At 45.8% G+C, this 72,089-nt stretch overlaps 1 protein-coding gene across 1 annotated transcript; it reads right to left on the bottom strand.

Annotated features, from left to right (window-relative positions):
• Positions 1–58,708: 58,708 nt before the first annotated feature.
• Positions 58,709–59,656, bottom strand: LOC138301591 (olfactory receptor 6B1-like). Its single transcript, XM_069242108.1, has one exon. The coding sequence runs from the start codon at positions 59,654–59,656 to the stop codon at positions 58,709–58,711; it is 948 nt and encodes a 315-aa protein (XP_069098209.1).
• Positions 59,657–72,089: the final 12,433 nt, after the last annotated feature.

Raw genomic sequence — 72,089 nt, 5'->3', positions numbered from 1 at the left:
ATCGGTTAGGAGCTGCCTAGTACTCAGTACGTTTGATTTAACATCTGGGTACTGGCAGATTGCCTTAACTGAGGGGGCAAAGGAGAGGTCAGCATTCTCTACCCCAGATGGGCACTTACACTTCAATGTGATGCCCTTTGGGATGAAGAATGCCCCTGCCACCTTTCAGAGGTTGGTCAACCAGGTGTTGGCAGGACTGGATGAGTTCAGTGCCGCCTACCTGGATGACATTGCTATGTTTAGTTCCACATGGGAGGAACACCTGCAACACCTCTGGAGAGTATTAGAGGCCCTGCAGAAGGCAGGCCTCACTATTAAGGCGAGCAAGTGCCAAATAGGGCAGGGTTCTGTGGTGTACTTAGGACACCAGGTGGGGAGTGGCCAGGTGGCACCCCTACAGCCTAAGATTGACACGATTCTGGCTTGGGAGCCTCCCAAGTCCCAGACTGAAGTGAGAGCCTTTTTAGGTCTCACAGGATATCACAGGAGGTTTGTTAAGGGATATGGTACCATTGTTACCCCCTTAACTGAGTTGACTTCTAAGAAGCAACCCAAGAAAGTGATCTGGACAGAGGCTTGCCAGAACCCTTTTGTTGCCCTGAAGGCTGCCATGTGCACAGCACCTGTGCTGAAGGCACCTGACTACTCCAAGGAGTTTGTTGTGACTCATATCCGAGTTCAGACTGACCACAGGCCCCTCAGATGGTTAATGCAGATGAGGGGTGAGAATCCCAAACTGTTGAGGTGGTCCATTGTACTACAGGGGATGGACTTTACTGTGGAACACCGTCCTGGTACAGAACACGCCAATGCTGATGGTCTGTCCAGATTCTTCTGCCTTAGTGATGAGAAATCCCATGAGGTTTGGTAGTTGCTCCCCACTTTTAGCGGGGGGGGACACGTGTTAGACTTTTCATCCTTGGCGTGGTCTCCCTTAACTTTTTGCCTCTGTTCCCCAGGTTACTGATGTGTGCTGGACTCTGATTTTGCTGTTTTTATTACTCTGGGCACTTTACCACTGCTAACCAGTGCTAAAGTGCAAGTGCTCCTGTTTAAAATGTGTATGTAATTGGTTCTCCATGATTGGCATATTTGTTTTACTGTTAAGTCCCTAGTAAAGTGCACTAGAGGTACCCAGGGCCTGTAAATCAAATGTTACTAGTGGGCCTGCAGCACTGGTTGTGCCACCCACACAAGTAAACCTGTAATCATGTCTCAGACCTGCCACTGCAGTGTCTATGTGTGTAAATGTGCACTGTGAATTCCACTTGTCAAGTGTACCCACTTGCCAGGCCTAAACATTTCCTTTTCTTACATGTAAGGCACCCCTAAGGTAGGCCCTAGGTAGCCCCAAGGTAGCCCCAAGGGCAGGGTGCAGTGTATGGTTAAGGTAGGACATATAGTAATGTGTTTTATATGTCCTGACAGTGAAATATTGCTAAATTCGTTTTTCACTGTTGCAAGGCCTGTCGCTCTCATAGGTTAACATGGAGCTACCTTTAAATCTGATTAAAGTGTAGATTCCCTTTGGGAGCGGATGGACATATGGAGTTTGGGGTCTCTGAGCTCACAATTTAAAAATACATCTTTTAGTAAAGTTGATTTTAAGATTGTGCGTTTGAAAATGCCAATTTTAGAAAGTGAGCATTTTCTTGCTTATACCATTTCTGTGACTCTGCCTGTTTGTGGATTCCCTGTCTGGGTCAGTTTGACAGTTGGGCTGGTTGCACCTCACACTAGACAGTGGCACAAAAGGAGCTGGGGTGTAGTCTGCATTTCCTGATGAGCCATCTGTGCTAGGAGGGAGGGGAGGAGTGGTCACTTACACCTGAAAGGGATGTGCCTGTCCTCACACAATGCAGTCTCCGACCCCCTGGTGAGTGTCTTGGGCCTGGCCTGGGAAAGGCATGATTTCACATTCAGAAGAGACTTTACTTTGAAGTAGGCTTACTTCAAAGGAGAAATTGGGTATAAGAAGGTCACCCAAAACCACAGACTTTAGAAACACTTCTGGAACCAAGAAGAACCTCTGCCTGGAGAAGAGCTCAATAGCTGAGGAAGAAGAGCTGTGCCTGTGACTGTGCTTTGTGGAGCTATCCTGCAGTTGCTGCTTCTGCCAGAGTAAGAGGGCAAAGACTGGACTTTGTGTGCCTTCCATCTTGAGAAGAAATCTCCAAGGGCTTGATCTTGAGCTTGCCTCCTGTTGTTTGAAGTCTCAGGGACAGCAAAGACTTCTCTCTGCCAGCACCTGGAGTCTCTGGAGAGACTCCTACTCTGCCCTGTGGTGCCCATCCAGTTCCTGGGACCCTGAAAGGAGAAGCTGGCAGCCTAAAGACAAGAAAATCGACGCACAGAGCGCCGTGCGGGGAAAAGATTGACGCAAATCCGATCTGCGGCTGAAAAAACGATGCACCACCGGCTCCACAGCTGAGAAACGACGCTCGCAGGAAACGCGACCGAAAAATCGACGCATGGAGCAGGAGAAACGACGTGCAGCATCGCTGACGGAGGCTGGGAGATCACAACCGGCGCTGCGGGATTTTCGGATCACTGTACGGCTGGATTTTTTACTCAAGTACCGCCGTGCAGAGTTATTTTTGACGCACACCTGCCCGTGCTGGGTTATTTTTGACGCACACCAGGTACATTTTCACTCTAGCAGCGCTAGTGTGTTTTTAAAACTACTTAAAGACTCTTTTTGATTTTTCATCGATAACTTGACTTGTTTATGCTGGATTTTTGTCGTTTTGGTCTTGTTTTGTTTAGATAACTATTTCCTATTTTTTCTAAACCTGTGTTGTGTCATTTTGTAGTGTTTTCATTAAGTTACTCTGTGTGTTGGTACAAATACTTTACACCTAGCACTCTGAAGTTAAGCCTACTGCTCTGCCAAGCTACCAAGAGGGTAAGCAGGGGTTAGCTGAGGGTGATTCTCTCTTACCCTGACTAGAGTGAAGGTCCTTGCTTGTGCAGGGGGTAACCTGACTGTCAACCAAAGACCCCATTTCTAACAATCATAATATACCAGTACAAACTCCTTGATCGCCTCTGCATTGACTGCGATTTCCAGCCTGTGAGAAGTCACTCCTCCAGCACCCACATAGAGTAAGATAAGACAGTTAGGTTTCAAGTTAGTGGCCAACAGTGACAGTATCGGCCATGTAATATGACAAAGTAACAAATCCCAAACGTATAAGCTATGAAGAAAAGAGCCGCTTCCAGCGTTGTTCACCAAGGGTTCCTGCTCAAATCAACCTAACATCTTTATTATGTCTGGTGTGTGCCAGTTCACTCCATTTATTTTCACATCTGACATTCCTGATTAGATGTGTCTTGTCCAAATAAGACAATTGTTGCTTGCTTTGATGCAAGTCCCTTGGATCACTGATTCACTAGTTGCGCAGGAATCATGTGCACCGTCACGGTCTTTCCAGATGGCATAAATCAAGGAGCGGACGCTGGCTGGAACCCAGCCTGCTTCAGTTGCCAGTAGCAGCTGATTAGGGATGTTAATGCCATGCTTGTTGCCATCCTTCAGCCTTTATTTTTATAATTGAGTTCTACTTTTCCAGAGCTTAGTGGATGACTGTTTATATGTCTTTTATTTATTTCAAATGGTTTTGTTTTAGCATGACTGAACCTTGATTTAGTAGTACAAAATAACCGATTGGAACCTCGTTTCATAGTTGACATCACAACACCAGAGCTACCTTTATCATTGGTTCAACCAGTTAGTGTGGAAATTCTGCTAGAAAAGGTGATGGGGGTGTAGCTTCTCAATCTGCCAACTCTACTACTTGCCTCATTAGTAACTAGTACAGAACTGTCAATTCATACGTTTTTAGAGCTTCTTGAACTATTGCTGTAGTTTCTACAATACCCCTTTTCACCCCCAAAATCACATCCATACTAAACCATGTTTTTCACATTTTTATTTGGAGAACATTGTGGGGTGCATTTCCTTTTAGCTAAATCCTCTGCCCTTCACCTAATCTCTCCAGTTTATAGTACCACCAGAAAAAGCACAACATATTGACTTCTCAATAAATACGCCATAACACTTTCAGAGAGTTTCAGCAACTCATATTGCACACCTGCTCACCAAGCTAAAACTTACGACAAAAAACAGCTTATTACTAATCACATAGGCAAAACGTAATGCATTTACCAATGCTTGTTGCTTATGCTCCTCCTGTTTGCCGAGGAGTCATAAGCGTGGAAAGGTACTGATGGTTGTTGCACAGACTGTTTACCTGCGTTATTGAAAGCAAGATTTGTGAGACAGTAATTTGTGACAAGAATGTTTGTGCCTGTGATATACCCTGTTGCTTACTTCATCAAATACAGTTACATTTGTAGCCAAAAGCACAACATGCCTTCAGTCGTGAATTTGTAAAAAAAAAAAAATATATAATAATAAAAAAATAAACTAATAAGTGCTGGGGCTCAAACTTTTCTCAGACGCTTGCTGAGCTGCTATTGAATGTCCTTTGCCAAATACTAAGGTGATCTATCCTTGAATTCACCTCATCTTCCTTTCATCAGCCAACGTACTCTCCTTGACCTATTTGTCTCTCTATTGCAGGTTGTTTTCCATCCCTGCTTTCTCCCTCTACCTCTTTATCACTGTTTTTCCACCACTCTCTTTCTCCTTACTTCCCATTTGGTGCTGTTTGCTCTCTTGTGGCTGAAAGTCTGTAGACCGAACATACACACTGGTTCCCAAAAATTAGTGCTGGTGGTCTCAACCTGCAACCACTTACTCAAATTAAACACTGCAAGCCATAAAAACAATTACTTACCAATGTTTAAAGTGATAAAATGGCACTTCTCCTACTAATCAACTTATTTTAAACATGTCTTCCCAAAGCAGTTGCAGAGACCGTTTCTTCAGCAGGCACTTGCACTGCTCACTTTATATGAAGCAGCCCTTGCTACTTTGTTGCAAAACATCTTAGGTCAAATTTATCAACACTTTGCATTGGAGAAAAGTCACCATAATTGCCACAATTTGTAGCAAAGTGTTGGATTGGAATTTTATTTTCCGCGCAAAACGTGTTTTGCACTGGAAAGTAGCCTTAAAGTAATGCAAAGTAGTGCTCTAGCCTGTTTTGTGTCACTTGGCATCAATGGGGTATCTATTGAGTGCAAAGTAGTGCTCTGGCCTGCTGTGTGTCACTTGGCATCAATGGGGCAACTCTTGAGTGGTGCATACGCATTCTAATGCAACCACCAAACATTTTTTTACACAGGTGTTTTCTCAATACTTTTCCTGTTTTGGATGTGTCTGTACTTTACAAAACCGAGACAAAATGGGAAATATTTAAAAGTAATTTGAAGCATATGCTTTTGTACTGACAGGGTATCATTGGATCCAAGCCAAAAAACGTATTTTGCATACAAACATGCGTCCTGTGATTTGACCTCTGCTGAGCACCATATATGTTGCACTATGCATAGAAACAAATACATTCTTATGTGCTCTAAAACTAGCCTGCTCCAACACACTATCAAGTCTGAATAAAGTGAGATACTGTGCCTTGTATTCCCTACCAAAAGCTGCATAGAAGGGAAGGCAGGGACAGTTAACAACAGGAGCTGAGGGTGGTGGGGTGGGGGGTGTAGTAGAAGGGGAAGATGATTTTCACCAAACCAGAGCAAAAGTCCCATATTAAAGAAAATAGTTGAAAACACTACATATCCCTATAGGCTCCATAATGTTTGAATCTCCTCCTAGCAAAAAAAGTGTGTTGCTTACAACCATTTGGAATTCAGATGAATGAACATGAACTGGGTATTCCCTACTTGATGATCATAGACACCTGGATGGACCACATACAATTGTCTGTAAACACTAAAGACTCTAGAAAAGACCAGTGGCTCTATCCACAGCCGTAAGTTTGTTCCAGCTTGTCAAAGACTAGGTAAAGATGCATGAATACTTTTGGCACACATACCTGTTAATCACGTTCGTGGACTCTCTGAAAAACCATCCTCACTGGTCAAGAGTATAACAAAATTACCTTCTGGCAATCTACTGATGGATGCTCAGTCTAACTTATCAAGGTCTGTATGGGAGAACGCAATTAATTCCTATTGCAAAACAGACCAGTGACCTAGATTCGTGTCAATACCATTGATATATAATGAAATCTACCATCCCAAATACCCATATTAAATGCAAATATTATCACTCCCTTGTTATTCTTACTATATTGCTAAAATTGTGCATGGAGTTGTGCATAATTCCTGTCTATCATATGATCAATGTTATTAAAGTATACTGTTCCGCTAGGGTTTTTTAGGGAGGTGACAAAAAGATTTCCGGCAAAGAGGCACCCAAAGGCGCCCACTGGGCATTGCTGCACTGGCCCAACAAAAAGCATAGCGGATGATGCACCAGGTCACCTTCAGGTAGGTGAGGGCTTGTGCTCAACACAGCTAACACTTCCAAAGACCTCTGTGTGTCTAGATACCGAATACATTATCTAGGACCATTAGTGGAACAATATACTTTATTAATATTGCTTATTCTTGGAAGGGTGCATACTTGACCATAATTTATCTCTGTCCTATGTGCTTGAAGATATTATATGATCCGCCCTTACTCATGATCCTCTTCAAGCGCTACTCTTCTAATCATCTCACTCTAAACTCAATGTATTGACACAAAGTTTGACTGTTTCCCAATACGTATTGTATTCCCTTGAAATCAGTAACTGAATTGGCCGTAAACTTTCAATTCCCTAATCATGTCTAGTCCAGCTACTTATCTACAATCCATTTGTATGAACTCACATATTACCTACTAGGAATACCTTCAGACTTATTTTCATTTATTAATGTGTAATATAATTAATCACCATTATAAGTAAACTTAGCTAAGTGAATGGATTAGAGCAAAATCTCAGTCTAACAACCAATTCACCACTGCATTAAGCACTAAACTGGAATTATGCAGTAGGATGATACTGGCAGTAAAGAGCGTGAACACTAAGCCATCGATAGCAAGCACTCAATAAATTGAGTTACCCTACATTATATATGGATGACAGCCAAGGAAGTTATCAGCAATATGGAATGCAGAAGAATAATGAAGGGAGTACAGCACTGGAGGAATGAATTGGTGGTACAACCAATGCAGACCAATGCTGAAAGGATGGGTGGACAATATACTATTGTCAGACTGAAGAGTGTGGACAGGAGGAAAGAGTAATTTATACAGATGGTACTTGATAATTGAGGATAGGATAGGTCTTAGGATGGAGTGTTTTTGTGAGAGAGTCGCTGCAGGAGAAAGGAGCAGCTGCCTCATGCCACATGGAACCACTGCAGATATTGTTGTGCTGTTGGGGTCAGTGTGCCAGAGTCCAAGAAGAGAGGAGAGGGCCAGGCATGGAGGCCAGAGAAATGAGTCTGTAGCACAGAAATTATTTTCCTGCTGCAGGAAGTGTAGGACAAGAGCTTGAAGAGATTTTGCTTGGCAAACAAATAAACGCAAATTTGAGTTTATTCTGTCCCTTCACTCTTAATGTGATGGAATCTAGTGGAAAAAATTCAGAATACTCTCAAACCATTGCAAAATTGGAGCCTGTTTGAAACTTGAGAACCATTGTAAAAAGACACCTGAACACTGCATTTTATATTTGCTGACTTATCTTCCATGTATGATTAAAGAAGACATGCTGGTGTTGTTGCAGTTATATATCCAGTTCTAATCATTAATAAATAGTAGCACTTTAAAATTCAATAATGTCTCCATGTTATAGTAATAAAGTGGCACAACAATAATTCACATATACAGCTTCTCATGTACCCTAGAAAAGCAAATTACATGTCTGGCCACTTCAGCAACAAAGAAGGTCTCACAAACCACAAAGGCTATCAATAGTCTTACTTCCCAACGGTTGGAATGGAAAAATTCTATCCTTACTTGTTTGGCACTAGGTTTGCACTGCACATGGATCATAAGCCATTAAAGTGGTTGATGGCTAAAAAGGGAATGAATTCAAAGTTATGGAGATGGTCTAAGTCGCTATAAGTGGTAGATTTTGTAGCAGAGCACAGAACCAGGTTAAGCAGGAGGAATCCATACCTCACACCCTCCAAGACATGCTTCCATAGTCCTTTAACAACCCCAAACAGAAATAGCTAATGTTTGACCCCACCTGTTGCCCCAGGAGACCCCTCTACCATAGAGCACTTGCCCCTAGAGGGGGTTTCTGCAATAGTCATGGAATTACACAAGGGTGTCAAGCCTATAGATACCCATGTAGATACCCTAGACAGCTGCCTTGAGTGCAGGAATGGGTGCTTGGACTTCCAGGTAACTCAGAGAGAGGGAGCTGAGGGCAGATTATCCGACACTGAGGACAACGCTGTGGACATCAGGAGGCATTTGGACAAAGTGGAGTGCATGCTCAAATCCATCATTACTAAAAATTAAGACTTAGAGGCGCAGTCCCACCGCAACAACATAAGGATACTGGGTGTGGCTGAATCCACAAGTATTGACCGCTATGATGAATTTGTGGAAAAACTTCTCACTGGCCTGTTCAGCGACCAAGTTTTCCCTTCCACATTTGTGGTAGAGTAAACACATCCCTCACTTCCTTCTGGGTGTTCTGCTTTACCACATCATTGTACACCTCTTAAACTTCAAAGACTGTCATACAGCGCTGTGCTTGGCCTGCGAGCACGGTCCACTGCAACACCAAGGCACAGGTATCTTGCTGCTCCTGGATTTTATAGTGGCTGTTCATGAGGTCCACCACCACAAGTATGCAGACGTCATGAACACTTTGAAAAAGCAGGGCCTTTAATACAACATGCTCAATCTGGCTCGCCTACGGGTAGAGGCGAACAGCAAACATTATATTCTCAATACACCTGCTGATGCCACCCAGTTTTTTAAGTAGAGTGAGAGTGGTCATGGCACCCCCTACATCCTCTTAGACCAGCTCGCCTGCCCCATTGACACTTCCATTTTTGCCCAGTCAGCTTTCAGAATGAACATGACAAGCTTGAGCTTGTGATTCTGCCTCCGTTACTGGCACCCATCTGACTCTAGACCACCCCAGCAATAGTTTTCTTCTTATTTCCTACAGGTGTTATAATCTGCTGACTTTCAATTACAAGTAATCAGATCCTGTGACCATGATGGGCACTGACCCCCTGTAGCATTGCCTCTCCCCTGAGTTGTACACCACATTGTATATGTTATGGGGTTTTGTTTCTTTTGATCAGATTTTCCGGCTCCAGTTAGGGTGGTGGGTAGGGTATGTTTTGAAATATACTCTTTTGTATTCTGCACTAGCCTTAATCGCTATGGCCCTCTTTTCATTGCCAATGCCGGTGGTTCCTAACCAGTGGTCCAGGAACCCCTGGGGGTCTGTGAACTATCTTCAGGGGGTCCGCGACTGCTTATAAAATTAAATATTATTAACAGATTAGATCTCAGCTTTTAGGAATGACTCAGTGGGGGGGGTCCCTGGATTCCAATAATGATTCAGTGTGGGTCCCGGGTTCCAATAATGATAAAGTGGGAGTCCACAAAAGTCAAAAGGTTGGGCACCACTGGCCTGCACACCATACCGCAGATTGCTACATTTGCACCTATGTCTCCTACACTGACGTGTCAAGGTATTGTGGACATTCCTGGCATCATTTGGGATGCCCATGGGTTTAATAACCCCGGAAAGGGAAGCAGACTCTCTCCTACCTGAACAGACATGGCATTAAACTTGCTTTTCTTCTGGAAAAACACCCTTCCCCTCAAGACAAATGCCTCTTTGTCCCCACATGGGGCAACAACTGTTTCTTCACTCACAGTAGCTCTAACTCTCATGGAGTTTGCATTATGATCCATAAAAGTATACCCTTCCACTGTCATGACCAGATGATCAATGCTGAAGGCCGCTACATCATAATTACTGGTACACTGGCTGACAGACCGGCGCTACCAGCTAACATATACGCACCTAAAATGGATGCCCCTAACTTCTGTTAAGAGCTTTCCATGCTCCTAGGCCACATTCACATAGACTTCAAATTACTTGGGGGCAATTTCACCATGACTTTTCTCGCCCCAGTGGACTCCACAGTTTCCAGGCCACATTTTGATAGTTCCCTACATGACCTGCATGAAGCTTATCAGTTGTTGGAAGTCTGGTGGGCTCACCATCATCAAACTAGAAAGTATACTTATTGCTTAGCCCCCGCAATGTCTGCATGTGCATTGGCTACTGGTTTCTATCCCATACTTCCTTGCTTTGGAGGATGAATGTAACCCACTTGCCTCGCACACTCTTAGACCATGCTCCTGTCAAACTGACACTATGCGTCACCTTCCCTGGCTATTCTGCTCAACAATGGTGCTTCCCGAAAATTGCTCTCCTTGACATCACATTTGAAACTGAATTCCTTGTTGCTCTTAATTAATACTTCAAGATCAACACTAGCCGCGTAGATCACCAGGCTATCCTCTGGAAGACGTTTAAGGCTATATTTGCAGTGTTTGCAAATCCAAACCTGAAGGGGTCCTACGTAGCATACGCACTGACCTTTTCACAATGGATGGAGAATTTCAAACATTTGACTTTAATGTGACCGCTGACCCCCGTCATTTACAGCTTGACAAGTGCTTTGCTTTGCTACCAGAATTCTGTGAGCTCACTGAGTGCAAGGTTGTTTTTCTGGGGAAATACATCCAAATCCCCCAATATGGAGAGGGGGAATGCCAGGGCCCCACCCTAGCCTGATTGTTACATCCCACCTATCACGCTGGAGATGTTTGTATCTTGCTGAGGACAGGTCCTTATCAGTGATAACGCTGGCATAACTTGCACCTTCCTCTCTTATTATCAGCAGATAAACTCCTCCTGTGCTATTGGAGTAGCAGAAGCCACTGCTGAGTACCTGGTGGTAGTGGCTATGGTGTGGCTCACCAGGTCACACCAGCAATTCTTATCTGCCCCTATCATGTGTGAAGAGATAACCAAGGTTATAGATGCTCTCAGTGGATCCAAAGCTCTGGGCTTGGATGGCTTTAAGGGTCATTTCCCTGATGCAGGCTGGCGCCGTCCCCCATCATTCCCCTGCCCTTAATTTATGTACCTTCTTTGTTGCATTGAATCAATTGTCCCCGGACATCCCAGCAATGGTCATATTATTGGACGCTGAGAAAGCATTTGATTTGCTAGAATGGCACTTCTTACAGGCAACTTTGGTTAAACTAGGTGTGTCTTTGTTCTTTTGTGTTCATGCTTGCACCCGCTTGCCCGCGTGAGAATTGATGGCACCATAACAGAGGCTCTCCCTATGTCCCAGGGGAATAGACTACAATGCCACTTCTCCCCTCTCTTCTTTATCATTGCCCTGAACCTTCACTTCCACCGAGGCCCACTCCTGGCATCTCTGTACGGCAATGACATACAACTATTTGTTTGAGAGCCACACACACACATCCCCCTCCCTTGATTACTGTAAATGCACTTTGGATTCCTGTCTGGCCTATCTACAAATTGGAATAAATATGATTGTTCCCCCTGACAGATGCCTCTGTCCCTTGCAAGTTTAACTATACCCTGCTCTGATGTCCAGAATTCACCTACTATTTAGGGATGGATAGTAATATATAGACAACGGGATGAGGTCATTCGCCAGATTTATGGCCCTGCCACAGAGAAATTTACCATGCAGATTGAGACTTAGATTAAGCTTCCACTCTCAATGGCGGGTAGCCCAACTCACGTTTCCCATATCTCTTTACTAATATCCCTATTGTTTTGACTAAACAACATTTTCATACCCTCTGCAGCCATCTGCTTTGGCTGGTCTAGGGGGAGGGCACCCCTGCATTTGCTGGGAGACTCTAATTGTACCACATAAACATGGAGGTTTCGGGGTACCTGATCTGAAATGATATTGTTTGGTGGCACAGTGCCACTTTGCTTATCACTGGTACCACCCTGATGCCAACCTCCGTTAACTCAAACCCGAAGACTACCAAGCATGTGACACTCCATTGCCAACATTGCTCCTCTTGGGTTTTGCTACAGGACCACACAGACAGTAAAACCTTAGCCACAACTTGGTGGGCATGGTCAAGACTCAAACGGGACCTAGGGGATGGACTTCTCAACTTGTGGCTCCCCCTGACCCAGGAACATTTACTGCAGAGGACATTAGAAATCCACCATGTACATACCATTGGTGACGTCTTCACAAATGGCAAGGTCAATATGACACCATCACCCTCTCTCCCAGGAGACACACCGCTATGCATCACTTTATATTCCATTGCTTGCAAATAACATTGCGAGATACTATACTTACATACCCTGAAGAGCCAGCAAAATTTCCACCTTTGACACTAATAGTCACCATAGCGGACAATGCTGATCTCTTGCTTATATCACACTAGCCTTACCATGAAACCTAAGGGCCACAAGCAAACTAGACGACCATGTGAAAAGGATCTAATTTTTGCCATATCCAATAAGACTTGACAATATAGTTGCACACAGATTCACCTTGTATCCTTAAATCACAGATACAAGCTGCTTCACTATAAATATCTTCATTGTGCCTACACAACACACAAAACTTTGGCTCGCCTAGATCCCACTAGGTGCAACCCACTTGACCCTGGAGGGCAAAACAACGGAGTCTGAATCCATCAGTGGGACAGAGGACAAGGAGAGCTCCACGGCAGGGACAGGAGTAGATAGCAGTGACAGCGACTCCTCTTCTGATGGGAGCTCCCATGCGGTGGAGGGCACCTCTGTGCCCACCGCATCAACAGGTACAGCCGCCACCCCCCCTACCAGCACCGCCCTCCCAGCAGCCCCTCAGCATGTGTCCTGTGCCCGCTCACCCAGGAGGGTGGGCATCTCGTTCACCATAGGCACCTCAGGCCCTGCCCCAGTCAGCCGTGCTGCCCTCAGTGAGGAGGCTATAGACCTCCTGAGATCCCTCACTGTTGGGTTATTTACCATTGTGAATGCCATTGAGGGTGTAGAGAGGCATTTGCAACAAACAAATGCATACCTGGAGGGCATTCATTCTGGGCAGGCAGCCCAACAGAGAGCATTTCAGGCTCTGGCCTCAGCACTGATGACAGCCATTGTCCCTGTGTCCAGCCTCCCCCTCCTACTTCCTCCACCCAGACCCAATCCCCTGTACCTCAGCCTATCCCAAGCACACCATCAGACCAGCATGCACACTCATCAAAACACAAGAGTGGCTCAGACAAACATAAGCACCACACATCCCACAGGCACTCACACAAGCACCATCCCCATGCAGACACAGCAACATCCACTGCCTCCATTGTGTCCCCCTCCTCCACGTCGTCCTCCTCCCTTCCTGTCTTGTCTCCACTCACACCTGCATGCACTACATCCTCAGCCACTCCCTCCATCACCAGCACGCCCATCACCACACACCGCTCACGTACACTCACCACCCCCACTACCATTCACACATCCCCAGTGTCCTCTCTCAGTGTGTCAGTGAGCCCTCCTCCCAAAGTACACAAACGGAGGCACACACCCACCCAACAGCCATCCACCTCACAACAGCCTCCGGCCCATGCACCTTCACCCAAATTCAGCAGACGTACACCTCCTACAACCACTACCTCTACCTCCACTCCCAAACCCCCTCCATCATCCCGTCTCAGTGTGTCTAAAAAACTTTTCCTGGCTTCCATTGACCTCTTCCCTTCACCTCCCCCACCGGTCCTTCCCCTAAGGCCAAGCTTTCCATGTCCCAGTCCAGCACCTCAGCCACCGCATCCCCAGGCACAGTGGTGCCAGCAACTACGGGGTCATCGAGTGCGCCACACATCAGGGATGCCAGTGTGCCACGTAGCGAGGGCAAGGAGATTCCACTACCTGCCAAGGTGAAAAGGGTGCCCACATCCCGGTGGGAGAAGCCAAAAGTACCAGCCACCAAGGGCTCAGCAAAAACCAAAGGGGGTAGTGGCAAGACAACTGTGGCACTATCAAACCTGGGGAAGGGCCAAAAGCTGAAGAGCAGGTCAGGAGAGGGCATGGTGGCCCCGACTGAGGGACCAGTGTCACACTTTCTGTCCACGACCACGCCAACCTGTACGGCGGCGAACACCGCTAGCTGCCCCGCCACCACAACTGCCACCTGCACCGCCACCTGCACTGCCCCAGGCACTTCTACAGCCTCAAAAACAGTCCCCAGCCTCTTCCCCAGTGGGCAGCCATCCAAGGCTGCAGGAGACGTCCTGCTGTGTCCTTCAGCAGGTGCTGACCCATGCACCGCCGCCAGCACTGCCGCAAGCACCGCAAGCACCGCCACACCAGACACATCCGCAAGCACCGCTGCGACAGACACCGCCACAAGCACCGCCACCTGCACCGCGCCAGCACATCTACAGCCTCAACGACAGTCCCCAGCCTCTTCCCCAGTGGGCAGCCATCCGAGGCTGCAGGAGATGTCTTGCTGTGTCCTTCAGCAGGTGCTGACCCATGCACCGCCGCCGTCAATGCCGCAAGCACCACCGCAACAGACAACGTCGCAAGCACCGCCACTGGCCCCGCGGCATCCTCGGACACAGGCACCACCGCTGACATGGCTTCCATCCCCAGTGGTCAGTCGTCTGAGGCTGGAGGAGAGTTCCTGGACCCTGGGCAGCTTCCATGAGGCATTTCTTCTATCACTGTTTGCACCTGCAGAGGGAAGGCGCAGCCGCAGCAGTGTGGGGTATGTCGCTGCCTCCATGGCGTATCATGCTACCTGAACCTCGCAAATCTCGTGGCACGCACACCCAGGTGAGGGAATTGTACCGGCCACACTGCACGTGGAGCACTCTGGGCACCAGGCCCCCTCCAGAACCAGTGGAGAAAGGCATCCACTACCTCAGTCCTTGGCAGGATGAAGCACTCTGGGCACCCGACCCCCCCCAGAACCAGTGGAGTATCACATCCACTACCTCAGTCCTTGGCAGGATGAAGCACTCTGGGCACCAGGCCCCCTCCAGAACCAGTGGAGTATCACATCCACTACCTCAGTCCTTGGCAGGACGAAACACTCTGGGCACCATGCCCCCTCCAGAACCAGTGGAGTATCACATCCACTACCTCAGTCCTTGGCAGGACGAAGCACTCTGGGCACCATGCCCCCTCCAGAACCAGTGTAGTATCACATCCACTACCTCAGTCCTTGGTAGGATGAAGCACTCTGGGCACAACGCCCCCTCCAGAACCAGTGGAGACTGTTATCCACTTGAGAGACTGTGGCTTTGCACTCCCCAGGATAAAGCAGTGGGCAAACAACCCACTGGAGAGACTTGAGAGACTGTGGCTTTGCACTCCCCAGGATAAAGCAGTGGGCAAACCACCCACTGGAGAGACTTGTGAGACTGTGACTTTGCACTCCCCAGGATAAAGCAGCAGGCAAACAGGCTTTGCACTCCCCAGGATAAAGCAGTGGGCAAACCACCCACTGGAGAGACTTGCGAGACTGTGGCTTTGCACTCCCCAAGACAAAGCAGTGGGCAAACAACCCACTGGAGAGACTTGTGAGACTGTGGCTTTGCACTTTCACAGGATACATCAATGGGCATGGATCCCCCCCGTGCAGCAGTGGCGTCGTGCGTTCATCAGGCTGAGGTCCCCCCTCCCCCTCCCACTGTATATTTTTGATCTGATGCCCCAGCAGTGTTCTTTCCAGTCAGGTATCATGTGTGGGCCTCGCCCATGCATTTTGGGCCCAGTGGTCCACGGACAATGATTAGTACACTATCCGGACTTGTGTAGTTGGTGTACATATTTGTATATACTGAATTTTGACTTTTGACTAATGGATTTTTAATGATTACAAAGGTTACAATCATTTCCTTTTGTCCTTGTATTCTTCCAGGAGGTGCGGGGGCGTATATGTAATGTTGCTGCATGTATTTGTGTGTATGTTGTGTGTGAGGGTGAGGGTGGGGGTGTTGCATGTTGCGTGTGTGTGTCACTCTCTTTCCTCCCCCCACCCTGTGTTGTAGGTGCAGTACTCACCGTGGTCGCCTCACCGCCGTTCGTACTCCTGGTAGAAGAGGAGGTAAACCAACATGGGCAGCACGTGTAGTTCGGGCTCCATAGCGTCCTGGTTCCTCGTTGGGTGTTGAGAGGTGAGTGTTTTCCCTTCTGTGTACTGTTTCCGCCGTGCTTTTGATATCGTTGGTTCCGCCCCAGAAAAGGTGGCGGATAGGCCTCTTGTGATACTGTGGGCGGTACTTTGTCTCCCGCCTGTCTGTTGGGGGTGTCCGCCGCACTGTTTCTACCGCCGTGGTTAAAGTGGCTGTCTATGTTGGCGATTTCCGCCACGGTCGTAATCCCATTTTTTCCGCTGGCCTGTTGGCGGTATTACCGCCGCTTTAACACTCACCGCCAGGGTTGTAATGAGGGCCTTTGTCTCTTAAGCCTCTGTGTGGAATGACTTAATGGTTCCTCATTAAAATACCAATGTTCTCTACCAATAATTAGTCTGAAACTTTAGTATAGGCTTGTAAATTCACAGAGAACTTTCTTTGAGCCAACCATGGGTCAAATACATCTTTATACGTACCACATCTTCATCTTTTAACATTTCTTCATTCCACTTTGTCTCCATAAAAGTTTTCCCATCACACACATCTACAACCACAATCAAACACTCTTCATCTTCTTCATCCAACAACTCTATTTTCTCATTCAAATTGATTGGTGGACAAGACAAATAATCAGCCCTGATATTTTTCCCACCAGGAATATAGTCATCGTTGAAACCATACTGTGGTAGTTTTGAACTCAATCTAGAAATTCTCAGAGTGTGTTTCTTTGCTAACTTTTCCACTAAGGATGTTCACTAATGGTTTATGATCAGACTTCAGTATAAAACTTCTCTCCCACATGTAGTTCTTGAATCGCTCAAAAGCCCAACAGCAAGCCAATAACTCTTTTTCTATCACAGAAAAAACGTTTTCGTTGACTCACAAAGAATGTGACGCAAACCTTATAGTTTGTTTGTGATTGTTTTTGTCTTCTTTGGATAAAATTGCCCCCAAACCATCGTTACTAGGGTCTACAGTAATAGTGCAAGTTTTAATAGGATCAAGTGGCGCTAAAATTCCTACCTCAACTTTGTCATTTTTAAGTGCTCTACATTCGTCCTGTGATTTTACATCCCACATAAATTCTTTATTTTTCTTGAGCAGTTCCTGTAAGTCTGCTCTTTTAGCAGAAAAAAGTCCCAGTGTATTTTGAATAAAATTCACATGAACCCCAAAAAAGATGCAACATGGTCTTTTGTTTTCGGTTCAGGTGCACTAACAATCGCTTCTTCCTAAGCTGGTTTTGGCTTGACCACATCTTTTGAGATTACATGATCTAAGTACTCTATGCTGGATTTAGCAAACTCACATTTTTTACATTTTCTACTATACCATATTTTTGTAATCTTTGTAACACTTTATTCATTGCTTCATCATGGGTACGTTCATCCTCACCAGCGATCAGTATATCATCCTGAGAAGTTACAATGCTTTCAATACCCTGAAGTATGTTTTTTAAAACCCTCTCAAAGACAGAAGTGGCTGATGCCATCTCAAAAGGCATCCTTTTGAATTAAAAAGTGCCAAAAGGTAACACAAAAGCTGTGTAATTCCTTGAAGTTTCATCTAAATCAACTTGATAATATGCCAAAGATAAGTCTATTTTGCTGAAAACTTCTTTTCCAGCAAAAGTAGATGTATTGTCATCTACGTGGTAAAGGATGTGAATCAACCAATATGATCTTGTTCTGACTACGCAAATCAATACAAACTCTTAATTGTCCATTTTCCTCATGTGATAACCAAAATGAGGACTCTAAATGCTCTATAAATCCATCAACAACCATTTGTTTGAGAATACTCTCTAAATCCTGACGCACACTGAAGGGTACATTTCTTGAACTTTGATCTTATGCTTGAAACCTGTTATCCTGACCAAATTATTACTGAATACCTTATTGAACTTTTGTAACCAAATATTCTTGGGTTGTTTGTCTTGAACTACCAGAGATTTATCATTTAACTCATTGGTAACAAACAAACCTTGAACACTCCTGCTTGGCCTTAATATCGTATCGAATAACCAATGGTGATACCACCCGAGTATGTTCAAACCTTTTTTAGCTATATAAACTTTCCCAAGAATCACTTTGTTTTTATATTTCATATGTGCTTCAAAATAACCAATGAGGACTATTTTTCCATCGCACAACACAGGGTTTCTGTCAGAGGGTAATAAGTTATTTTCCCCATCTGATTGTAATAGCAATTCTTCAGTAATTATGGTAATCCTTTGCACCAAAATGTATTAATAGGCGTAGTTTTATTCCATCAACCTCAAAGATTTCATAAGGGTCTATTCAATTATGTTCACCACATTGGACCACTAGTATAACATCTTTATTTGGGTTCATTTCATCACTAGAGCTTTCCTTTGGATCAACTTCTTCAAGCACGTTCACTTTTTCAGGTGTTTTACTAATTTGACAAACGTGGGAAAAATGCCCTATTTTTCCACATATTCTGCACTTTACATTTTTAGCTGGACATGGGCGAGCGTTGTTACCAAGTCTAGGACTACCATATCTGAAACATATGATCCTTCTGCTGAAACATTAATCTTTAGTTTGGTTCTGTGTTTGTCTCTTGGTTTGTTCTTTAGCACAATCGCTGGAGTTCCCTTTAATTTTGACTGCACTTACTCCAACATGTTCTTTTTGCAATTTCTACTGTTTCTGTCAAAGAAGGAGTTTTCTTGCAGTTTCTTATCCCAGCAGTGTACCACTTTTTGATCGCAAATTAGTTGCGCCGTGAAGCTAATGTATGTAAAATTGCTACATAACTGTCAATTGATTCATCTTTACGTTTTGCTTGTGGGACAAATGTATGTCTATTTACTATCAAGCATGGTAGAACATCAAACTGCTTTTCAAGTTTTTTTACTGCAAGTTGATACTTATCAGTGTCATCTGCTTTACCGTCCAGTAGTTCGTATGGGGGAAAGTGTTCATAAATGGATTGGCCTTCAAACCCTAAATTATGTTCTAATAAAAATCTTTTCCTCTCTTGGCAATATCTATTACAACCTGTAGCTCCTAAATATTTAGTGAAAGTCCTATGCCAACTTCTCCATGGTATTGGTTGATCTCCAGGTGTTCGTAAAAACTGTGGCAAAGCGCTGATGCTCTGCATAATGACTATGATAATGTGTTGTGGTAGTATGTAAAAATAAATTTGTTTAACACTGCCTCACTTCTATTTCAGTGCATCCCTAATTGAGTGCAGATCGCAGTAATGCCCACAAACTCCTGAGTATTATGCATGCGGATCACAGTGGGTTTGTTGTGCATGCGGATCACAGTAAAAACCACACATTTCTGAGAGGGGTTTATTATGCGTGCAGATCGCAATGTAGTCCACACGTGTGTCACTACATATTATGCATGCAGATTGTATGGTTCTGTAATGGATTTTGCCAAAGTCTGTCCTCTGCACGTATTTTGCACACAGAACACAGTTTCCCAAAACATGGCTGAAGTACGTATTTGTACACGCCACGTAGCGTGGGTGCCTCAATGTGCACATGGCTGAAAGTACGAAATGATGTGCTGTGATGCTGGACATGTTTGAATGCACGTGATGCTGGGTGCGGGTGAGGCTATGAAGCTCGTGGAGGACACCGTTGGGGAGCGGACATAACAATCACATATAAAATTGAAAAATTTAAGCAACATTAACATACATGATAGGTCTCTGATATGGAGCCTGTCAAAACTTCACAACAAAAAAAAGCAACTGGCCTGAAACCATGTAGCGCAGTCTTAATCTATTCACACTCGTCACGCTCGATGAAAGAGAATCCTTTGAGGTCCCAAGAAACTGGAAGTGGGTTCTTAAATGTGGCCAGCTCGTCGCCAGATTTTGTGGTGATAAAAATGAGAATGAACACTGATGATCAGTTCAATTAAGTTGAATCTTCATTGGCCACAGTCATTGATGCTCCTACTGCTCCTACTGCTCCTACTGCTCTCTACTTGTCCACTCTACAATCCCCCCAGAGGATCTCTCATTCCACATTCCCTGTATTGCATGGAATGTCGAATGTATGCGATCACCACAGAGTCTTGTGTCTCTGTATGCCGCCCAACTACCGCCTTATCACAGATTCTTGGACTGCTTAACTTCCATTACCACTGAGAGTCAAGTGTTGAAAGGGATAGTATTTTTCCCAATTACTTAGGGGCCCACTGTTGGTCCCAGTAACTCTTGCTTGCCTCATAGCCCCCTTAAAGGGATTCTGACACCTTAATTCTGGGGATATGACTAAGAGGACAGGTTTGCTGGATGGTTAGTCAGTTTTTATTAGAGACGTAATCGTCTGCTGGGCAGGAGTACCATAAGGCATTGTGTTTCATCAATCCCAAGGTGAGGTTGGGTCTGGTTATTCTCTGAGGTCTACTTTGTTAATCGCCCTTTTCTTTGGTCGCTCGTATTCGAACATCTTAAGAATTACACAAATTCACTAAGTTTGTTTTGGTACCACATCCATTTCTCCTTTGTGAACAATATTCGTGAATTTTGGACCCATCACAAAATCACTTTAAAATTGTATTGGTATAAGAGAGCACAGAGATAATTTAGCAGTATTTTTTCCATTACAGGAACAAATAACATTTTTACCTTTTGGGTATGTATGATTGTTTATGCAAATGTATTGTGGCTTTTTTCTTTTTACTTGCTTGTCTTTCTTATTCATACTGTATTCAAATGTATATTATTACTTTTTATTTTAGGCTGAATTGCGTAATAAAATCTTCCCTTTTTACTCACAGATTGTTGGGTTTACCACACATATATTGACTTTTTACATTTATTTGCCACTCAAGGCTAGGAATAGCCAAGTCAGCTAAGATTTAGCTTCTGCTCTTTAGATTGGCCTGGAACCATTCTTCACTAATTGGTTTAGATAAGACAGCTCAATTCCCTGCAAAAGGATAAACCCTTTGTTTCTTTCCTTTTCATTATCGTTCAAGTGACATCCATCTTGATTGTGTCTTTGTCTCCCCGTGCATGACCTATGCTTACCTCATATCTACAGGGAGTGCAGAATTATTAGGCAAATGAGTATTTTGACCACATCATCCTCTTTATGCATGTTGTCTTACTCCAAGCTGTATAGGCTCGAAAGCCTACTACCAATTAAGCATATTAGGTGATGTGCATCTCTGTAATGAGAAGGGGTGTGGTCTAATGACATCAACACCCTATATCAGGTGTGCATAATTATTAGGCAACTTCCTTTCCTTTGGCAAAATGGGTCAAAAGAAGGACTTGACAGGCTCAGAAAAGTCAAAAATAGTGAGATATCTTGCAGAGGGATGCAGCACTCTTAAAATTGCAAAGCTTCTGAAGCGTGATCATCGAACAATCAAGCGTTTCATTCAAAATAGTCAACAGGGTCGCAAGAAGCGTGTGGAAAAACCAAGGCGCAAATTAACTGCCCATGAACTGAGAAAAGTCAAGCGTGCAGCTGCCACGATGCCACTTGCCACCAGTTTGGCCATATTTCAGAGCTGCAACATCACTGGAGTGCCCAAAAGCACAAGGTGTGCAATACTCAGAGACATGGCCAAGGTAAGAAAGGCTGAAAGACGACCACCACTGAACAAGACACACAAGCTGAAACGTCAAGACTGGGCCAAGAAATAGCTCAAGACTGATTTTCCTAAGGTTTTATGGACTGATGAAATGAGAGTGAGTCTTGATGGGCCAGATGGATGGGCCCGTGGCTGGATTGGTAAAGGGCAGAGAGCTCCAGTCCGACTCAGACGCCAGCAAGGTGGAGGTGGAGTACTGGTTTGGGCTGGTATCATCAAAGATGAGCTTGTGGGGCCTTTTCGGGTTGAGGATGGAGTCAAGCTCAACTCCCAGTCCTACTGCCAGTTCCTGGAAGACACCTTCTTCAAGCAGTGGTACAGGAAGAAGTCTGCATCCTTCAAGAAAAACATGATTTTCATGCAGGACAATGCTCCATCACACGCGTCCAAGTACTCCACAGCGTGGCTGGCAAGAAAAGGTATAAAAGAAGGAAATCTAATGACATGGCCTCCTTGTTCACCTGATCTGAACCCCATTGAGAACCTGTGGTCCATCATCAAATGTGAGATTTACAAGGAGGGAAAACAGTACACCTCTCTGAACAGTGTCTGGGAGGCTGTGGTTGCTGCTGCACGCAATGTTGATGGTGAACAGATCAAAACACTGACAGAATCCATGGATGGCAGGCTTTTGAGTGTCCTTGCAAAGAAAGGTGGCTATATTGGTCACTGATTTGTTTTTGTTTTGTTTTTGAATGTCAGAAATGTATATTTGTGAATGTTGAGATGTTATATTGGTTTCACTGGTAATATTAAATAATTGAAATGGGTATATATTTTTTTTTGTTAAGTTGCCTAATAATTATGCACAGTAATAGTCACCTGCACACACAGATATCCCCCTAACATAGCTAAAACTTAAAACAAACTAAAACCTACTTCCAAAAATTTCAGCTTTGATATTAATGAGTTTTTTGGGTTCATTGAGAACATGGTTGTTGTTCAATAATAAAATTAATCCTCAAAAATACAACTTGCCTAATAATTCTGCACTCCCTGTAGTTTTCAAAATCACTATTTTTCTGACCATTTTCCAGCACAATTGGTTTCTCACTTTACAACATCAGGTCTATCTCTTCCCACAGCCATACTGACCATGCAAACTAGATATGGATGTTCTGTTGGTATGAGTGCTTGTGAAAAACAAAGTGTGAGTGAATTGAAGAACAACATTTGCAGCAGGTACAGTAGATTGATATTTTTTGTCTAAGTTATAATTTCAAATCAATCAATCAATCAAACAGTGTTCAATCAATCAATCAAACAGTGTTTGCAAAGAGCGGCTATTCACCCGTGAGTGTCTCAAGCGCTGGGGGTGAGGGGAAGGGCCTCACCCAAAGAGCCACGTCTTGAGGTTCTTCCTGAAGATGGTGACCAACGGGCTTTGTCTGAGGTGCAGGGGGAGATTGTTCCTGCTCTTTGCTGCAATGCAGGTGAAAGATCGTCCTCCGGCGGTGGTTTTGCAGGTGCAAGGGATGGTGGCCAGGGCCATCTGGGCAGAGCAGAGGGATACGGCGGGGGTGCAGAAGGAGACGCTGTGGTTCAGGTAGGCTGGTCCTGCGTTGAGACCATGCCTGTTGGGTGATGGACAGGGGTCACTCCCCTTTTCTTTGTCCCGTTTCATGCCAGAGCAGGAACTGGGGGTCCCGGAACTGGTGTAGACTAGTTTATGCAAGGAGGGCACCAAATGTGCCCTTTAAAGCATTTCCAGTGGTCTGGGAAGGCTACCCCTCACAAGCCTTTACCACTTTTTTCCAAAGGGAGAAGATGTAACACCCCTTTCCCAAAGGAAATCCTTTGTTCTGCCTTCCAGGGCTCGAGCTTTTCAAGCAACAGGAGGGCAGAAACCTGTCTATGAGGTGGCAGCAGCTGGGACTGCCTGGAAAACCACAGAAGGCTGGAATGGCAATATTGGGGGTCCTCTAAGGAGCCCTCAGAGTATATAGAATCATAAAACCAATGCTTACAAAAGCCTTGGGGTATGATTCCAACATATTTATTACCAAACATCCCTATTTCCGGAGTTACCATTATGTAGCTGGACATAAGTAGTGACCTATGTCCACTACACACTAAAATGGCGTCCCGGCACTCACAAAGTCTGGGAAAATGGTCCTGGAGGTCTTGGGGGCACCTCTGCTAGTGCAGTGGTGTTATGTTATGTTATGTTATAGATTTTTATAGAGCGCATAGCTACTCTGAGGCCTCCCAGCGCTTAAGACAGAAATCTCCAACAACTGAACATAAGGAACAGATCATAATACAGCCAAGTTTTTAATAGCCGCCGAAATGATAACTCGTGGCTAGTTTGCCGAAGAGAAAGAGGCAAGGAATTCCAAAGACTAGCACTGAGATAAGCCATTGATTTTCTACCCCATTTAACTTTTTTTATTGGAGGAATCACTGCTAATGCTGCTGATGATGATCTGAGTTGTCTGATTGGCTTATGCAGGGTAGCTAAGGTATGCAAAAATGGAGGACCTTTAGCATAGAGACTTCTGTGAATACAACAGAGTGCCTTGAACTTTAATCGTTGTTCAATTGGGAGCCAGTTTAAGGCTAAAGGAGCAGGTTTGGCCGATTGATGTCTGGGCACATTGTAGAGAAGGCAAGCAGCCATATGCTGGACCACCTACAGTTTCTTTTTAACATAATTCAGGGAACCTAAAAACAGTGTGTTCCCATAGTCCAGACGTGAAATAATTAATGCTTGTACAATTAGTCTCTTTGCTATAAATGGGAGAACTTTGAAAACTTTCCTGAGAAGTCTGAATATCCCAAAACAAGTGGAAGATATTTTCTTTGCCTGATGGTCCATGGTGAGCCATGGATCATCCCATACATACAGGTACTTTGCACCCTGCCCTCTGGGCTGGAGGGCTTGCCATAGGGGTAAATTATAAGTGATCTGGTGCAGTGAAAATGGCAGTGAAAGGGTGCTTGCACCTTTTCACGCAGGCTGCAATGGCAGCCCTGCAGAAGCCTTTGCATGGGCTCCCTATGGGTGTCAAAATATATGCTACAGCCCATACGGATCCCCTGGAACCCCAATGCCCTGGGTACCTAGGTACCACATACTAGGGACTTATAAGAGGGCCCCAGTATGCCAATTGTGGGTGAAATACTGTGTTAACAGTAACCAACAACCAAATTTAGGGCAGAGAGCATAACTACTGTGGTCCTGGTTATTAGGATCCCAGTTGACACAATCAAACACATTGACAAACAGGCCAAAAGTGGGGGTACCAAGCTGGAAAGACGCTACTTAACTACATGTGTTCATAGGCTGATTCACATTAGCAGTTTTGTCAGCCACAACCCCAACATTGTTTGAAACCCAAAGGATGTCCAGACAGAGTCCATGGGGGATACATGTCATGTGACATGTGTAGGAGAACAGTATTCCAGTGAGGTGGAGGTCCAAATTGTCATTAGGGAATGTAGGCCTCATCGACAGTCCACAAGTGGATCAGATACACAGGTGGGCACACAAAAAGCAGACAGTACAAGGTGACAAGGGTGATTTTATTAAAATTAACACAGGTCCAATGGGAAATTGGTCAAGAAACACAGACAAATGTTTCTGACTAGTTCTCTTCTGGAAATTGGTAAAGCCCACATCTTCCTGATTTGATGTGTGTTGTGCCTCCCCTGAAGGTGGTGATGGTTATACAGGAGGCATCTGAGGCATACACACATCAGGGAATGAAGCTGCGGCTTCCCTGTTCCCAGCAGCATTTGTTTGTTTCAAAAAGGAAGGTCTGCTGACTTGTCAGCACAGCAAAAACGTCATGGTGAAAGGCACCCATTGTTTCAAGTAGGAGTCCTGCCTCTGCTCCTTCGGTTCAAGGATGGTGCTTATAGCTTCCAGCTAAGGGGCAACCTCACTGGTGTCACATGGGCAGGGCTATTGTTCTTTCCTCGGCCTCACGACATCAGTGATGCCAGCTAGGAACTATTCTAATCTCTGGAGCAGAAGGTAGGTGCCTCTTATTTCCTCAGAGGTGTGCTTATTGGGACTGAGGCACCTACAAACTCCCTCTAGGGTGCCAGTGATGGTCTCCATCCCAGCCTGCACCTCATCTACTAGCTGACACTGGACTCCTACTGCTTGCTGTTGGAAAACATGTTGGGGGTCCTTGGAGTCCAGGGCTGGTCTTGGTCTGGCAGTTGAGGTATGTCCCATGGAAGGCAGTTCCTCTGATGATTCATTGACACTGTCTGCCCCTCCTGCAGCCAGAGAAGATGTAGTCCAAGATTTAATGAAAAGTGCCATTGTCCGTGAGGGGCAGGATGTAATTGCCAGCAGGTTGGTCATCCAGGTCAGGCAGCTGGTCAGGGGCTGGTCGGGAGGATTTTTCCTCTGCAATAAAATGGAGATATGCAAATGTTGATCTATTGACATGAGCATTCTGGCTCATACAGATTTTATCCTCATTTACTTTCAGTTCAGTGTTGATATAAGGAACCTATGTGACTTGTAGGTATTGAGTCTAAGTGGCACTGTAGTTATCTTTCAGATGAAAATATCTGTACATTATTCACACACCACTGTGTGACAAGGGTGATTGTGTCATACAGCATATTGCAACACAGTTGTGGAGCTTGCAAGCCTGCACTGCCAGTGTGGGTAGGTTGAGATAAGGTCCACATCTGCCTTGGAGATTAGTTTTATTTTTCATAATGGCAGTATTAAATGTGTTTTCTGGTATTGACAACACTACTTTGCATTTTGCACCAAGTGACCAGGGTCCCATATATTCCCTCTGGCCATTATTCTGGCCACATCTCCTGGGAAAGTGATGTGGGTTTAGTCATGTATTTAATTTGATCCTGCAGTCTGCCTTTTATACAGTAAACTACTGCAGTCTGCCTTGCTGTGCAGTCTTGTATGCACATTGTGCATTAATGTGACCAATGGATCACATAGGTCATACAGCTACACAACTCTACACAGCTAGCAACCTTGCTGCACTGTGGCAATGCTCAAGGACATATCCTTACCATGGTTGTGCTATCTGTGTATACTCATGGGAATTCATTACACACACACTTGGCTCCATAATTCAAAACAGTGGCCAGTGGGTGCTTACTCTGTGGGCATAGGCCTAGTCAGACTGGTTAGATTGCTAGCACTAAGGCTCACCCCATTTCATCAATGCCAGAGTTGGTTTTCGACAGTGTCACACATTGTTTATCTCAGCCGCGCTCTCTTGTACATGTGGATGACTCTGGTAATCCTCATTTCGGGGTAGGGGCTCCACTTACTGTCACACACTGATAAAACCCAGATCATAGCTTGACTCTCATGTGACTCCAAGCCATACAATATGAGTCACCATTTACAATTACCTGACATGGCTGCCGGTATTTGAGGGCTATGGATCAAGCTATACCCCACATGCTAGTAGCGATGATATTCAGTTATATATATCTACCCTGCTTTTGCCACACAACAATGGCCCATACATCTCACGCTCCAACAATCCCTGTATCCTGCCCAGAGCTTTGCAACCTAGCTTATCCTGTCACTTCACAGTTCCCTTTTTGAATTAACACATAACAGGAATTAGGGTGGCCTCAACCATGGCAGTCAATACCTGTGTGCTCTCACCCCACACATCAGGACAGCTGCGTGCAATGTAGTTTCATACTACTGACTATACATGTGGCTCTTCACATGTTCCTATGTGGTGATACTTCACATGCCCAAAACCTGATCCCTCCCCTCCTCAGGTGAGGAGCTTATCCTCTAACAACCTCATTCATTCCATTGCTTTGAAGTCCAGATTTGACTGCATGGCCCCAAGACAAGCACACTATTCTTATGGTACTAGGTGGCATGCAATATCCAGGTCAGGGTCAGAATGGTTCTAGTGTCCAGGCATGATGCTGTGTCCCTGTCCTGGTTTTGTACTTTGTACTGTGGGACTTGTAGTCCTGGTCTCTAATGTTATATATTACACAACAAGTCCCAGTAAAGAAAGGTAAACCTGCACTTGTGCTGCACATCACATATGGACAGGACAGACTTCACGAATGCTGGACTGGACTGTGCAATGTGTGACTGGTCAGTTTAATTTATATTGCTATGATGTGTGACTGGGCATATGGGCAATTCCATCCCTTTCACTTCCACTCAGCACATTGCAGCACAGAAACAGAGCTTGCTGCACTGCAAAGTATGACATATTTTATCACATTGGGACATATTTACAAGAGGCTTGCATCACCGGAGCTTCTTTTTTCATGATGCTCCAGGAGTGCAAACCTCTTAACCATATCTATGAGACCACGCAAAGCCACATTACGTAGCCTTTCATGGCTTCATAGTCGTGACGTTGCCTCACTCTGTGCCACGGGGGCATTCCATGGGAGCTGCGGTAGGTTTTCCCATGCAAAAACACATAGGGGGTCATTACAACCCTGGCGGATGGCGGAGAATCGGCGGTAAGACCGCCAACAGGCTGGTGGTCTTACCTTGGTGAATTTTGAACCGCCATGGTCATCCGCCGGTTCTCCGTCCCGCCCGCCAGGGAGGAGACGACCGCCGGGCTGGATACCTGGGTCTCCAGCCCGGCGGCCGTCAGTATACTTCCGGCAGTATTGGGACCCGGCTTACCGCTGTGGATTTCCAGCGGTTTCAACCGCCATGAAATCCATGGCGGTAAGCACTATCAGTGCCAGGGAATTCCTTCCCTGGTACTGATAGGGGTCTCCCCCACCTCCCACCCCCACCCTGACGCCCTCCCCTACACCCCTCACCACCCCTGCCACCCCCCAAAGGTGGCAGGGCCCCGGCTCCCCGACCCCCATACATAACATTACTCACACACACCCGACACGCATGCATGCACCACCAACACACACATGCACACACCCCGACATACATGCCTACATCCACACACAGTCAGACACGCACACCCACTTCAAACATACACGTACACATCCATACAGCCATACCCACAGCCATACATGCACTCATTCCCATACACACAACACCCCCGCAAGCATACACGCACCCACACACCCCCTCTACACACACACGCACAACCCCATGCACGCACACAACACACAACACCCCACCACCCCCTCCCCTAACGGACGATCAACTTACCTGGTCTGTCGATCCTCTGAGAGGGGACGGGAGCCATGGGGGCAGCTCTGCCGACACCACACCGCCAACAGAACACCGCCACGGCGAATCACAGGACGTGATTCGCTGGGCGGTGTTCTGTTGGCGTGGCGGTGGAGGTGGAGCAACCTCCACTTCCCCGCCGCCCGTAAGTATGGCTGTTGGCAGCTCTCCGTCGGAATAACGACGGAGAGCAGCCAACAGTCATAATACGCTGAGCGGCAAACCACCTGCACAGGCGGTCTTCCGCACGGCGGTCCCTCGGCGGTCTTGCAAAAAGACCGCCGAAGTCGTAATGACCCCCATAGATTTTATGCTTCCCCATATTTACTTAATGATGCAAACATGGAGCAGTGACAAAACCTTCAGCCTCCCCAGGGGTGGCTTGTTTTTTCCCCGTTCCAGGTGTGCTCCATTTGGCTACACATATAGAAAGAGAAAAAAACTCTCACAGGATTATTTGTTATGCAGGAGTGTGCCCCTTCTTGTACAAATACAATTGTGCATGCAACGCATATACCCTTGAACCATGTGCAAGGGTGACTGTGTTGACACTAGGCAGCAATTTGTGCACTGATGCAGGGGGAAAGAGCAGGTATGCACTGTATTTAATCAATACGATGCATTCCTGCCCTTTCACAATGGGGTATGGCACAACAGCAGAAAGACTTATGGTGCTGCCCTATGCCACTTGCCCATAAATATGGGCCATTGCCCCTTGTTGCCACTTACCCTGTAGGTCTTGCTGATCCTCCTAAGCTACGCTGTCCAGTCCTTCCACTCCTGCCACCACCTCCGTATGGCAGCCTTCAGGTTGTTGGCTAGTTTCTCCTTGGTCCTATGCTTATAATCATGCCAGCGCTTCTTGCATTTTGACACTGTTGATTAAACTGACCCTACACTGTTGATCTTGTCCATTATGGACTGCCAAATGGCCTCTTTCTTCACAAATTGCAATTTGAGGGTGACAAAGAGCAGATGTTCATACTTTGTCACCTCTGTTATCAGGATTTTGATCTCCTCCTCTCTAAAATTACTCTTCCTCTTCCCCTGAGCATTGTCTGGACATCCTGGCTGGCTGGTTAGGTTTTGCCCTGGTTGCTGTTGCCAGATCTCTCTCTCTCGCCCTTTTGAGGTATGGGGAGTTTTCTTTCAAATGTGTCACTTGTTGATGGATTTTTGATGCATTACATGCTCAAATGTCATGCAAGGCTGATTTGCAATGCTTTACATGCCGTAAAGCAGCCTAGTGTCACTTTTGCTGCACTTGTCACTTTTCCCTATGGAACCCGCCTCACGGGCATGTCCTTTTTTTGACACACCATGGAACCTAAAGCCATTGTGCTCCATACCATAAATATGATGCATCCAAGGTGTTTAGAACTGTCATACGCAGCACATGTTTTTTAGATGCATCGCTGCTTTTCCGCAGCGATACGTCACTTTTTGTAAATATGCCTCTAAGATTATGCAATCTCTGCTGTCTGTCAAAGCATGCATTACAATTCTATTACTTAATTGATTCTTGTGAGGAAAACAAGTCAACCAAGTAACCCCTTGAGAACTTTGGTATATACATAAAAATATCCAGTTGCTCCCCAAAAAATGGCTTATAAGCCTAGTTGTAGCAAATGTTTAATAAATCAATACGAGGAAAATGAAGCAACATGAGACTTCACTTGTTGGAAATGGCTCTTTTTGAAGGAACATCCCCAGACATCTTTGCCTTTTCTGTCCAGTTTTTGCTGAACGCTTTTTTGTTGGCTCTGGGACTCTGGGCACTTTCCTGAAGTGCATGTGTTCTCTGCTTATAACACAGAACCATTGGCTTATCCATATTTAGCATATTTCATTTACTTGTAAGTCCCTAGTAAAGTGCACTTTCGGTGCCCCGGGCCTGTAAATTAAATGTAGCACTGATTGTCCCACCCTCTACAGTAGCACTTTAAACATGTCTCAGGCCTGCCACTTCAAGGCCTTTGTGGGCAGTTTTAAACAGATATTGGTGGTCATTACAACCCTGGCGGACGGTGTTAAAGCAGCGGAAATACAGCAAACAGGCCGGCAGACAAAAAAAGGGAATTATGACCCTGGTGGAAACCGCCAACAAAGACAGCCACTTTAACACACCGCCTGCCATGGCGGTACAGACAAGCAGCGCGGCGGTTACCGCCAACAAACAGGTGGGAGACAATGTACCGCCCACACTATTACAACCCGCCAATCCGCCACCTTTTCCGGGGCGGATTCACTGTGGATAAAAACACGGCGGAAACAGCTTTTGCTATGGGAAAACGCTCATCTGAACACATCCCACGAGGAAGGAGGCCACCATGGAGCCGGAATTACAAATACTCCCTGCCCTTGTCTTTCTGCTCCTTTACGACCAACAGCTACGTAGGCACCGAAGACACCAGTGAGTACTGCACCTACGACACAGGGGAGAGGGGAGGCAAAAGTTAGGGGGACACCCACCAAACACCCCCACCCTCGCATATTACAACATACACACCAATGCATTCACAAAAAAATCACAGTAACAACCCACAATCCCCCCGGAAGAATGAATAGACAATGCGAAATTCGGTCAAACATTATAATGTGCCAATATACGTCATACATAAATATACAGATATATATTTCAAAGTCACTCATAATTATATATACAATACAAGAATTAGTGCAGATATGTACACAACAATGTCCGTGCACCAACAGTCCAAAAATGCATGGCCGAGGCCCACAAACGATGCCTGACCACTATCAGAGAGAACACTGCCGGGGCATCAGATCGAAATACTACAGGCACCTCAGGGGGAAGGGAAGGGGGGGTACCTCAGCCAGATGAATGCGAAGCCAGATCCACGAGGGGGCTCCATGCCCATTGATGTATCCTGGGGAGTGCAAAGCCACAGTCTCACAAGTCTCTACAGTGGGTTGGTTGCCCACAGTGCCATCCTGGGGAGTGCAAAGCCACAGTCTCACAAGTCTCTACAGTGGGTGGGTTGCCCACTGTGCCATTCTGGGGAGTGCAAAGCCACAGTCTCACAAGTCTCTACAGTGGGTGGGTTCCCCATTGTGCCATCCTGGAGAGTGCAAAGCCACAGTCTCACAAGTCTCTACAGTGGGTGGGTTGCCCACTGTGCCATCCTGGGGAGTGCAAAGCCACAGTCTCTCAAGTAGAAGCAGCTCTCTAATGGTACTGGTGGGGGGGGGGGGCTGGTGCCCAGACTGGATGAGTCTCCCCGTGAAAGTTCCAGTCCTGTCACTGTCCCAGCTGCACATGGGATAAGGATGCCTGATGTGGCGGCCTTTTCAATCCTACACGGTCTTTGCCCTGTTCAGCGGTCTTCACCATGGCGGTCTTTGCCCTGTTCACCGGTGCTTTGCCATGGCGGTGTTTGCCCTGTTCAGCGGTCTTCACCATGGCGGTCTTTGCCCTGTTCACCGGTGCTTTGCCATGGCGGTGTTTGCCCTGTTCACCAGTCTTCACCATGGCGGTCTTTGCCCTGTTCAGCGGTCTTCACCATGGCGGTCTTTGCCCTGTTCACCGGTGCTTTGCCATGGCGGTCTTTGCCCTGTTCAGCGGTGCTTTGCCATGGCGGTTCTGATACGGACATTGGTGTGTGGCATGACGATCTCTACACTGGGCATTGGTGTGTGGCATGACGTTCTCTACACTGGGCATTGGTGTGTGGCATGACGTTCTCTACACTGGGCATTGGTGTGTGGCATGACGTTCCATCATTGCCCAGCGGGGCTGTGGCAGCCGGGGCCCTCCTGGGCTGTGACTCTGGCGGTGGTCTCTGGACCAGTGACGATACTTGTGCCCTCCTGGGCTGTGACTCCGGCGGTGGTCTCCTGACCAGTGATGATACTTGGGCCCTCCTGGGCTGTGACTCTGGCGGTGGTCTCTGGACCAGTGACGATACTTGTGCCCTCCTGGGCTGTGACTCCGGTGGTGGTCTCCTGACCAGTGACGATACTTGGGCCCTCCTGGGCTGTGACTCTGGCGGTGGTCTCTGGACCAGTGACGATACTTGGGACCTCCTGGGCTGTGACTCCGCCGGTGGTCTCCTGACCATTGACAATACTTGGGCCCTCCCTGGCTGTGACTCTGGCGGTGGTCTCTGGACCAGTGACGATACTTGGGCCCTCCTGGGGTGTGACTCCGCCGGTGGTCTCTGGACCAGTGACGATACTTGGGCCCTCCTGGGCTGTGACTCCGCCGGTGGTCTCTGGACCAGTGACGATACTTGGGCCCTCCTGGGCTGTGACTCCGCCGGTGGTCTCCTGACCAGTGACGATACATGGGCCCTCCTGGGGGTGGGCTGCCAGTGCCTTGGCTCCGGGTCCTACTGCCTGCCCTAGTGACCGGTGCACTCCACAAGCCTTGAACACGCACCACTGGTATTGGAGGCTTTTTGGCTGAGGCACTACGACAGGACTGATGAATTGGAGGGGGGGTGGGGGCAAAAAGGTCAATTTTACAGAGGGCCAGTTTCTAACGAACACTGGGATGGGTAGCTGGAGGGGGTCTGGGAGTGGAGGAAGAGGAGGTGGTTGTCGGAGGTGTCACTTTAGCTGTTTAGGGTGCAGGCGCAGGTACTGGAGGCTGTCGTGAGGTGGGTGGATGTTGAGTGAGTGATTGCCGGCGTTTGTGTACTTTGGGAGGGGGCGTCACAGACACTCTGGGAGAGGACACAGGGGACGTGTAAATGGCAGCGGAGGTGGTGAGCGCAGGTAAGCGGCTTGTGGTGCTGGGTGTCCTTGTGTGACTCATGGTGCCTGTAGATGTGGTGCATGCAGGTGTGTGTGTAGACGAGACTGGGAGGGAGGAGGGAGAAGAGGAGGAGGGGGACACAGTGGAGACAGTGGATGTTGCTGTGTCTGTATGGGTGTGATGCTTGTGTGAGTGCCTGTGGGACGTGTGGTGCCTGTGTTTGCTTGAGCTACTTTTGTGTGTTGACTTGTGTGCATGCTGGTCTGTAGGTGTGCTTGGGATGGGCTGGGGTACAGGGGATTGGGTCTGGGTGGAGGAAGTTGGAGGGGGGAGGCTAGACACAGGGACAATGGCTGCCATCAGTGCTGAAGCCAGAGATTGCAGGGTTCGCTGAAGGACAGCCTGACCAGAATGAATGCCCTCCTGGAATGCATTACTGTGTTGCAACTCTCATTCTACACCCTGGATGGCATTCACAATGGTAGACTGCCCAACAGTGAGTGACCTGAGGAGGTCAATGGCCTCCTCACTGAGGGCAGCAGGGGTGACTGGGGCATGGCCTGAGGTGCCTGGGGCGAAGGTGATGCCCACCCTCCTGGGTGAGCGGGCACAGGGCGAACACTGAGGGGCTGCTGGGAAGGCGGTGCTGGTAGGGGAGGTGGCTGCTGTACCTCTTGAAGTGGGGGGCACAGATGGTGCCACCACCACAGGGGAGCTCCCATCGGCGGACGAGTCCGTGTCGCTGGTTGGTGATCCGATGGCTGACGTGAAGCTCCCCTCGCCCTCCGTCCCACTGGTTCATTCAGAGTCCGTGGTGTGGCCCTCCATGGCCATGTGGGATGCAGCTCCCTCGTGCTCCTATGCCACTGTACCTCCGCCTGTTGATGCTGATGTACAAAAGGACAGGGAGAGCAGGAAAAGGGGGGGAGACAGAAGAAAGAGAGTTTTAGTGCATGGCATTCGGCTACCGTTGGCGGACAAGACAGACGCAGCAGCCCCCTGCATAACGCCGTGCTCCTGCACTCTGCACATGCAATTTCTGGGTTATGGCCTACATGGCAATGGTGGACATCTGCGCACATGGATGCCACAGGGGCAACTATACCTCGACTTGGCACTCTGCTGAGGTGGGGTTGAGTGCCACATGGCCTACATTACGGAGGGGCCTTGACTACCTAACTCGCCCTGGCCTAGGGACACCCACAGCCCACCTCCCCCACCCAGACACCTCCACTGCACGCAAAGTCCACAGAATGAGGTTGTACTCACCCCCTTGTGTCTGCTGTGATGTCCTCAAGCGCCCATCCAACTGGGTAGGCCACCGCAAGGATCCAGAACATCAGGGGGTCTATGGTGCGACGGGCACCCCTCCCACGTTGGGAGGCCATCCCCATCTGAGCCTCCGCCGTCTTCTTGCTGCAGTGGCGAATGTCCTCCCATCTCTTCCGGCAGTGGGTGCCCCGTCTCTGGTGGGCCCCCAGGGTCCGGACCTCCTTGGCGATGGCACGCCAAATGTCCCTCTTCTGGTGGGCGCTGACCTACATGACATGCACAAGGGAAGAGGAACAGTCATTACCAACTGCACCGTCAATGTGAGTGGCCCCCTCTCTACTCTGGCCATGTGGCCCATTCATTCCCATGCATTAATGTTCTATGAACTCTGCCCCCTTCCCTCTTCCACCCAGCCCTCTCCACCCAGGCCTAGCCCATACAACGTGCTCCCTCTGTACTAACCTGTTGGTCTGGAGGACCGTAGAGTAGCGTGTACTGGGGGAGGACCACATCCACAAGTTTCTCCAACTCCTGTGCAGTGAAGGCAGGGGCCCTTTCCCCAGACGCAGCAGCCATCGTTGCTTCCAGACCGAGGTCACAGCAGCACTAGCAGTGTAGGTCATCTCCTGTTGAAGGTCAGGTATCTAGTGATTGAACAGATAGAAAATGGCGGTGACGTCCGCAGCGGTGACGTCCGCGGCGGTGCGCTTCATCACCGCCGGCGCACCTGTTCATTGGCTCCTGGGACCCATAGGGTCCAATGTTAACCAATGCAGCATTGCGCCGCGGTCTACGACCGCCTACCGCGACGGTGTGCAACGCCAGCGCAGTTACCCCACAATCCCATTGTCCCAGTTTAGAGGTCAGGCAGCCGCCATTTCAAGGGCCCACATGGCTTCATTTACGACTGCGTCACACATAGCTAGGCCTACACTCAACACACATACAGGAAGGGTTTTGCGTCTGGTGTAGTCTTGTGTGTAACTGTGGGTACATACCTGGAGGAATAGTGACTGGTTCTTCGCTGTAGTCCTTCGTAGGCACCGTCAGCTGGGACATATGAGAAGATGGCGGAATCCTCCGGTGTACCAACCGCTGGTGGACCTGTTGACAATGGAAGAAAGACATGTCATCGTCACCTACCGGTTTGACCGTGCCACTATCCAGGAACTATGTACCCAGTTGGAGCCAGACCTGATGTCACCAATCCGCCATCCGACTGGAATCCCCCCTGACGTGCAGGTGCTGTCAGTGCTCCATTTCCTTGCAAGTGGGTCATTTCAGACTACTGTGGCCATGGCATCAGGGATGTCCCAGCCTATGTTTAACAACGTCTTGTCCAGAGTGTTGTCTGCCCTGCTGAAACACGTAAGGAGATACATAATTTTCCCTCAGGTGGAGGATTTGCCTACAGTGAAAGGTGACTTCTATGCCCTTGGACATATCCCCAACATCATAGGTGCCATTGATGGGACCCATGTAGCTCTGGTCCCCCCCGACAGGAGTGAACAGGTGTACAGGAACAGGAAGAGTTATCATTCCATGAATGTCCAGATGGTCTGTTTGGCAGACCAGTACATCTCGCAGGTAAATGCTATGTTCCCTGGCTCTGTGCATGATGCCTACATCCTGCGGAATAGCAGCATCACTGATGTGATGGGTCAACTCCAGAGGCACTGTGTATGGCTACTGGGGGACCCTGGTTACCCCAACCTTTCCTGGCTATTGACCCCAGTGAGGAATCCCAGGACCGAGGAACGGTACAATGATGCCCATGGGTGGACTAGGAGGGTGATCGAACGCACCTTCGGCCTCCTGAAGGCCAGGTTCAGGTGCCTCCATATGACAGGTGGATCCCTATTCTACTCACCGAAGAAGGTGTGCGACATCATCATCGCCTGCTCCATGCTCCATAATTTGGCTTTGCGACGCCAGGTGCCTTTTCTGCAGGAGGATGATCCAGATGACGGTGTTGTAGTAGCTGTGGAGTCTGTGGAGCCTGTGGACAGTGATGAGGATGAAGCTGAGAAAGAAGAAAACGACAACAGGGAGTCAGTCATACAGCAATATTTCCAGTGACACACAGGTGAGAACATTTTCTGGTTTAACATTACATTAACTTTCACATGTCTACCTCTATCCTGTTTGTCGATTTCAATCACTATTTGTTAACTGAGTTGTACCCTTCCATTACGGTTTCACAGGTGTGGTAACCTACGTGTCAACTGCTTGCATCCTTCAAGGGCTTGTGATGTGTGACATAGGTATGTTAGCCTTACAATGGTACAGCCATTATGCCACTGTCATTGATAATACAAAGTACAAAATCATAGACTGACTCCAGATTGTTTTGTGTTTCAAGGGTGTTTATTTAAGTGCTCAAAAAATGAAGGGGGGTTGTAAAATAGTGATGGGGCATGGTGGAGGAATGTCCATGGCAGAGTCCAGTCTATTAGTCTCACAGGTGCACAGCCCATCTGGGCATAGGAAGTGGAGCTGGGGCAGTTCGAATATGGACAGGGTAACAAAGTGGGACAGTTTCCTGGCGGGGGTCTTGCCATCTTGCTCTGTCCTGTTCCTGGATCTCAGGTACCGCTTGTGTGGTGGTTGTCTGTCTGCAGGGGGTGGGGTGCTGGTGTGGTGGTCCTGTGGCCGACTGTCCTGAGGCCCACGATGGTCCGGGCTGGTCATCAAGATCCAGTTGGCCAGAGCTGCTGTCGTCACTTTGGGCCTCTTCTGGGGGTGGAGTGGTGTTGTCTGGACCCTCTGGTGTGGTGACGGTCCTTCAGGTTCCTGCAGGGGCATAAGGGCATGATTATTGCATGTGTGTGTGTAATGGTGTGCAATGGGTGGGTGTGCGTGAACCCCAGTGCAAGCATTCCTGTGTGGTGCCTTGTGTGATGATGGTTGGGGGGGTGTTCTGAGTATGTGCAGTGAGCATGCTTTGGTGAGGGGTGACCATGCTTAGTTGTGTCATGCAGGGCTTGGTGTTGGGATGGGTGGTTTGTGTTATGGGTACATTAGTGAGGATTTGGAGTGATAGGGGAGGGGGTGAGGGTGGGGGTGTGTGTTAGCATGCAGGTGGGGGGGGAACTGATAGTTAAGATTTGACTTACTAGTGTCCCATCCTCCACCGACTCTTCCAAGGCCCTCAGGATGCAAGATGGTCAAGACTTGCTCCTCCCATGTTGTTAGTTGTGGGGAGGAGGTGGGGGTCTGCCGCCAGTCCGCTGCACCGCGATGTTGTGCCTGGAGACCGTGGAACGCACCTTCCCCCGTAGGTCGTTCCACCTCTTCCTGATGTCCTCCCTATTTCTTGGGTGCTGTCCCACGGCATTGACCCTGCCCACTATTCTGCGCCATAACTCCATCTTCCTGGCTAATGATGTGTGCTGTACCTGTGAGCAAAATAGCTGTGGCTAAACCCGGACGATTTCCTCCACCATGACCCTGAGCTCCTCCTCAGAGAAGCGGGGGTGTCTTTGGCGTGCCATGGGGTGGTATGGGTGAGGTGTGGGGTGGTGTATGTGGTGATGAGTGTGGTGAGTGTAGTGGTGTGTGGTGTTTTGTGCGTGGATGTTGTGTGGGTGATGGTGTTGTGTGCCTCTGTGTGATGGGGTTGTCAATTGCTGTGCTGTCTCTCTAGCCTTCTTTCAGAATTTCTGGTCGTAGGGGTTTGTGGGTGATGTGGGTGTGTGTTTTATATTGTATTGGGTGTGTGGGAGTGGTGTTTTTATGTGTATCAGGTGTGTGTATTTGGAATTGTCCAATGTGGCGGTGTTTTGTAGATGTGTGTGTATTTTGAGCGCGGCGGTGTGTACCGCCAATGGAATACCGCAGTTGAAAGACCGCCGCGTGGATTCGTGGGTCGTAATAGCATGGGCGTGTTTCTGTTGGCGTGGAGGTGGAGGTTTTGTTTCCACATGTTTATCACTGACCTTTGGTGTGGCGGTGTTGTGTGGGTGTCTGAATTTCGGCGGATTCCGAGATGTGTGTCATAATAGCTGTGGCGGTCTACTGTGGCCGCGGCGGTGTATTGGCGGTCTTCTGCACGGCGGTAAGCGCCTTTTACCGCCAATGTTGTAATGACCCCCATTATGACCTGGCAAGTGTTACTACTTACCAGGCTCAAATCATCTGTTTTATTAGATCTAATCAACCCCTATAGTTGGCCCTAGTTAGTGTCATTGGCAGGGTGCAGTGTATTTAAAAGTTGGACAAGTACTTTTAAGTTTTACATGTCCAGGAGGTGAAAAACTGCTACATTCATTTTTCACTACTGCAAGGCCTATCGCTCCCATAGGATATTAAAACATCTTTTAAGTGTAACTCTCAATTGGGATAAGATAGAAATGTGGAATTTGGTGTCTCTGGACTCACAATTTAAAATCACAAGTTATGACGAAGTCGGATTTTAAATTGTAAGTCAGAAAATGCCACTTTCCGAAAGTTGGCATCTTCCTCTTTTAAGCATTCTTGCCTCTGCCTCCCTCTGAATATATGTCTGGTTTGGGTGACGGCCCGGCTCTGTGCATTCCCTCGGAGACACTCACACACTATGGGAGATATAGTATGACCTGATGGGCATTAATGCACCTTAATGGGCCATTAATTGACTTGATGGTGGGGCGGAGCTTAGCACTGCCTCACTTAAACCTGAATAGACGTGCTCTGTCCACCCTCAATAGTGCTTAATGTTCTTGTATTTTCACTCCAGTCAGCTTGGAGCCAGGGGAGGGGAGGCAGGGCATCTTTATATTTCAAAGGACTGCCTCTGGAAGCTTCTCCTACTTTCCAGAACTAGAGCACGAATGTATGAATAGTAGGCCAGGTTGGGAAACTCTGTTTTGCTCACAGATATTTTTGGAATTCGGGGACTCCGCGCTATGTGGAGTAGCACTGAGTTCCTGAATTTTGCATTCTGGTGTAAAGCAAAGCTTTTTTTTCAATCATAAATGTGAAATTTGTTTATGGTGCTCAATCGTGAGCACCACGATATTCTCAGTCCATTAGCGCATGCGTGTGAGAGAGATTTTGCACTGGCTCTTGCAGCTTACAGCTGCTACCGCACCAATAGAGTGCTGCTCATAAGCGCAATGCAACTCCAGTACATTTTGTACTCAAGTAGCAGCTAAATCTAATAAACAAAAGGTTTTTGAGTGGATTTCTTCTCCAAAGGACCATTTAAGTTGTTCTTTAGTGTGAGCAGCCTTTTTTACTTACTTCTGTGTCCAACAGGAAGGAATTGCCCCAGAGACTCCAACTTCCTGTCCTATCCGACAGGCTCCTCCTAGTGCTTTGTCCATCTCTTGGTCACTTTTCACTTGAATTTTGAAGTGGATGGATCTCTTTGTCTGCTAGATGTATTACTTTAGATTTATGGACTTTGTTTTTCTGACAACAACAACTAAGTTAAAGAACTATTGAATAAGGGTGTTGTTTGTTTGATAGGGCATGCACCAGTATTTGATTCTTAAATCGTATTGTGGTGGATGGCCTTTAGTTTATGTAGGGGCCTTGTTCTTTTTTTACATTTCATTTTTCATCTTTGTAAAGGAAAAAAAGGTGCCCAGTTCAGCACCCTTTCCATGTTTGTTGTATTTGCAATATTCTTTTATTTTACTACGTGTCCTAGACTTCTCATGGGCCATCTAGCCAGTAGGCCCAGTACTAGTCATCAGTGCATGAAAGAAATGTTTCTGTGGTATATGTTTAGAGCAGGGATGGCATTGGACTAAATTAAAAATCTTGGCTATTGTTTGCATTTAACTTTTATGCAAAAAGTGAATATCTGGGGTAATATTTGATTTGATAGGTGGATGTGTGTTGCTGTAAAATATTTGGAGCTCAGCTAATTTTCATGTGTTCCATTGCTGAATTAAGGGTACTGTTTTCTTCATTGTTACACCATGCTTCCTTTTTCTGGCTGGTGTGTGTGTGTGTTTGTCATTGGGCACAGTTTGTTTTTATTCTGCATGTCATGTTGCCAGGGGCCATTTTGTGTAGTCTGTGGCTAATGTGACTATAGGCCTGAATGTGTTCATTGTTCCCCCTGCCTCCTTGCTTGATGTTATTGATTGGCCATATGACTGGCAGCCATTATGTGCATCTAGCCAGTCTGCCTTTGCCATAGGCGTGCATGTGTTCTTTGTTCCCCATGCCTCCTTGCTCGCGGTTGTTTGGCCATGTGGCTAGCAGGCATTTTGTGCATTCAGGCAGAGTGCCTTTGCCATATACCTACATGTGTTATTTGTTACCCATGCCTCCTTGCTCGCAGTTGGTATTTGACCATGTGACTGGCAGACATTTTGTGCATTCAGCCAGTGTGCCTTTGCCAAAGGCTTGCATGTGTTCTTTGTTTCCCATGCCTCCTTGTTCACTGCTGCAAGCACATCAGCATCATTCATTTTTGTAATGATTATTTATTCTATTTTCCCCTGGACCACTGTGCTAGCCATAGGCACACACTAACCTTCATTTTTTTTGTTTAAGATTATTTAATTTACCCATGCAATTCCCTGCCACAGGTGTCTCCTTTAGAATAGATGAACATAAAGCAAAGAGCTATATCTGTATGTTGTTTTATCCTGATTGGAAATTAAATTTAAAGGTAGGTAGTGTGGTTTGACTTTAAAGTAGTTGATTTATTATTACCTAAGTAACCAACAACATTAATACTTCCTTTGTCTGTACTAATTCAAACGAGAAATGTTTTTCTTACTTGTTTGCTATTAGGTGCACAAAAGAAGAAGAGACATCACCTGGCAGCACTGCCAAACAGATGGCCTGAACAGTGACAACAGTTCTCCAATATCTTCCTCTTGTGCAGCTACATGTCACTGACAACTGAGAACTTTAGGATAGCCCCAAAGGAATTTTCTCCCAAGAAAGTGGTCAGTAAGAAGAAGTCGTTTTCCACAAGTGACGCACCAATTTCAACCTCTTTCAGCGGCCGTGTGCCTGTCGCACCGGCCTCCAGGGAGGAGCCTTGGAGCAGCACTACTGCATCAACAGCACCACCCCAGCCCAAGCCCAAGACAATATATGTTGTTGAATGGGATTGGTTCCTTTCGCAAAGTAGTGTTGCATAGGCTTTCATTATTCTAATGAGACTACTAGATTTTGGCAGCAGAATCACTTGCACTGTGGGGGGCTGAGTCTGAACCCACTACAGGTGACAAATCCGGGTTTTGTTCTGGCTAACTAGTAGTGCCTCATCTCCACCCGAGAGCAGGGATGATTGGGCAACTAAGCACATGACACAGTTGACTCCTCAGGGAAATCCTAGTCACTCAGATCTCATCCGTTTCTCTCAGTTACATTAGTCTCACATATCCAAGGACAATCAGAGGCAGAATAAAATTCAATACAATTTTATTGAAGCAACTGCATCTTAGATAATAAAGCATGTACTGCAATAATTAGGACAATGAAGCAGGACAGGATTAAAATTGTGATAAGGAGAGTAAAGCATAAAAATAACGCTACCATATTGTCACTACGGTTTCCTAAAATAATTCCTACCTAGACTATATTAAAGCACAGCATGTTATGCTCTAGTTCTGCCCTTCAAGTTCCCCTGGGAAGACATTGTCCCTCATACCTGAGCAAGAGGCCTTTAGTCTACATAAGCAGCTGCAGCAAAGCATTCAGCAATCAGCATACTGTCGTGGTCATGTGGCTGGAATCTCCGTCTAACGTACATGGGTCAAAGTAGTGTTTTTATAGCGAATCAACTAATGTTTCAAGAATGGATCCCCATGTTAGTGTGTATATGTTTCTGTGAATATTGGAGACAGAGCGTACCATGTTTGCTGGCAAAATATCTTACTGCAGCCTTGAGAAAAGCACAGAGTGAAAGAAATGTCTTGTTTATGAACGCAGTGCTGGCCTAGGCAAAGAACAGCTAGATAGAGAAAATAAAACAAGACCGCAAAATTTGGCTACTGTTGAAATAATAAAATGAAGCTGAATAAAATCTATCTAGGTTAAAGCGCACAACGGCAGGCCTTGTTTGCTAAAATAATGTGTGTGCAGCTAAAACTAAAATGCCTACACAACAGTAGTACCCAATCATTTCAGGAAACAGAGCAAAGTGGACAGCAGCCAGCAATAGTATATCTTTCTGAACTTGGAGCAGAGCAGGAGGTCATGCTTCTGATCAAGCAAGGATCTCCTCTTTTAGAATCATTGGCTCCCAGATCTCCAGCAAGGAAAAGGAAGGGTAGAATTCCATAATCTTCTCCAAGCAGCCCTTCGGATGATGATAGGGACATGAAGTAGACCCCGCACAGCCTTGGAGATACTAGAAGAGGCATGGGAAAAGAAAAGTTCCTGAAAGCCTTGAAATTTTGGAAGAGGATGATGACGATGACAAGCCAGTCATTGTGGAAGCTGGCACAGAGTGGTCGGATATTTCTATTCAACCCGCTCCTAGGGATGGTTCACAGTTAAACCCACCACCTCCCATATTTGTAGAAACCCAGCTGAGACCTGCACCAACCTCTACCTCAGTAGATGTATGCACTGCAGAGAGGCAATCAACAACACCCACCTACCTCCAGTTCAGGCTTTGACAGTGGGCCACTAAGAAAGTACTTCTCCCCAGCTTGGAACATTTTTACAATTAGCAAACAGAAGGAGAACTTTGTAGTATACTTTATTTGCCATGCAAGTCTTCATTGAGGTAAGCCTCATTCACATTATGTACTGGAGGACAAATGACCCATGTGAAAACAAACATGCAATCTGGTGGCAGGAACACCTTAAAGAATTGCTGAACGTGATTATGGAGGTAAAGGTTTGAATAGCAGGGAAATGTCAGCTATAAGTCCAATATCTATGGGAGGTGATGATGAGGAAGAAGAGGGTGATATCCATCATACATACATCACACAAAGCAACACTTTCACCAGCCATGCGCCAGAGTCACTGTAGGAGGCTGGCCTGGTTTGTAGTGGGTACCTTGGGTACTTACACCTTATACCAGGTCCAGTTATCCCTTATTAATGAAGTAGTAATGATCTAGCAGCTTAGACTGATAGAAGTAGCTAAAACAGAGCAGCTTAGGCTGAACTAGGATACATGCAAAGCTCCTGCAATACCACTTCTAGTTACACAGTACTTATACACAAATAAAGACAATGCTCAGTGCTACCAAAAGTAAAGGTATTTATTTGGGTGACACAGTACCAAAATATCTTAGAGGCAACACTCCTTCTGGAGGTACGTTTTATACACAATATATACACTAGACACCAAACTTAGACAAGAAAATAGTCATAGAACAATGCATACAGCATGAAATCCTATAGAATGCAATGGGAGAAAATAGGTCTAGGGGCAACACAAACCATATACTAAAAAAGTGGAATGTGAATCACGAGTTCCCCCCTTAGACAAGTGTAGTGTGTGCAGATTTGCTAGGAAACTAAGAATACAGTAAAGGTAAGTAAATTACCCCGCCCCAGAGCCCAGAAAAGCAGGAGTAAAGTACTGCAAGTTTCCATAGAACACACTACACCTAGTTTTTGGGATTTTGCAGCAGCCAACCAAGTCTGCAAAGAACAACTGCTGGATTATTGGACCTGAAGACATGCAAAAGGAAGGGAACCAAGTCCAGAAGTCGAAAGAAGTTCTAGGAAGGACAGGATCTCCTGCCAACCCGGAAGAGGGTGCAAAAGAAGAGTCCATGGTTAGTCGAAGACTGCAGAAATGCACCCTAGGAAGAAGCCAGCGGGTTCCTGCATAATGCAAAAGATGTCCCATGGTGCGAAGATTGTTGCAGATGAGATTTTGTGTTGGAAGGCACCAACAAGCCTTTACTACGATAAAATTGAATTTTTTGTCAAAATGGCACTGGATGGACCCAGGGCGAACCTGAAGGCCTCAACTCTGTGTGAAGCAGAAGAGGAGACTCTCAGCATCTTATAGAGCCCTCCGGGTGCCAGCCGGCACCCCCAGAAACCACAGAATCTGGGTTCAAAGGAGGTGCAAAACACAGTTGATGCAGCACAACAAAAGAAGGTTACATGCTGCTGGAGAACAACTCAGTGAGTTGAGCATTACAGGGTGGAGTGCTGGGGACCTGGGCCAGGTTGTGCACTAAGGAATTTTGCAACGAGTGAACAGAGGCCTCAGGAGGTGAAGAAGACACAGTACACAAGGGTGCCATCGTTCTTGGGGAAGACAAGGTCTTATTTCCTCCAAGTTGCATCAACAGGACCTCAGGACAGTCTATGTTGATGATGTCCACCCTCTGTGTCTTTAGGTGCATACACATCATTGTGAGAAGAGTCCCAGTGTACCAGTCATCATCTTGGAAGGTGCCTGCTTGGAGCAGGGGAGTGACTCCGTCACTGCACAGGAGATTTCTTTGGTCCTTCTGGTGCAGGATGAAGACAGGGATTCCCCAGAGCATGCACACTGTGAAAACTGTTGCAGTTGTTGACTTGGAGTTCAGGTTGCTGAAGCAAAATGTTTCTTGTTGCAGTTACAGCCTTTCTTGGAGCAGGCAGTGGTTGATCCGAGGTCAGAAGAGTCTGAAGTTGTTGCAGAGGATTCCTGAAGGAGAAACCCTAAATAGCCCTGAGAGGGGGATGGGCTACCTTATCAGCTAAGGACCTATCAGGAGGGGTCTCTGATGTCACCTGCTGGCACTGGCCACTCAGAGCCCTCCAGAGTGCCCCCACACCTTGCAAAGCAAGATGGCTGAAGTCTCTGACACACTGGAGGAGCTCTGGGCACCACCCCTGGGGTGGTGATGGACAGGGGAGGGTCACTCCCCTTTCCTTTGTCCAGTTTCCACCCAGAGCAGAGGAGAAGGGGTCCCTGAATCAGTGTAGACTGGTTTATGCAAGGAGGACACCATCTGTGCCCTTCAAAGCATTTCCAGAGGCTGGGGGAGGCTATCCCTCCCCTGCCTGTAACACCTATTTCCAAAGGGAGAGAATGTAACACCCTGCTCTCAGAGGAAATGCTTTGTTCTGCCTTCCTGGGACTGGGCTGCCCAGATCCCAGGAGGGCAGAACCCTGTCTGTGAGGTGGCAGCAGCTGTATCTGCAGTGCAAGCCTCAGAGAGCTGGTTTGGCAGTATTGGGGGTCCATGGTGGAGCCCCCAGGATGCAAGGAATTGGCTCCCCAATACCAAATTTGGAATGGGGGAGAATTCCATGATCTTAAACATGTTACATGGCCATATTCGGACTTACCATTGTGAAGCTACATATAGGTATCGACATCTACGTAGTGCACATGTGTAATGGCATCCCCACACTCACAAAGGGAAATGGCCCTGAACTATGTGGGGGCACCTTTGCTAGTGCAAGGGTGCCTTCACACTTAGTAACGTTGCACCTAACCTTCAGCAAGTGAAGGTTAGACATGTAGGTGACTTATAAGTTACTTAAGTGCAGTGAAAATGGCTGTTAAATAATGTGCGCACTATTTCAATCAGCCTGCAATGGCAGCTCTGTGTAAGGGTTTGTCTGAGCTCCCGATGGGTGGCAAAAGAAATGCTGCAGCCCACATGGATCTCCTGGAACCCCAATGCCCTGGGTACCTAGTACCATATAGTAAGGACTTATAAGGGGGGTCCAGTGTGCCAATTGAATTTGGTAAATGAAGTTACTGGCCTACAGTGACAAATTTAAAAGCAGAGACAGCATAAGCACTGAGGTCCTGGTTAGCAGAGCCTCAGTGACACAGTGAGCACTACACAGGATCCCAGTGAGACAGGCAAAACACACTGACATATTTTTTTTTATCTATGAGTACTGGGGTCCTGGCTAGCAGGATCCCAGTGACACAGTGAAAACACACTGACACACACTCACAAATAGGCCAAAGGTGGGGGTAACCATGCTAGAAAGGCTACTTTCTCACAGCCACCCACCTCAGAGATGCCACAAGGGCACAAGAAGACTCAGAGTGAGATGAAGGCACCACAGCATACAGTGATTGTTTCATGATGTACATTGAGTCTACCACCATCTACTTTTCGAAGGACACATGTGTCAATGGCCCCAGAAAGGAAGAAAATCCAGGCTACTATTACAGGCATGTCTAGGGAGGATGGGCCCTATGACCACAACCACCCAATGGTATGTTTGTACATTGGGACGTTTGCAAAAGTGTTAGCATTGGACCTCCACTCTTTTTCTTTTGTGGAAGGACTCAGATTGTTAGAATTTGTTGCAGCCCTTTGCCCAAAATGGAGGTTTCAAGTTGGAACTATTTTGCTAGAGTTGCTTATCCAGCGCTGCATCACAATGTGCTATAATTGGTTGGTCAAGCTATGCTGCAAAGTGTTGTCCACACTATCCACCTGATGACATACACGTGGACAAGTTGTCATGCAACACTGTACACTGGATCACTTTTGCAGGTGTAAAGCAAAAGCTATCTATAGGTCTTGGCCCTGAAGAATGTTTTAAGAGCTTTCTGTGGCATGCAACAGTAGCCATGTTCACCATGGGGAAATTACATAAGGCTGCAAACATTTTGGACAAATTTAACAGCAAGGTGTCTGAATGGCTGAGACCCAGAGTTCTCTCATTTGGTTTGTTGTCATGGGGCAATGGCAGTAACATAGTCAAGGCCATGGTAGAAGATGGCTATTTCAGGGTCCTTTGTTTAGCACAATGCATCAACCTGGTTGTGCAAGACTTTCTAAAAAAAGAAGGCATAGTCAGCAACATACTGACCACCTGCAGATGAATCTGCACTAATTTCAGCCATTCTTCTAAAGCCTGGAAGCAGTTGTGGATTATTCAGCCTGCTAACAGAGTACCAGTTAAAGCCCAGATACAGGAGGTGCCAACACGCTGGAACTCCACCTATTACAGGTTGCAATATCTGTTTGAGAAGTGCAGAAAGATTAATGACTATATAATTCTAAGAGGAGGTGGTGCAATTGGGAAAGCTATGACCATGGATGCAGACAAATGGGGAATAGTCCAATGCCTGACGCAGATGCTATTCCATTTTGAGGTTTCCACACAGGAAGTTTGCAAGGAGGACAGTAGGATGGGCCAAGCTATCCCATTGTGCATCTGCTACAGGACCAGCTAAAGAAGTTGTCTGAAAGGTTTGTGCTCGCAGGTGTGAACGAAAACTCAGAAGCACATGGCTTAGTTGAGAGCTCAATCATTCATTTGGCTTGCAATGCAAGGCTGCAAAAATGACATCATTTCATCCAAAGGGTACATCTGTGCCACACTACTTGATCCACAGTACAAAAAACTTCTGCCCACTTTCATTCCTTTTTCTGAAGGCTATGTTTCAGAATATTAAAGGTGGATTGTTGAACAAGCCGTAGACCTGGAAGAAGAAGGTCTGGAACTTAGAGTGCCACTCCACAGTACTGGTATACCATCCTTCAACTTCCACAGAGCCCAGTCTTGTCTCACAGCAGCCACCTCCAGCAACAGGAAAACTGGCAACAACAGCAACAGAGGAATTGGACCCAACTTCTTCAATTGCTTGGTTTCAAGTGGCAGGTGTTAAATCCAGTGCAAAGGTGAAGCCAGAAGAGGTTGAGCAAGTGGCAGCTCTAATGACTATTCAGAGGATGTTACAATAGTATCTGGATGACCCAAAAGAGATCTCTGCAGTTAAAAATCCACTGATGTATTATGTGAAGATACACCAATGGCCACAGCTCAGCAAGCTGGCAATAAAGTAAAGGCTTGTCCTGCAGCCAGGGTGTCTGATGAACATGTGTTCAGTTCAGCTGGTACAGTTGTTACAGTGAGAAGCTTCCGCCCTCTTACCTCAGAATGTGGAGAGATTGACCATGATCAAATTGAACCAACATTTCATAATGCACAATTATATCGTTTCTTAAACAGCACAGGAGGAGGAGGATGATTGGCCAGAATTAAGTGTGTTAGCTGACCAACTTCTGGGTGAACCACCTGAGGTTGAGTATAAACCATCATAGAACGTTTAAATTATTTCTTTTTGAACTTCATTCTTTGCAAAAAAGTAGCTAGTGGAATATTATGTTTGTGTCAATTCCATGTTGTCCCACCATTTTTTTAGTCACATATATGGCCAGATTGGAGTTGGACCAGTGTGTAATGAAGACGCCTCCTCAATTCTTTCATGAATTTTGTGAGAAATTAGGTTGTTGGTTAACTGGGCATGCAACAGCCACAATCCCTTGTAGGGTGAGCCATTTAGAAAAATAGAGGCAGATTTATTAAATTAGATGACACTAAAACCATTAAAATCCAAAAAGCAGGACAGAAGTTATGAATTATTATAATTTTAAGTATATAATAGCACTTAAAACAAAAAGTGCCAATAACAGACATCTGGTTGAGCTAGACCGGGGAAAGTCAGCAGTTAAGGTCGAAAGCGGTGAAGCGTGGTCTGGATACAAGAAGTAGATTGGGCCCAATCATCCCTTACCTTCAGACTTAGAAAATTGTTGAAAGAAAAGTTATGAGAAGGTAGAAGTTCAGTGGGGCAAGGCCGCAGGAGTGTCTGAGGCGGGAGCAACACTGTCGGGTAGCTGTGGAATGAAGCCAGGGTGAAGATTTTTGCCTTTGGACTTAATCATTGAGATGGAAGTCAAAAATCTTCAGTGGGATGAAGCATAAGGCTGTAGCGGACGATTGTTCCACGGGGTAGGATACCCCTTTCTCTATGAGCTGCTGAAAACAAAGTTGCTGCTGCTGAGAAGAATGTAGCAGAGGAAGCTGCAAAGTGAATCCAAACGGCGATGCACCCTGGATGAATAGGCATGCTGGTTGGTCCATATTTCCTTCTGGTTGTGAGAGCTCTTTTAGGCCAAATTTTGTCCTCACTTTTGGAAATTGTTCATCTGGGCACCTTTAACACCACAACCAAAGGCCCAGAAATGGATAGGGATCTCTTGGGAGTTCAGGACTTACACAGGCTACTTCCAGTTATGAGGAGTTTTCCACAACTAAGACATGTGAAACTAAAAAGAACATGTCCTACCTTTTACTTACACAGCATCTTTCCCTATGGGCTACCTAGGGCCTCCCCTATGGGTGACATATGTAACAATAGGGCAGTTTAAGGCTTGACAAGAGGTTTTAAAAGGTACATCAACATGGCCTTCAGGCTGCATTGGCAGGCCTGGGACAAGTTTTAAGGTGCTACTTAGGTGGGTGCCACAATAAGTGCCACTGGTAGCATTTAACCTACAGGCCCTGGATATATATGATATACCACTCTACAAGGGACTTAAGTGTAAATTCAATGTGCCAATCAGATGTATGCCAATCAAACCATGTTTAGGGGAGTAACCATGCACTTCAGTACTGGTCAGCAGTAGTAAACTTCAAAGATTCATAAGGCCAAAAGAGCAAAAATTCAGACACGATACAGGCAAGAAGGCAAAAGGTTTGGGGAAGACCACCCTGAGGCTGACAGGCCTAACAACATTGGATACAATGCCTGCCTCACCTGAATGCCTATCTTTTTTTGCCTCACTTAGCAGAGCTGCCCCAAAAGATCATTGATTTACAAGAATGCCAGTACTAAATTCTTATGTGTTGCCTGTGTCAAATATACAATTGCTTACCTAACCTACCTGTGCTTGGATTGGAAAATGTAACTAACTATATTCATTGCAACAAAGAGTGAGTAATAGTAAGTAATGATTGATGGTTTATCAGGTGGCAGACAGTGAGAGAGGGTGTTCAATTATTAGTAAATTTCATTTTGATGAATTGCAATGTTTGGTGCCTGATGGGTGATCATTTTCCCTAAAAGTGATTGCCATTTACAAAGTTACTTAGAGAACATTTACTTCTACGGTCCACTCCTTTTTTCGGGTTCTTCATAGATCAGACAAGTCACTTTAGTTAGCAAATACAAATCCATACAAAATACTGCAATTTCGTTTCTCTTCTTGTTCTTCAACAGCAGTGCACTACACTTCTATTTTGCTTGAGTTGGGACTGGAACAGAGTCAGGAGGAGGATGGCAAGACACGGGGCTGGACTACCTTATCAACAGCTAGAAACAGTAAGTTATTGACTTCAAAGGAAAATTATGACTCTGAGGACTAGTACTTAGCTGGGTGGAATGGAGAGAGGTCAGTTGATTTGGAAAATGCTGATGAGTGTGTGCATTGAACTTGTGGCAAAGTGAAACTCTGAGTCCTCTCATTTTTTGCTGTGCTTCTGAGTCTTTTTGATACACACCTTATGAAGCTCACCTCCCTTCTCTACAATACAGTTTCTGTTTTACAGTCTGCAGACCTTCTCCTCTCCTGCATGAACAAAAGGTGAACATTGAGCTCAACACTTCTGCTTACCTACCAGTCCGGTTCAGGCAGGCACCCAAGACTGACAGACATTCCAGAGGAGAATGCAGATGCACTGCCCAATTTGGCAATACAGTATCATTCTTCTTTTAACAATCATACTTTTGCAATGGCAGTTTGCATAAGGCTGGTGTGTGGCATCTCAGAATGGCACAACTGGTGCTTCAGATCTGGGGACCCTCTTCAATAACCACGCCCTACATACTAGGGTACCATTTACTAGTGAGTTACCAGAGTGGCTGAAGTGCCAGTCACATTACAGCTTTGGAGAAGAGATCTGGGCCTGGGAACATGTTTAGCAGGGGCCTAGAGCACTTACAGTTTGAAACCACATCATGTTCCACTTTCTCACAAAATTGAATAGAATGAAGAGCGTTTGAAAAAAAGTCACAGTAGAAGGAGGAAAAATTAATCTAAAGGGGAGAGGTAAAAATTAAAGAAAAATCAAATGAACAAGAGCTTACTGAGGCCAGTAGAGCCATCTGCCATGGTGCTGGTGGTGGCAGTGGAACGTCCACCCACCGTGGCAGTGGGCGCTGAAGTAAGAAATAAAGAAGATAATAAAAATAGATTAATGGTACAGTTAACCTCCTAGAAAATATTTTGACAGGCAAAGGAAAATGCAGTAGCATACTGACATTGTACTTTTCTAAATCAGATTGCCTATATTATTGAGTTTACCCCTTCCTAATTTTTGAAACCTTACCTAAGCCCTTGTCCAAATTTCCTAAACTACTTTTGAAAATACTAAAGCACTGCAACAAATGATCTTTTCTTCGCAAATCCCAAGGTCCTTTGCTGGGCCAGCTCAGTCAGTTTCCCTTTACAAGGGCTAGATGCATACTACACATCACTGAAAGATTGCTTGGGACTGTACGAGCTATATAAATAGAAAGACATGGAGAACGCAAACTCACTAATAATATATTACTACTACTACTATCACAGTACCTCTATCTTAGTGACAGAGGAGTCAGCATATTTACTACTTAAATAATCAGCCCAAGCAAGCACCTACAGCAACAAGCAGAACTTGGTAGCAACGAAAACCTGGTTCTCAAAAATTGGATAATATAAAGTTTGCAACATCACATTATGTGAACTTAATTTACCTCTGAGTGTAAGCAGCATGGTACTTGAAAGAAAAAAAACATTATAGGTCATCACAAAATTAGTAATAATTAATTACCAGTTTCCACCAATCCCTGCAACCTGGGCACCCAGCAGATCGAGCAGGTCCCTCTCCCAGTCCTGGATATCAGCCCAGCAGTGCATCAGCTGCTGCTCGATGTGCCAAACTCTGTATGTCCGCAAACACAACAGTGCACACTCCCCCACTGCAGCTGACACTTCAGCATGCCGTATCCACTCAGGGGCCTACTGCCAGCATGGAGGGGAGGTAAAGCTGCACAAAAAAACAAATGCGCCCACCTCATCCTCACTAAAAATGGTGTGAGGCTTCACTATCTGGCATCATCGGTGCTCGCAGGTTGTGTGGTTTGCTGCACCCCCTGCACTGCTGGAGCCTCTTCTCGCATGTTCTGCCATGGAGCTGGGTGGAATATAAAAAAATTACAGGAGGAAGAGAAGGAGTATAGAGGGAGAAATTAGTAAATTAGGGGGAAACTAATAAAAGGGCAAAAAAGTCACAGTAAATTAAAAAAGAGACAAAAACGTAAAATACACCAATACAAATACACACAAATAATAAGGAAATAAATGTAAAACAGGGGAGGATACGCTGCATAAAGTAAGGATGCTTAAGATATAGTAGGGATTAAAAAGTAGACCCAGCACTATGCACAGAGTAGGAAAAATAAGATGGCCATGTGCACAGGTGACAGCGTGGTTTTATTTGCACTCGCATCGCAATGCGGAAAGCACTACTCGCACTAATCAGCACGAATGGACAGCCGAGAATAACTCCACCCATTTGCATGGAGTTAGGCGGATTTTGGAGAGTTTTTTTGTCCAAAGCGTAGAATTCCTTGTAGCAGAATACCGCAAATTCTGCTCACCCATAGTAAATACTGCACCCCAGGCACCACCAAAGCAGATCTCTACTGTAACTAAGGACACTCTGCCAGGATGAAGGACTGATGTGCTGCTAAGAGGGACTGCCACTTTGCAGTTGCATTGCAATGTTGGCTTAAAGCTGCTGTGTACTGTGCTGTAGGAGGGACCGCCACTTTGTTGTTTGCTCTGCTGTATTGGCCTGCTGCCTTCTTCTTCTGTCTTGCAGTGAGAAGGACTGGACTTGCTCTCTACTTCCTTGAATCCAAGAGTCTCCAAGGGCTTGCTGGCTTGTCCCCAGTTCTTCTCTAGCCTCAGGGACAAAACTCCTGGTGTTGCTAGACACTGCCACCCATCAGTCCTATTCTTGCCTAAGGTACCCCTCTTTGGTTCTGGGCATCAGAAGTGGTTTCTGCAGCTACAAACTTCAAAAGGCAATGCATCGGCCCAAGTGCAGAAGACAAATCATTGCTTTGCATCTCCGACAGTGACACAGCAGCTATCAGATGACAGCGGCTTCACCCACTGCATGACCCAGCGATGAAGCACTGCTCGGCCTACCATTAACTCATTGCATCCACTTCTACAGAGCCCAACAAAGACGCACAACCCTGAGTGTGGCATAAATATCTCACTGTCGACGCATTGCTCCAACAAAGGTACTGTTTAGTGGACTCTGAGTGGGTTGTGTAGCTGGCCTCCCCTCCATCGCGGTCAGCCTGGATCTTGGATGTGCACCGGTCCCTTGTGACCTCAAGTAACCTTTTTATGGCTATACACTTCTAAGCACTGTTTTCACATTTAGGGACTGTTTACGATCTTTAGGAAGGAATACTCCATCACAAATATAACAGATATCCCATCTGCATAGGATATACTGGAACTTGTAATATGGCGGATGGGATATCTGTCACATTTGTGACAAAGTATACCATCCTCCAAGATTGTAATCAGGCCCTTAATCTTTAAAAAATCATATCTCGACTTCCACTGATTAGATTCTGTCATTTTGGCCTTGTTTTAATCAGATAAATATTATCTATTTTTCTAAGCTAGTATTCCTTCTTTTTATGTTGTTTTTCACTGTGTTACTGTAAATAAGTGATGCACAAATACTTTACACATTGCCTCTTAAGTTAAGCCTGACTGCTCAGTGCCAAGCTACCAAGGGGTGAGCACAGGTTAATTTAGGGAGTGTAACTGACTTACCCTGACTAAAATTGTGGCCTCTACTTGGACAAGGTGCAAACCTCTGCCAAGTAGAGATCTCATTTCTAACATCACTCTAACAATTAGTGTACTTAGTCCAACATCATATATGAATAAATCAATTGCTGTGTATATGTTTATGTTAATACAACAATTCATGTAATCAACCCGTGGTCGTTATTTCAATATTTAAAATCTGAGGGGTTTAATTGCAGTATATGCACATATCTGTCCAGCAGCAGAACATGAATCCAATGCACGATACTAGGGTGCACATATGTGCTAATCACCTCTTGCATGATATTCTGCCCATAAAGTGTACTTTTTGCTTGAGCTTCTGGCCAGTGGGCACGTGGTTATGTGCGGAGACTGTATTCTTGGGCAAAATGTCTGACTTCAGTTTCAATTGAGAGACTAACAAAAATATACAATTGTGTACCAAAAACACAATAATGTACATGTCAGTGGTAAGAAGACATTTACAGAGAAGCCAACAACAAACCTAGTGGAGCACGTTCGCAAGGTGAATAAATAAAACACACCAAGCAAATCAGTAAAAATGCTGGCCCACTAGCATCACACTAATGTGGCAAAGAAAAACAGTGCCAAACCAAAGGCCTGAATATGACCTTGGCGGATGGGATACTCCGTCACAAACATGATGAATATTCTGCCCACTGTTTTAGAAGTTCCATTATACCCTATGGACGGCGGGATGTCTGTCATGTTTGGTACGGATTATCCCATCTGTCAAGGTCGTAATCAGGCCCCAAGTCTAAAATAGGCAAAAACCTACAAATCAGACCAAGAGTATAAGCGTTCAAATGTATCAAAATACACAGCGCTAGTGTCAAAATCTAAAGCGTCTAATATAAAAGAAAAAGGTGAACAAAACTTCTCTGAAAGTCAAAAAGTGATGGAAAGCTCACTAATAGAGGGGACTGAATCACAGCGAAGTGGGAATCAATGCAACCTCAATACCTTTAGTTTGTGCACAAAAGAGATCATCAAAAGTAAATAAATTCTTGCTGAGAGTGATATTAGCACATTCAGTAATAAATGATGTAGGAATTCCGTGTGGACGACCTCCAGTTCGATCAATGATTCAAGGACTGTTAAAGCCTCAATCTGGTGAACATTCGTATTTCTCCGGCTGTCAATAAATACTGCCACTATTTACTAAATTCTGACTTAATTGTGTGGTCCATTTTTATTGATTCTTTGTTCTTTAATATTATACCTTAATCAACTGACAGTTATAGTTATGCTGTTGTTAGCTCCCAGTAGTCATTCTACCTGATGCTTTGTTTTATTCCTTTTTGATTTACCATTTTTAATTGTTTTCCTTATTGTGTAATAGTCGTTGTTTGCTGTTTATGTGGCCATCTTCTGCCCTGCCCCTAAATGAGCTCTTGTCTATTGGTGTGTTGTCCTGAACTCTAAAATGATATCAGATAGCATGTACATATGACCTTTCTCTTCTTTTATCTATGCTAATTATATTAGTTCTACTCTGTCTGTGGGTCTTTCTGAGCTTTCCCTGTTCTTTGAAGATGCCTTAGCTACCTTGCATGCTAGTGTCAAATCTATCTTCCCATTTAACCAGTGTTTAATTTGTAAATAAAAAAAAAACATGCCAGTACCGAAACCTCTCCTCTGAAAAACACAAGTACGGAATACTGAGGCAGCGTAATCCTGAAGCCATCTCAGGCCTCTTGAAATCCATTTACAGCCACTCCCTGCCCCTTCAGCTCGCTCTTGCAGCTTTCTGCTTTCTCCCTTTGTGACGTTTTTTTGCTTTTCTCTTCCTCCAGCTTTCCCATATGTGTATTTTGCTCGCAATAAATGCTTGAGGCAGAACAATAAGCGCCGGCACTGAAAAGTAAGTGCTGGTGCTCCGCACCGGAAACAACAAGCAGAAATTAATCACTGCATGTAACTCTTCCTTTAGTATTAGGAAGGCGTCTATACCTACAGTCCTACTTTCATTCAACTTTGTAATGGATCTGTACTTCTGCTGCTGTTCCTTTTATCTGGCAGTCGGCTCTTATGGTTCCACTGCTAAAAAACCTTACTGCAGACCCCTCAGTCTTCATTAGCTATCATCCCATTTTGCTTATTCCTTATGTTTCCATACTTCTGGGACGCTATATCAAAAGCTACCTACCTTCTCATCTTGAAACTCACTCCATTTTGGATTCAGCTTAATCCAGATTTCATTACCATCACATTACTGAAATGTTCCTGCTGTGTTCCCCCTCAGAACCATTTCCTTTATTCCCTTCTCCCCTCCACTAGTCCTAGTTTCCTTCCTCTAGTTCCCTTCCCTGCTGTTGAGTCCATGGCTTCCTCCTTTAACCTTTCTTTTTCACTTCCTCATCATTTATACAATTTTATATTTATCCGTACTGATGCATGCCACATGTTGGCTAGCTTCATCCTCCTTCCTCACCTGCACCTTGTAGCTCTATCAAATTGCTACTACACCACCTGGAGTTCAGTGACAACTCTACCACTTTGCCTCCCATTTTCCGACCTCCCTGTTCTTCCAATCCTACAAATATTTTCATACCTTGAGCTCTATCTGCCACTCAATAGCTACAATATGTTGGATCCACATCAGAAAATAAAAAAAACACATGAAGCACATCTCATAGTTGCAACCAAAACAGACGTATATTTTTACTGAAACTTCATGGGGAGCCGATGCAGACCTCACGATTTAGAAAGTTAGAAGGAACAGCCCCAGTATGAAGACTGGTCAGAAAGGGGAAATCTATGCTTTATTTATTTTCAAAAACTTGCAGCCAAAATCAATTTCCAGCCAGGTAAAGAGCAGGTATCGGATGAGCTGGAGATCACTTTAGATATAAACGGAGTCATCACGCTTTTAATAATGACACTTTACGCTGACTTATACTTCGGGTTCTGAGTGACCCTGGAACTACATCCCTGGACAGGATTTATTTCTGTCTCTCTAAAAGACACAACATTATTTCGAATTCACTTTTTTCTATTTTTACCCTCAACTTCTAAGCTGGCATGCCAGAAGGCTCCATATGTTTACTCGTCAACGAACATCATCCCTTTACCTTACCGCATCAGTTCATTCAAAGAACACCAACACAACAACATCTTAAATCTCAAAAAATTTGGAGCTGACTCCTGTTCTCTATGACAATGCCTCCAAGCAGTGGAATACCGAATGCAAATCAACAATCGTGACTCATTTCAAGGTTTCTTCCTGTGGAATCTATGTACGGTGTTTCCCAAGGCATAGGTGTAGCTGCAGGATTTATGTGTTATTACTGGAGATTGTTTAATGCACAACATCAAAATCATCTCAATTAGGAGACATTTCCATCCTGTGATCTACTTCACACACAAGCAGTCAGAGGCTCCTAACTAATTGTCTGAAGATATATCTGTAGGGTTCACTCCTATAGACAAGCTTCCTCGCTATATTGTGCTATAAATCATGTATACATGCAGATCTTGATACAAATTGGGATCAACATTGACTAATTTCCCTTGTTTATTTACGTTTTGATTTATGCTTTGAGGGGTTACAAATATGACACTCAGAATAACTAGGAAGCCGTTTTGATGTTTTGAATCAATAAAGCGTGAGATACGCAAAAGCAGCCAAAAGTAACACAAAATGGTGCAGCACACAGGGTTGTGAAGCTGTATACAACTGAGGTAGCTGTAGTAGTACCAGGTAATGCGTAGTGAGTATAATGGAGGTGGGGTGCGAATAATGGTGTGTAGAATGCTGGATGAGAGGTGGTGACCACATGATGAGAAGCGCTATACCACTACCCCGCAATGACCATAAACGATACTGCTAAACGTTAAGTAGGAGTAATGGAAATACGACGAGAGCGATGGTAAAACTTAAACAAGCAGTCATTAACGCTACAATTGTTATGAGTATTTGATGTGCCACCGTTTAACCCACCGTTTAACCCAAACTACTTAACTCGAGCGTATTTGACCGAACATTTTTAAACACATCTTATTTGTGACTGATTATATTTATCAATGTATTGTTTTCTCCTGTAGCCTCTAGATCTACAGATGTTCGTTTATTTCGCTGCTGACATATCCGTTAGATATTTGCACAATAAAGCATTCTTCCTTCCTTTCAGCGGACTCACGTCCTTTCATTGACCGTGCTAGAAACATCCTCCGTGTTCCACAGTTTTCAAATGTTTCTTGTACTTAGAAATGATTGGATATTTCAATGCAAATGTCCCAAAGTCTTAATAAGGAGGAATGTTGTTCACGTTAACATTTAAAAAAAAGTATGCTTCAAAGTACACTGCATATTTAAATGTTAAGTAGTTTGAGAAGATGAGCTTTTGAGCCTAAACGTTTTCTGTAAAATAAGTTTCACCTCTTTATTCCTCAGGCAGTAGATTACTGGGTTCACCATGGGAGTAATGACAGCATACACTGTGGATATTAGTTTATTCATTTCAAAAGAATTTATCTTTTTTGGCCGAGCATATATGAAGAGCGTGGAAGTGTAAAATATGCTAACAACAGAGAGATGTGAGGCACAGGTAGAAAATGCCTTCCATCTGCCTGTAGTGGTGGGAATTTTAAGAATGGTCAAAATAATGCACAGGTATGACACAACTGTTACAAGTAGTGGGATAAGCAAAATGATCAGTGCGAGAATGAAATCCACCAATTCGGCCAAAGACATGTCCATGCATGCCAGATTCAGCACGGGGGAGATATCGCAGAAAAAGTGATTAATGATGTTTAAACCACAGAATTCTAAGCGCGAAATAAAGACAATTTTGATGGCTGTGACAAGGAACCCACTTAACCAGGTGCCAGCCGCCAACTGCATGCAAAGAGAGCTGCACATAATGGTTGGGTAGCGCAAAGGGTGGCAAATAGCAACATAGCGGTCCAACGCCATGACAGCTAGAAGGACACATTCTGTGCACATCAGGGAAATGAAGAAAAACAGTTGGGTCATGCAGCTTTCAAAGGAGATGTGTTTATTCGCAGTGGCCAGATTGGCCAGTAGGTTGGGGACCGTAGTCGAGATGTAGCACAATTCCAGAAAAGCCAGGTTGCTCAAGAAGAAATACATTGGTTTGTGGAGGTTTCGGTTTGCTCTGATCATTGCGATGATGATGATGTTTTCCATCACCGTCAGAATGTAGAATACAAGAAATAGACAGAAAAATGCACCTTTAAATTGGATTTGAGCTGGGAATCCACTGAGAATAAAATCCTTGACTGTGGTCACGTTTCCTTTTTCCATGAGTGCTGTGGCTTTTCAGAATCTGTGAGGAGAGAGAATAGGACTGACTGAAAGGTTTAGTGGCAAACTTCGCTTGAAGGTCTAAAACAAATGCAGGAATGTGGAGAAAACGTAAAGCAGGACCTGAAAACCTGCAACCTGATGTTTACTGTCACGCATTTCTCATCCCCAGACCTTACTCTGCTATCCATATTACCATGAGCTCTCTTGCGCTCTATAAACGATTCCCTGAACATTATTCTATTGTACGCATTCCTTTTCTGCTTATGTGAAAACTGCACTGGTTTTAACGTTTCACAAAACATTCTCCTGTTTCATGCTGTATTCAGCATACAGTCCTTTTGTTTAGCCCAGTTGGCTTCCCTCCAAGTATTGCCCGTTGTGCCCTGAAATCGTACTTACACTCATTGCTGCCACGCACTACTTACTCAGTTGTTCGCCCTCCAGTAATTAATGTACTGTCCCTGCGCCCAATTTCACTCTATATATTGCCCTTGGCCTGATTCGACTCCGAATTAGGAGCCTTTTTGTATTTTTCTTCCAACATAACACCTGAATCTTTCATGTTGAAAATTGTGCAGCACCGACATGTCTTCTCTTTATAACATGTTATTAGTTATGTTAGGTGTAGGGAATCAGAGATGTAGGCTCTAGTACAAGAGGCCTCAGTCCTGTTGCGAGCTGTTGCGGAACTCTCAGAAGGCCTTAACAATCGAAGAGAAATTGGTTTCTGTGATGAACCACGTCCATACCATTACTACCTTGAGACAGGCGGTAAGGGCTTCTCAGAACATGTGCATAAAATATGCATTCAAATACTATCCTAACAACTATTACAAATAGACAACCTAAACGGTCAAAATAAACTTCATTAAAAGGCAGCATGTTAATAATAGGAAAGTCACAGAAATAAAGATCATTTCGCAAACTGAATGAAAGCCAATCAAAACAACATTCTGGAGCTACTTAGACCCATATTATCTGGGGCTGCCCACAAAAAACTCTTTTTGGTTCGACATTCAGATGCACTGTTCACGCACTTTAGGGTTAGATCACTCTATAGATATTTATATAGCAGTTTGGGGGTATTTTCCTGACATCAACACTACACCTCTGCTGCAGAAAAGATTGTTTATATGAGCACATGTAGGCAGATGGATTATTTTCAAAATTGCCGACCTGTGCTGGTCCCAGCATACGCACAATGGTGGGCTAAAATGTTAAAAATTAAAGGATTAGAGCAGTGGTTCCCAACCTGTGGGCCGGGGACCCCTGGGGGTCCGCGAAGCCTCCTCAGGGGGTCCGCGACTGCTTAGAAAATTTAATAATATTAGGTTCCAACTATCAGTAATGACTCAGTGGGGGTCCCTGGATTCCAATAATGAGTCAGTGGGGGTCCACGGGCTCCAGTATTGATAAAATGGGGGTCCACAGAAGTCAAAAGGTTGGGAAACACCGGATTAGAGAATAGCTATGTGCTTAGATCGGGTCCTTTAAGAAATTGTCCTTTGAGAAACTTTGGGTTAGAGGACATAGCAGCAGATTTATAAAGACCTGAGGCGTCAGAATTGTATAACACTATGGCAGTGTGATTTGAGATTCCAGGCTATGTGCAATATTGTTTTTTGAGGATTGTATAATGTTTTATTATCATGATGCTGCTAGCGGTATTTATGATCTCATTGTTTGTATGATGTATAAACTCTTTGTGATCCTTTGGAACATACAGAGCAAGTGAATTATGTTGCCATTGTTCATGAAGACCTAGGAATCCATAGAGGCCCAGCACAGTAAGGCTGTAGTCATTAGTTGATCCACCAGAAATTTTGTAAGTACACACTTAAAACGAATTATTGCCATGGTAATATTTCAGCTGAGGTAATGTGGAGCCTCTGGCCAAAAAGGGCTTCAGGAGAGCTATTTGCTGAGTATATAATCATGCTATTGTTTAGACTTTTAGGGACTAATTTGCAAAGGTAATCTTCCACTTTTGTTTAATTTTTCGATTTTTTGCGCTAAACAAAACAAATTTATGAATAGGATCTTTACAACTGCCCATATTTTTAAGTGTGGAGTGTCTCCCACAAGTGCGTAGTCTCAGCAGCATTAAAGATACTACTCGTAAAATTGATTTGTGAATTGCAAAAAATCGAACACTTACACACATGTGTAAGTTTACCTTTGGGAATCAGGCCCTCAGTGAAAAGGGTGAGAAATATAATACCAGCACAATGATGACACTGAGGCTGCATCTTTTGCGGGTAGTCTTGGCAGGCTGTCCTGTCTTCCAGGAGTAAAATTAAAATGTTTGAACAAGGTCTGGTATAACTGTTACCTTGAAGAAAGGGCTGACTCATCATACTGCAGTCCACCTTTTCCAAGAGTAGGGGGGGTCTGCAAACTCTGCTTTTAGGTCTTCAATAAATGTCCTATTCCAGCTGGTCCTCTAGAGTTCTTCCAGGTATACAATAGCACCCTGATGCATGCACTATCCTCCAGTAAGATGCTACTTAGAGCAATAAGATTTGTCTAGCTTGACCCTGACCTCTTAAATCCTTGTGGATCAGCAGGACACTGGTTCCACCAGTTCTGAAGAAAAATGCTAAAGCACAAGTTAAAGACAAAGCTGGAGACAACTCTCTTCAACATCCATAAAGATTTTAGACCACCATTGATGGACATCTTCACACCATCTTAATTGCAATGCAGATTGTGGTGTTGGTAAATCAGTGAGTCGTTGGCGATGAGGCCTTGATAATTCTCATGAAATTGCCTCACATTTCACCCCCAGTTTTTGCAGCAAAATTACGTAATCAACAAAAATGACATTAACTCCCTCTCCAACTCCCTCTCTTAGTTGCCTGTCAGTCACTCCTACTTTTCATCTAAACCCTGACCCCCTTAGTTCAGCACCCAGAAATGTTAAGAAACTATCATAGCCTAGTATGAAGACTGACTCCTCGATCATTTTCTGGCTCTCTACTCTGAATAGTTCAGGGATTTCTGCAATCTATTCACCAATGACCCATCCACCAATAATGGGCATTTTAGAGTGATAGAAACCAGATTATAAGTGTGGGCCTCCGTACCCCCTATCGATTAATAAACACAATATGGGTAGGTAAAAACAAAGTTCTTACAGAATCTCTTCTCAACCCCTGGAAGTTAGGGCACAAACAACAGACAATCACCAGAGAACAGCCTGTTACATTCAAACATACCTGCAATTATAAAGTAAAGAATACAACCCTCAAGAATTAGCAAACCAATTTAGAAAATAAATATTTAATAGGCACACATGCACCAGGAGCATGCAACTTGGATAAGCAAAACCATAGGTACTATTTTATTTAAATTTCAGGGCAGTAAGAACCTAGAAAGAATGAATAACCCTTGACCAACAATTGTTGATTGAAAGGGACCTAGCCAGGATTTCTGAACTACTGTGATGCAGCACAGGCGATAGAAACCAAGTGGGTCATTCTAGGCAAAGTTTTTAATTTTGAACTTAGGCCCATGTTTATACTCTGTTTGCGCAGGAGTTGCGTCATTTTTTTTAACGCAAATCCAGCGCAAACTTAACTCCATATTTAGATTTTGGCACTAGACATGTCTAAGAGGCAGATTTATACTTTTTGACGTAAACCTGCAACAGCGCAGGGTTGCAGCAAAAAGTATAGTGCCAGCTAGCGCCATTCCTAGACGCCGGACGGGTGCCATATTTAAGGAATGGCACTAGCCGGCTCTAAGGTCCTGTTAGCGTCCTTTGAAAGGATGCTAACAGGGCCTGGGAGGCATAGCAGGAACCGGGGCTTGTGCGCCAAATTATGGCACTACATTGTTTAGAGGCAAAAAAATTGCTTCTAAGAAGTGAAGCGCCATTTTCTGGTGCACAAGCCCCATGGACATTGCTCCTGTCTTAGTAAAGAGAGGAGCCATGCCCTCCACCCCAATGGCCATGCCCAGGGGACAAATGTCCCTTGGGCATGGCCATTGGGGCCAGCGCCCTGCAGGGGGTCCCAAGTCAGTGCCCCTGAGCAGCGTTGGACAGGGAAAAAAATACCTACCCGGACTTTCCTTTGGATGGGTCCCCCATCTGTGGGTGACCTCCTGGTGTGGGTAGGGGAAGGTGGGGGTTTCCCTGGGGACAGGGAAGGGCACCTATGGTCAATTTCATGGTCTCCGACCATGGAAATCTGCCTCCAGGTCCCCTTACTCCTGCCCTGACCCAGGAGTTAAATAGTGGTGCTAAGTACGCTTAGCGCCATTATTTAAGGCCCTCCTCCTGTGCGTGATTTTTGCACAGGAGGATAAATAAGTGTAGGAGGCTGGCCTGGTTTGTAGTGGGTACCTTGGTTACTTACACCTTATACCAGGTCTGGTTATCCCTTAAAGTGAAGCAGTAGTGTTCTAGCAGCTTAGGCTGATAGAGGTAGCTATAGCAGAGCAGCTTAGGCTGAACTAGGAGACATGCAAAGCTCCTGCAATACCACTTATAGTTACAGAGTACTTATACACAAGTAAAGACAATACTCAGTGTTACCAAAAATAAAAGTATTTATTTGGGTGACACAGTACCAAAAATACCTTAGAGACAATACTCCTTCTGGAGGTAAGTATTATACACAATATATACACTATACACTAGAAATAGACAAGTAAATAGCCATAGCACAATGCAAACAGTGGGAAATCCAATCGAATACAATGGGAGAAATAGGTCTGGGGAAACACAAAACATATACTAAAAAAGTGGAATGTGAATCACAAATTCCCCCCTAGAGAAATGTAGTGTGTTCAGAATCACTGGGAGAGTAAGTATACAGTAAAGGTCAGTAAAGTACCCCACCCCAGAGCCCAAAGCAGGAGTAAAGTACTGCAAAGTTCCTTAGGACACACTACACCTTGTTTTTGGGATTTTGCAGCAGCCAACCAAGTCTGCAAAGAACAACTGCTGGATTATTGGACCTGACATCCTGCAAAGGAAGGGGGCCAAGTCCTGAAGTCGAAAAAAGTTCCAGGAAGGACAGGAGCCCCTGCCAACCCAGAAGAGGGTGCAAAAGAAGAGTCCCTGGTTAGTAGAAGACTGCAGAAATGCACCCTAGGAATTTGCCACTGGGTTCCTGAATAATGCAAAAGATGTCCGATGGTATGAAGATTGTTGCAGATGTTGCAAGGTGCCAACAAGCCTTGGCTATGGCAAAAGTGTGTTTTTCATCAAAATGGCAGTGGATAGACCCAGGATGGATCTGGGGGCCTCAAATCTGTGCGAGGAGGAAGAGGGGTCTCTCAGTACTTTAGAGAGCACTCAGGATGCCAGCCGGCACCCCCAGAAGCTACAGGATCTGGGTTCAAAGAAGGTGCAAAACACAGTTGATGCAGCACAACCAAAGAAGGTTCCATGCTGCTGGAGAACAACTCAGCGAGTTGAGCATCGCAGGTTGGAGTGCTGGGGACCTGGGCCAGGCTGTGCACGAAGGAATTTTGCAAAGAGTGCACAGAGGCCTCAAGAGGTGAAGAAGACACAGTACAAAGGGGTACCATCGTTCTTGGGGAAGACAAGGTCTTACCTCGTCCAAATTGCATCAGCAGGACCTCAGGAAGGCTGTGTTGATGATGTCCACCCTCTGTGTCCTTAGGTGCACACTAGTCATTGCAAGAGGAGTCCGATTCTATCGGTCGTCATCTTGGAAGGTGCCCGCTTGGAGCAGGAGAGTGACTCCGTCAATCCACGGGAGATTTCTTCGGTCCTTCTGGTGCAGGATGAAGACAGGGAGTCCCCAGAATGCGCACACCATGGAAACTGTTGCAGTTGCTGACTTGGAGCTGAGGTTGCTGAAGAAAAGTGTCTCTTGTAGACACTTTGCTGCAGTTACAGCATTTCTTGGAGCAGGCTGTGGTTGATCCGAGGTCAGAAGACTCTGAAGTTGTTGCAGAGGATTCCTGAAGGAAACTTGCAAGCAGAAACTGAAGAGAACCCACAGGAGAGACCCTAAATAGCCCTGAGAGGAGATTAGCTAGAGGGGTCTCTGACGTCACCTGCTGGCACTGGTCACTCAGACCCCTCCAGAGTGCCCCCACACCTTGCAAAGAAAGATGGCTACAGTCTGGGACACACTGGAGGAGCTCTGGGCACCACTCCTGAGGTAGTGATGGACAGGGGAGTGGTCACTCCCTTTTCCTTTGTCCAGTCTCCCACCAGAGCTGGGGAGAAGGGGTCCCTCAACCGGTGTAGATTGGTTTATGCAAGGAGGGCACCATCTGTGCCCTTCAAAGCATTTCCAGAGGCTAGGGGAGGATACCCCCCCCCTGCCTGTAACACCTATTTCCAAAGGGAGAGGGTGTAACACCCTGCTCTCAGAGGAAATGCTTTGTTCTGCCTTCCTGGGACTAGGCTGCCCAGACCCCAGGAGGGCAGAACCCTGTATGTGAGGCGAAGCAGCTGTAGCTGCAGTGCAAGCCCCAGAGAGCTGGTTTGGCAGTACTGGGGGTCTATGGTGGAGCCCCCAGGAAGCATGGAATTAGCTTCCCAATACCAGATTTGGAATGAGGGGACAATTCCATGATCTTAGACATGTTACATGGCCATATTCGGAGTTACAACTGTGAAGCTACATATAGGTATTGACCTATATGTAGTGCACATGTGTAATGGTGTCCCCGCACTCACAAGGTCCGGGGAAATTGCCCTAAACTATGTGGGGGCACCTTTGCTAGTGCAAGGGTGCCCTCACACTAATTAACTTTGCACCTAACCTTCAGCAAGTGAAGGTTAGATATATAGATGACTTATAAGTTACTTAAGTGCAGTGAAAATGGCTGTGAAATAACATGTGCGTTATTTCATGCAGGCTGCAGTGACAGTCCTGTATAAGGGCTTGTCTGAGCTCCCTATGGGTGGCAAAAGAAATGCTGAGGCCCATATGGATCTCCTAGGACCTCAATGCCCTGGGTACCTAGGTACCATAACTAGGGACTTATAAGTGGGGTCCACTATGCCAATTGAAATTCGTAAATGAAGTCACTGGCCTACAGTGACAAATTTAAAAGCAGAGAGAGCATAAGCACTGAGGTTCTGGTGAGCAGAGTCTCAGTGACACAGTTAGGCACTACAAAGGCATACACATTAGGCCACAAACTATGAGCACTGGGGTCCTGGCTAGCAGGATCCCACTGAGACAGGCAAAACACACTGACATATAGGTTTTTATGTATGAGCACTGGGGTCCTGGCTAGGAGGATCCCAGTGACTCAGTAAAAACACACTGACACACACTCACAAACAGGCCAAAAGTGGGGGTAACCATGCTAGAAAGAGGCTACTTTCTCACAATAAGGCGCCAGGGCCTTTGAGACATTTTTTGCCTGGGAACACTTACCTTGCTTCTCATTGACGTTGAGGCAAAAAATGACGTTAACTCCAATATTTTGGCGCTAGACATGTCTACGGGGCAGATTTATACTTTTTGACGCAAACCTGGAGTTAAGTTTGCACTAGATTTGCATTAAAAAAATGACTCAAATCCTGCAGAAACAGAGTATAAATATGGCCCTAGGTGACTACCCACCTTTAGTAACAATCACAATCACTTTCAGGGTTAACTCGCAAAGTTACAAAATTAATCCGAGCTCAACTTCCTGATAGTAAAAGCATAAAGTTGACATGCTTAACTTAGTGCAATGTGTAAAGTATCTATGGAATACCAAAACAGTGATAAAGTCAAATCATAACACAATTAAAAACTCAAACTGATTTAAAAAAATTGAGAATATAAAAAAAAAAAAAAAATGAAACCAAAAAAAGGAAATGCAAAAAGGGGAACTGGAGATATGGATTTTTAATTTTAGCATTTTAAATAAACTAGCTTCATCAATCTTCAAGGGCCAACTGCAGTCAATTGGGCATGTGGACCAGGACCTAGGCCTGAGTTCAGGCCAACAATGATAAACCAAAAGTCAGATACAGAAAACAAGTTTGACCTGTTGGGACTTGGTTTAAAAAATGGAAGTCAAAAATGTTCACTTGGGAAAAGCAACAGGCTGTAACCAAAAAGGTCTCTATAAGACTGTATACCGTCTCAGTGAGGTCCTACTGCATCAAATTTCCTTTTTTGGCAAAGCTCAGAGTGGCAAAAATCTGCATCTTCACCTTATCAGCCAGGCACCGTGGGCAGATCAGCTTGGTAAGTTTGACCTGGTCCTCAGGAGGTCTTGGAGTTAAAAAATGTGCTAACGTTTTCAGAGGTTGAAGTAGAAGTAGAAGTGCAGCCAGACATATTCAAGAGTTCCAGGACCTCAGGAACTTGGAGACCAGGACTCACTGCAGCAAAGGCCACTGGTAGTCTGATGGATAGCTTCTGAAAAATCCTCTTGCAGCTTGCTGTGCCCTTTTAGCTTGAACGGGAGATCAGCCTTCTAACACTTGCAGTCTCTGGGGGTCATTACAACATTGTCTGAAGCCGCCCGCCAATGTTGGACCGCCGGGCGGCCGCCAATGCGGCCGCACTCCCGCTGCAGCCATAATGAGATCCCCGCTGAGCCGGCGGGCGGACACCTGGTTTCCACCCGCCGGCCCAGCGGGGATCTTGGCCGCAACACAGGAGCCGGTTCCAAATGGAGCCAGCGGTGTTGCGGCTGTGCGACGGGTGCAGTTGCACCCGTTGCGCTTTTCACTATCTGCACAGCAGACAGTGAAAAGCTGCACGGGGCCACGGCAGGGTGCCCCTGCACAGCACATGCCAGTGGCATGGGCAGTGCAGGGGCCCCCAGGGGCCCACGACTCCCCTTTCCGCCAGCCTTTTCATGGCAGTTCAAACCTCCATTAAAAGGCTGGCGGGAGGGGGACTCGTAATCCCCTGGGGAGTAAAAATTGCTTTTGGGTACTAGTCACTGTAAAGACATGTTAACATTAAACTTCCAAGTGTCCTACTTTTAAATACCATGCACCCAGCCTTGTGATTAACACGGTCTACTTAAAGTGACCAGGGTCCCACAAGACAGTCACAGAATAGTGGGAATAGCTGAGGCACAATGGTCCATTAACTGGCTTGATGGAGGTCGGAGCTGAGCAAAGCCCCACATACACCTGAAAAGCCTGTGCTGTGCTACCACGCAATAGGCTTAACAACCCTGTATTGTCAGTGTAGACAGCTAGGAGCCAGGGCAGAGGAGGCAGGAAACTCCTGGAACCTTAAAGAACATTTCTGGAAACTTCTTTCACCTTTTAGGAGCAGAGCATTAGGATATTAAAATGCAGCATTTAGACCCCTCTTCAGTTTGCTATTGGACCTGCTGAAGGACATTCAGAGTGTTGCCTGCTGCTGTGACCTGCTGGGCACTCTACCAGTCTGGGGCTGTACCTGGAAGGACTGCTCTGCTGCCTGGAGCCTGCCTTGAAATTTCAGAGATCAGCCCTGCTGTAGTGCTCTACATCTTCACCTGCACCCAGGACTTCAGAAGTGATTCCAAGGGTTAGTTTAGCTGGCCTCATATTTAGAGCCACAAGGACATAACAGGCTCCCACCATATTTATCTCACACCTGGACCCAGCCTGAGTGAGTCCTGAACTTTCAAGACCTTTCCATCCACTCCTGGACCCTTGACTGTGGTGCTAAAAGTGCCCAAATGGCCAATTTCCAAAACAGAGGACGTAAGACAAAAAGTGCTCTGAGAACAAGAGAGAAACTGGGAGATTGACTTTGCGGCTCCTCCCACTATGTTCTTCTCCACAGAAGCAAATCCTTTTCAGCTGTCCTTCACAAAAGAGATAGCCGACCTCATGGATCAGCCTTCTACTTTGTCCTACTGGAGATTTTCAACTTCCAACTCGACAACGAAGTTCAAATGTAAACATCTTTACCATGGCTTCGCTCCAAGGCTACCCGACAATGGTGCTCCTTCCTCAGACATTCCTGCAGCCTTGCCACGCTGATGTTCTACCTTCTCAGATACTTTTTCTTTAAAAAAAGTTTTCAGAAGGTAAGAGCTAACAAGGCCCAATCCACTTAGTGTATCTCAACTGCGCTTCACAGTCTAGCGTGACCAGATGTCCATGGTTGTCACCATGCTTTTTTACACTCAAAACTTTAAAAGACAATTCTGGTTCTACTAATGGGATTTGTGATGATGGTTTTGGTGTCAAGTTATTAAAATGTACTTGCTTGACCAGGGCTCATACCCTGGAAACCAAAAACCCAGTTTCTCACATATTGTGAAGGTAGTGTGAGAAAGTGTTTTTGGCATTGCAAGCCTCCCACATTTTGCCTGATATATGATGTGGCTTCAAAGGTGTAGTGGCCAGGACCCCTGCTAAACAGGTTCCCTAGGCCAGATCTCTTTCCCAAAATTATTGTGATGCATTGGCACAATTGACAATCCATTTAGCTGCCACTATAAGTTCCTAGTAAATGGTACTTAGATATCCAGGGGTTGGGGTTTTAAGGGTATGCCCCTAGAGGGCAGCAGCACAGATTTTGCCACCCTCAGGGACCATGCATCCAAGTGCACCGAGCACTGCCATTGCAGGCTGAGTGGTGTCCTGGTGCAATCCTAAAAGGCAAACTTGAAATGGCACATCCTGTGTGACCTGTCCACTAAATACTGCATGCAATATAGGTAAGCCACCCCTCTGGCAGGCCTCCCAGCCCTAAGGCAGTGTGCACTATACTGCATGTGTGGGCATAGGTGCATGAGCAGTATGCCCTTACTGTGTCCTTGTCAAACATGGGACATAGTAAGTGTACAGAGCAGCCATTTTAAATGCATGTGGTGGACACAGGTCAGTATGAGTTTCACAGCTATCATGGCCACTCTGAACCCTGGGTTGTTCGGTATCAAACAACTCAGCACAATAAATCCATACTAGCACCAGCATTGCATCTATGGCAAAATGTACTCAGGGGGCTACATTACTGGTGACCCCTGCAAAGCCTGCCACCATCAGACAAGATTCTTGATCCCTGGGGTGAGGGTCTGCACTCTCTGGGACCACAAAAGAAAGCCCTTCTTGGGTATAGGTGTTACAGCTCCTCACCCAGGAATATGCACTTCCCTGCATGCAAGCTTCAAAGGGCTTGCTGCCCTTGAAACTTGACCCCCAGCCCTGCTGCTAGCACCAGATGGCTATGCCCATTGTAAACCCCCACTTTTGGTAGGAGCAACAGCAGGAAAATGCACAAAGACTAGGAGGAGTGGCCATCCCCAGCCTGCACCACCCATAGGTGTAGCAGGTAAGGTCACCTCTCTATTTCATTTTCCTCCATCTTGCATGGTGGAAACATTGTCAATGATGGATAGGGATGTGACCTCTGCCTACAGGAAGTGGTCGTACAGTGGGTGCAGCCTCCCTAAGGCAGGTGGGTCATTGGCCACTACAGGTACTCCCATAAAAAACCCCTAAATGCAGTATTTAGTAGTCACCCCTAGACATGCATATCAGTTTCGATAGACACAAGAAGGCCAGCTACAAAGAAGACCCAGGGTTCGAGAACTGAAGTCCTGCTGCACCAAGAAAAAGGTGCCAATTCTTGCCTGATGCACCCAGGACTCGACAGTCACCGCTGAGGGGTCGACTTGACATCAGACAGACTGTAGCAAACCCCCAAGGGCCTCTAACCTTCTAAAAATTGCAGATGACCTCTGTAAAGAAATGGCTCCCTGTTGCAGTTACCCCCCACTTTTTGCCTGGTACTGATGCTGACTTGACTGAGAAGTGTGCTGGGACCCTGCTAACCAGGCCCCAGCACCAGTGTTCTTTCACCTAAAATGTACCATTGTCTCCACAATTGGCACAACCCTGGCACCCACGTAGGTCCCTTGTAACTGGTACCCCTGGTACCAAGGGCCCTGATGCCAGGGAAGGTCTCTAAGGGCTGCAGCATGTCTTATGCCACCCTAGGGACCCCTCACCCAGCACAGACACACTGCTTGCCAGCTTGTGTGTGCTGGTGGGGAGAAAATGACTAAGTCGAGATGGCACTCCCCTCAGGGTGCCATGCCAACCTCACACTGCCTGTGGCATAGGTAAGTCACCCCTCTAGCAGGCCTTACAGCCCTAAGGCAGGGTGCACTATACCACAGGTGAGGGCATAGGTGCATGAGCACTATGCCCTTACAGTGTCTAAGCAAAACCTTAGACATTGTAAGAGCAGGGTAGCCATAAGAGAATATCGTTTGGGAGTCTGTCTTTTAAAAAATCGAACTCCACAGCTCCATAATGGCTACACTGAATACTGGGAAGTTTGGTACCAAACTTCTCAGAATAATAAACCCACACTGATGCCAGTGTTGGATTTATTAAAACATGCACACAGAGGGCATCTTATAGATACCCCCTGTATTTTACCCAATTGTTCAGTGCAGGACTGACTGGTCTGTGCCAGCCTGCTGCTGAGAGACGAGTTTCTGACCCCATGTGGTGAGAGCCTTTGTGCTC

This window comes from Pleurodeles waltl, chromosome 6 (genome assembly GCF_031143425.1).
Source record: "Pleurodeles waltl isolate 20211129_DDA chromosome 6, aPleWal1.hap1.20221129, whole genome shotgun sequence".
NCBI lineage: Eukaryota > Metazoa > Chordata > Amphibia > Caudata > Salamandridae > Pleurodeles > Pleurodeles waltl.
This window is presented reverse-complemented; position numbering and strand designations above follow the sequence as displayed.

What these genes read in the sequence shown, in the direction of transcription:
- LOC138301591 (XM_069242108.1), bottom strand. Translation starts at nt 59,656, where the DNA reads ATGGAAAAAGGAAACGTGACCACAGTCAAGGATTTTATTCTCAGTGGA.